Below are 72089 nucleotides of genomic sequence, written 5' to 3'. Positions count from 1 at the left end.
CCAGATGGTGTGCGGTTGGAGAAAGGTCTTCGCGTGCATTTGCCCGTGTATTATATGCAACGCAACCCTGAGTTCTTCCCTGAACCTGAAGAGTATAAGCCGGAGAGGTTCTACGGCGAAGAGAAACGCAACATCAAGCCTTATACATACATGCCGTTCGGTGATGGACCCAGAGTGTGTATAGGTAAGTCTAAACAGTTTACACGGGTGTTGTTATTATACTTTTCTTAAATAATCAATATTTCTTAACTACAGAGAAAGATTTATATATAAGCATAGAACGTTTTGCAGTCCTATTTTGTTTCTTAAACGACAACAAAGTAGCCATCTCCATCTATGGCAGCTAACAGATTTCTTTAACATTTCTTACAATACATATCACTGTTACGCTTATTTGATCAGCAACTATTTAGGTGGATCAAAGTCCTATGGAATATTCTCAATCTAAATTTAGCCATAACAGAGCAATGTAGATAATAAAGAAGGTAGAAAAATGTTTTTGTTTGTAGAGCTATCGATATCTCCCTTACAAAATTAAATAGATTAGATTAGCAAGAATAAGAATATATTGGAATTATTAAGCTATGTGTGCATTTTAAACTGCGCTTGAAATTGCCACATGGAGATTTCCTCGGAGTATCCAAATGGAGGTACTGCGTCCTGACCATTTTATGGTGACTGTTGAAAGAACACTGTCAGTGTTTAGTCGGTATGCCCAAATTTAAAGCCTAGCCGGCGGGAGAGCTCGACAGACCCTCGCTTCCTCCCTGGAGACCACCAGCTCCAGCGCCCCTAATTTTTTTTGTTAGAACTCTGTTATCTCCAATGTCAAATGCATGCTACTCGATAGTAACGAGTGTAAGAAATCGACTCACAGGTCAATGAACTTTTTTTCATATTCTACTACAACTAAGACTTATCAAAAGCATGACTGTGCCATCTCAGCGTCATATAGATATTCAAGCGTCAGTCAAAAATTTTAAGTTTAATGGTGGTTCACACATTTCCAAGTAATCGGGAAAAATATAAAAAAAATGCTTCCAATTAAGAACCTTCTCTTTTTTGAACTTAGTTTAAAAAAATATTTATATTATCTTTGCAGGTATGAGATTCGCGAAAATGCAAATGATAGCTGGCCTCATCACTTTGCTGAAGAAGTACCGATTGGAACTGGCTGATGGGATGCCGAATAAACTAGAATTCGAGCCCAGAGCCTTGGTGACACAGTCCACGGGAGGAATACACCTGAAGTTTGTTGAGAGAGAAGGATGGGAACAGAGGTTGCTGCGACCGCAAAAATCAGCTTAGGAGTAAGGACAGTACACCACACTGGCCAAGAATACGTTGAAGATATTTTTTTATTGATATTAGTACAATGCTCTAACAACTTAGTAGAGGTTTCCGTGCGAGACTCGTGGCTGGCGGAGGCACACAAAATTTGAATTTTTGCAGTTTAGTGACTCGCAGGCTTCCGCAGCTGACGGTAGCCTGTTCGATAAACCTTTTTTTTTGGAAATATACGGTATTATTAGTCATAATCAAAATAAATTATTATGCATAACAGGACTCTCTACTAAGTTGTTGGACTTTACCTATGTCGTTGTCTTATTTTAAAAACTATTTCCTAAATGTATTAACAAATCAGCAACACGTATAAGTAGTTTTTTTTAATGGATGTGATAGAATGTTTCGAAAGAAATAAGAAGTATCGAGACTTAATTTATGTAAATAGTTGTAGGCTTAATGTTTAGTTTTTAATTTGTCATTATTTTTATATTGCTTAAAGAATAGTTATTATAATTTAATGCCTGAGATGCATCGTCAGAAAACTTTATTTAATAAATCATTTTATCGAATACCATTTTCTGTCAATGTAATAGGACCCCAAATATATGTAGAAACAAATTTATTTCTGCTTATTAAAATAATGTAATTTTATTGTAATCCCGAGCTTTTAATAGTCAATACAACTTTAACATTTTAAACTATTAAGTAATTACATATCTGCCATACCTGCATACTTATTAAACATACCTATAATTATATTAACAACATAATAACAATTTTGTGCTATAAATATGCAGAAGTATATTATTACTATCGACACACGTGGGTATATAGCTGTATAGCCGTATATAACATACCTTTGCTTGCAAGTCTAAATAGGTAAATGTGTTTTCCGCCATGTTTTAGTCCAACATAATGAGGGTAAACCCATCTCATTAGCCACCTTTACACACACACACTCTATCGCGCATGAAACAACAATTGAAAGAGCGCGCGTATAAAGAGTGTACAAGGGGAAAGGGAAAACCACGCGCTGCGCTCATCAGCCAAAACCGCGAAGAAAATCGCGAGCGTAAAGACCGCACGCTTTACCACGCGTAATCCTGAACGCTCTATGGCTCTAAGCGAGCTATTATCTAGCACATTACCCAAAGTTGCCAAAGCCCGAGTTACAACGAAAAAGTTGAGTTACAACAGATAATAAAATAAGTTCCACTACACGCTACAGAAACTTTAAAAGCCAAATAACAATTTGCAAAACCGAGATAGGTTTCCTCGACTGTCGTCAATAGCATACAATAAGTAACAATGCTAAATACATTAACTTAATTATGTGGTAAATCAGCAATGAAAAGAGCAAGTGCCTTAACATTCTTCCACAAAATTTTTGAGAAAAATCAACCACTAAATACTATTAAAATAAAACTAAAGAACCTTCTTTGAGCTTAAGATATTTTTGGTCTTACCAAAGTAATCTGAAGTAGGCGGCCATTTGTATGCCAATAAATAATCTACTTAAGAACGTAATTTAAATAACAAAGGACAGGCGCATTATGTTTGTAAGGAAATAATCATTATTAATAAACACGCAGACAATCTGAAACATGTAACTAGTCATGCATATCGCCCTCTTAAAAGATATCAAGATAATTATATGTATCGTTCTTAATGTGCCGTATAAATAGTGCAGTGTCAGTAGCTGACACATCACTCCATTGTCCATCATGTTGGCGGTACTACTGTTCGTCTCCGCGATCATCCTCGTGGTCCTCGCAGGGCACCTCACGCTGCGACACAGGCTGCAGTACTGGCAGAGGAAAAATGTACCACACGACAAGCCAGTGCCCGTGTTAGGGAACTTCTCCCAATATATTCTGCTGAAGAAATATATGGGTCAACTCCTTCAAGATCTGTGTCAAAAGTTCCCGAATGCACCCTACTTCGGCGTCTACTACGGCACGGAGCCCACCTTGGTAGTCAAGGACCCGGAACTCGTCAAGACTGTCATGACCAAAGACTTTTACTTCTTCAGTGGACGTGAGACTTCCAAGTATATCCACCGAGAATCACTTATCCAGAACTTATTCTTTTTTTACGGAGACGAATGGAAGGTTCTGCGACAGAATCTCACCCCGCTGTTCTCGTCAGCAAAGATGAAGAATATGTTCCATCTGATTGAGAAGTGCTCTCTCGTATTCGAGAACATGTTGGACCAGGAGGCCAAAATTTCTAAAGACATTGAAGCCAGACATTTCATGGCTCGCTACACAATGGATTGCGTCGGTTCTTGTGCGTTTGGTGTCGACACAAACACAATGGAACAGACCAGTGATAATCCATTTACAGCTGTTGGCAATTCGATTACCGAAACTCCAACGTTTCGATCTTTCAAGAACATCGCGCGCGCCATTTGGCCAGCGATCTTTTACGGCTTGGGCTTCAGATCATTTCCAAAGAACGTGGAAACATTCTTTTATCAACTTTTGACAAATATTTTCGAGGGACGACAGTACAAGCCGACTTCAAGACACGACTTCGTGGACCTGATGCTGAAGTTGAAGAATGACAAGGGCATGACAGGAGACAGTATAACGAACATGAAATCAGGATCTGGAAAGAAAGTGAGTTTAGAGATCAATGACGATCTTCTAGTGGCCCAATGTTTCCTTTTCTTCGCTGCAGGGTACGAAACGTCAGCCACTACTCTGAGTTTCACAATGTACGAGTTAGCTAAGCACCCTGAGATACAGGAACGAGTGCTGCAAGAGGTGGACGAGTATTTGCGTCGCAATGACAATGTGTTGAAATACGAGTGTATCACGGAGATGCCGTACCTTGACGCATGTATCGATGAAGCACTGCGATTGTACCCTGTATTAGGAGTATTGACACGAGAAGTGGTTGAAGACTACACTTTGCCAGACGGTTTGCGCTTGGAGAAAGGTCTTCGCGTGCACTTGCCAGTGTATTATATGCAACGCAACCCTGACTTCTTCCCTGAACCTGAAGAGTATAAGCCGGAGAGGTTCTACGGAGATAACAAGCGAGACATCAAGCCTTACACATACATGCCGTTCGGTGAAGGCCCAAGGATATGTATCGGTAAGTAGTTTATTGAATTTAACAATCCTTTGTTATGCCATTTATACGATTTCTTAAACTATTGCGCAGTAAGATAAGCTCTGAAGGCGGATAAACATAACAACATATTTTTTTAAATTCAATAATATAAATCGATAAAATAATACGCGACGACAAAATTAGTAACGTAAATTATGATCGACTATAAATGACTTGAATCGCTATTTTTTTACTCTGAACTAAAAGAAGAGTTTTTCTTTCAAAGACTACGCAGTATTGAACTATGTATGTTTTTGGAAATTATGGATATTTTTCTTTCCAGGTATGAGATTCGCAAAAATGCAAATGATAGCTGGTCTCATCACTTTATTGAAGAAGTACCGACTAGAACTGGCTGATGGTATGAAGAGGACACTAGAATTGGAACCGAAAGCCCTTGTGACTAGATCAGTGAGTGGAATACATCTGAAGTTTGTTGAGAGAGAGGGCTGGGAACAAAGGTTGCTGCGACCACAGAAAGCTGCATAGATTTGAGATACATCTTTGAAAATAAGGTACCTGGGTCATTTGACCCAGGTACCTTATTTTCCGTTTGCCTATTTAGGCAAACGGAAAATATGGCCATATACCAATTTCAAACATAAAATATTGTAAATAAATAAATTTGCATTCACTGCTGGGCAAGGGTCTCCTCTCGTAATGAGGGAGGGGTTAGTCGTTGAGTCCACCACGCTGGCCAAGTGCTGGTTGGGGACTTCGCATGCCCTCAATAAATGTATTAAATAAATTTTAGGCATGCAAGGTTTCCTTCACTGTTGGAGCATGTGATAATTATTTCTAATACACACATAACTTCGAAAAGTCATTGGTGTGTTGCCTCGGGTTCGAACCTGCGTCCACTTGCGTGGTAGGTATCAACTTATACCACTCTGTACAACGTATACCAATATTGTAACGCGACAATAAATGATCGCTAAAGTCGCATGTATCCGAACAGCGTTCACAACCCTCCCAGCACCCTGCTAGTCACCTAGTGACGGTTAAAGTGAAACATGTATGTATATACAGGGTGTCCCAAAACTCAACGATAATCCGAGACAGGATGAAAGGCCAAGTCATACCGGTTCTAGGAAAAAAAAAAAAAATCCATATCACTTAGTTCAGCAATAATAGACATTTTTCAAAAAAGTTGAAATTCCACACCCTTGGTCACATTTTCAAGTCCTGTGATCACCAATGTTACAATTTCGCTGTGTTTTTTTGAATTTCGTGATCTTTATTAAATATGCTATTAATCGTAAAACAAATTTATACACAAAACATTGTTAATTTTATAAAAAAAGTTTAGTTTTAGTGAGTCATGGTTCACAAAAATATCGTTAGTTAACTTTGACGCTTCATATTGAAAAAAATGTACTACACTACCCTTGGCAAGTTATTTCAAAAGTTGGCGCATTTAATCAAGATTTTAAAATGGTGCAACACTTGCCACTTTTCTTGCCATTAAAAATGTTATTTTTATTTGAACGAAGAGTATCCTCGTATATGGATCGGACGCAGTGGTTAAATTGTATGGCCTCCTCGTTCCCCCGATCTAAATCCAGAGATATTTTTGCCTGGGAATGCATAAAAGAGAAAGTCTATTCGAAATCAATACAAAATCTATCAGATCTTCGCCAGAAAATTGACACAGCGTCAGAAGAAATAATAGCAAGGAATTTTGCACAACTGGTGAAAAGGTCTTTTGTAGTGCGTCGCAGAGCCTGTATTCGTGCCAGAGGAAAACAAATTGGAATTACTTTAGTTTATGGAGAAAAATTAAATAAGAACCATGGGTCGTTCAATTTTTTTTTTTAATTATTATTACCTATTATGTTTATTACATTAAATATTGGTTATGGACTAACTCAATTACCTCTTTACTAAAAAAAATTGCTTTCCTCTGGCATGAATACAGGCTCTGCAACACCTTACAAAAGGCCTTTTCACCAGACGTGCAAAATTTATTGTATTTATTTCTTCTGACGATGTGTAAATTTTCTGGCGATTTTCTGATAGATTTTGTATTGATTTCGAATAGACTTTTTCTTTTATGCATTCCCAGTCAAAAATATCTACTTGATTTAGGTCGGGGGTACGAGGAGGCCATAAAATTCAACCACTGCGTCCGATCCATCTGTGAGGACATGCTTCGTTAAAATAAAAATAACATTTTTAATGGCAAGAAAAGTGGCAAGTGTTGCACCATTTTAAAATCTTGATTAAATGCGCCAACTTTTGAAACAACTTGCCAAGGGTAGTGTAGTACATTTTTTTTTTCAATATGAAGCGTCAAAGTTAACTAACGATATTTTTGTGAACCATGACTCACTAAAACTTAACTTTTTTTAGTAAATTAACAATGTTTTGTGTATAAATTTGTTTTACGATTAATAGCATATTTAATGAAGATCACGAAATTCAAAAAAACGCAGCGAAATTGTGACATTTGTGATCACAGGACTTGAAAATGTGATCAAGGGTGTGGAATTTCAACTTTTTTGAAAAATGTCTATTATTGCTGAACTAAGTGATATGGATTTTTTTTTTTATTTTTCCTAGAACCGGTATGACTTGGCCTTTCATCCTGTCTCGGATTATCGTTGAGTTTTGGGACACCCTGTATATATACATTATGAATTGAAGTGTGTTTGTTCGTATTGTACTTCACTCGCGTTAAATTGAGTTCAGCAATTTGTATTACTGGACAGGATCGCAAATATGCAGGATAATGGATTTTATCTTGCGGAAGGACATAGGCCTTCTTTCCACGGCGGAGCTGTGATATGTTAGCAATTACATATATTTATTTTTGTATAAAAGTAAGCTAAGTTTTTGTAAATAATAAAATATTGAATTAACTATTGTAAATGTAAATGCTACACGTTAGCCAATAAACTATAGTTTGAAATAAACTTTTTCGAAAATTTTAATTTTTTTAACCCCCGACTCAAAAAAAGGGTGATATAAGTTTGACGTTTCTGACTGTCTGTCTATCTGTGTGTCTGTCTGTCTGTGGCATCATTACTCTCAAACGGATGCAGTGATTTCAATTTATTTATTTTTATGATCACAAATTGGGCGGCGTACTTAGGAACAACTTAGGTATACGAAACCTGTGCTTACTACTTACGTATTGCACGAAATTCAATGGCAAAACCTGAACGCATCGTGTGCCTCTGCTATACAGTCGTAACGACGCTCAAAATTGTTTCTAACGAGATTACTGTGAAAGGTTGAAGTGACGTATATCAAATATATCGATCTAAAGCGATGCGGTCGGACCTCGGAGTGGGCACTGTTTGCCGATATCCTTCGTCCATTCAGTGATCGCTTAGCAAACGTCCCTTAATGCTATTCAATCGCTCACTATATGTAGACAGATATAATCCTACAACGTAGAAGAGAGCTTGGCAAGCATGCATTTAGAATACAATTCATAGTTCCGTTTTTATATCCAAAAGAAAGTAGGTAGTCGTGAAAAAGAAGCAACCATCTGTTCCGTAAGTCTTCAGAAGATTGTCGTTGCAAATTCTATCTTTTAGCTCTAACTATATTTGCATTTTGTATATTCAATGTCAAACTCTCGGTACGTGATGGATCCGATTGTAGAGAATCGCACTACGGGATGAAATTTTGTTCAAATACAGTTTGAGACCTGAGAAAGGATACAGGATAGGTTTTTTCCCAAAAAATCCCTGGGAACGAAAATCATGTCGTTATACTACAATACGTCAATACAATACAACAATACGTCGTACTACTATAACATAAGCCCTTAGTATAAACCATGCAAACGTAAATGTAGGCAAGAGTTTACTACGCAGACTAATTTGCATCAAAGTAGACAATTTCGCAACGCCAGGATTTGTGATACGTTTATTATACTTTATCATTGTCATTGTCATTTTTATAATCACATTGAATATTTATCAACTTATTTATACTGATAATATAAATTATACCGATATACAAAGACATTGGTTGATATCCGGACGATTGACCGAAGATAAGTGGGTATTTTTCTCTCGTAGTTACTTTATTGAAAACTACCTGACTCGCGCAACTTCGCTTGCGTCACATAAGAGAGAATGAGTCAAAATTTCCCCGTTTTTTGTAATATTTTTTACTGGTACTCTGCTCCTATTGGTCGTAGCGTAATGATATATAGCCTATAGCCTTCCTCGATAAATGGGCTATCTAACAGCTTTATAATACGTGGGCCACTACTTATGTTTTGAGCCTAACTATGAAAAACGGTAAATATGTGAGTGAAAACTATTTTATCGTGTTCTCGGGTATTCTTATTCATGAACTAGATAATTTTTTTTCGATCGAAATACTTTTTTTATATTTTTTTCCCTTTCCCGAAGACCCCTCAAAAACAGGGTGTTTGAAAGCATAACCTGTTTCTTGTGCCGATGAAAAAATTATGTTAATGCTATTTATTCTTGACGTTTTGGAATAAAATAAAGTCATTTGATGTCAAACTGTAGTGTATGGCGAGAAACTAAATTATACGATTATTTTCGTGCACATAATAGCCGGTTGTTTAACGAGATGCGTTAGGGCTGGCATTGACTTTACGTTACTCGACCTGTAGGATTTTGTGGTTTTTCCATATTTTAAACCAGTCTTTTTGTAAACTTTTAGTTGTAAATCAATAAAAATTTACCATTCTGCATTTTTTAAAAGGCACTTTGTGCCGTGACATAGTTTTTATAAAAAATCAAGGGACCATTTGTGCCGAAGGGCTTCAAGCGCGTATATTTTTTCTGGATTTGGTTCATCTTAAAGCTTCCATAAAGTCGACTGGTGTTTATTTTTGGGCTCATGCGCATTATATCCAAGATCCCTGTTTTATCACAACTTGATACACGTATTTTGAAGCCAAACGATGGACTTTTCAAGGATTTGTTTGCACTAATCGGCGCGAGGACCTTATCGAATTGTTGTAAAAAAAAATTGGTTCATTTAGAAAAAATATTCTAATCGGAAATGTTGTTACCTAATATTTTATATCTAAGAGTGGAAATAATGTTTAGGATTGTGTTATTCTTTGCTTGTATCAGGAAACTAAAATTCGTAATTAATTTTCGCCCAGCATCATTTTTTCCGGAGACCACTGGTGACCTTGGACGACCTTCAGGAATTTCATTGGTGAGGGAAAAATAATCGAGATAGAACTCTATTTATTGGCGTTTTAAATTTTCGAAGAATCAGAGTTTATCACCAAAATAATAAATAAGTCGATATAGACACGACTGTTTCTATAAGTCACGTCGAAAGTCGCAAAAACTATTTGCACGAAAATGTTAACATCCTAATGCCATTTTCCCGCACACTTACAATTTTCGATCGACGATATTGAAAATATTTTCAGCGCAGATTTAAAAACTTTCTTAGAAATGTAGTAGTCAAAAAGGTCAAACTTTACGATGAAAACACCAAATGGGGTCTAAAACAATCAGATTCGTCAAGGCTCAAAATATAAGTAGTGACCTAAGTACTAGTACAGATAGTCAATCGTTGTCATTTTAAACAAATGGTCGATTGTCAGATATCAAAATTATAATATTTCTGATTGCAAGTGACTTATTTTTGTGTATTATTTATTTTTTTCCATCCTCCACCACTTTTTGCAAATATTCACGAATGTTGGGTTCTAGAATTGATTTTATAAAGAAATTTTATAAGCAGCTGTAATTTTTGACCTACTTCAAAAAAGGAGGAGGTCTTCAATTCGACTGTATGTTTTTTTTATAAGACCGATTATAATATTATAATGCAACGGGTCTTATACGCGATTGAAAATTTAAAGGTTAGGATACCTTATTTGCTGCCCGACGTTTCGGTCGCATTACAACGACCGTGGTCACGAGCTGACTGATGTGGCTGCTAAGCGTCGTCTTCTTGCGGCACGAGTTTCGACGCCTACCCTCACTTGGTTTTCACTGAGTGTACATTGTACACTCAGTGAATAGCATAGTAGCATTATAATATTATGTGTACTAGTCGCGAGAGTTTAAAAACATTAAGACCGATTATTACATATTTCTTTAAACGTAAGAGTGTCATCATAATTTTGAATTCAACACTGTTTGCAGAAGTATGAGAAATGGAAAACACTTTAACTGATGACTTAAACCACTATAAGTACTTAAAACACTCTGTAATCGGCCCCTCAAAACCTGTATCAATCATGCACTTGCAAAATGAAATCGTGCTTGAACACAAACTATAAATTTGGGCATTTTCGCAGCCCGGCGGGGTCATGACCTCGCTGACCTAGCTCTCACAACGCCCCTGAATTTATCCCCGCCTGTAACAAACTGAACTAGATCTTTCAAAATCATCATAATAACATATTTTTTAACACTATTAGCATCTAGTTGAATAGTTTTTAAATATCAGTTTTTGATTTTAAAACTACAGAGGCTGTGAAATACGTCACATAACCTAAAAAGTCTACTCAAACTCTCTTCAAAATTTACCAAAACTCAATCATAAATATAATTCGGGCGAAACGGTGACTTTAGCTTAACATTCAATGTTTCTACACCTAATTGAGGTACGTCAGCTTTTGTATATAATATAGATAGTATGTATACGCTAATGTGTGCTTTCAAAGGCCTCAGACAGACGGGACCGAGGCCGCGGCGCATGCGCGGACAATCCTCCCTTCTCCTGTATTCACCCTGCCAAAGTAGGGTGACCATGAAGCCTGGAAAAACTACAGAAAGTCCCGCTAGCAACAGGTTGAATGCTCATTAATTGGCAGTCATTAGATTAATGTGTTTTACCGTTTTGGACGCACTCAATTCTGAAACATTTTACGTGTTTTCTGATTAGATAGCTGCTACCAAAAGATATGTGTGATAAAGCGTCCATTGTTGTGTAATATAATTCGCTGTGAAATGTGTTTTTGTCAAGATAGGCCAATGGTTTCGATAATGGGGCAGTTAGAATATCTGAAAGCTCCACTCATAACATAAGCCTATGAGCTTAGCTTGAAGAGGTGCATTTGCTGCTACTTGTGTCATCCACATTGAAGCTAATCTATGAGTAAAGTAAATGCGAAAATCTATATTCCTGTTACGCTACATTTTGATGGATAATAATAAACCACTGAAACATAGAGTACTAGTCTGTGCTGTTGCGTCTTTTGCAAACAAAATATTTAAATAATCAAACTACTAAACTAACTTTCAACCCAAGCCGTTTAATAGGCTAGTAACACTTTTTGTTTTAATTTTTTTTTTTTTACTTTATATGCATAGGTGTTAAAGGTGGTCTTAATGCCAAAGGCATTTTCTAATAGTCTACCTTAGGGTGATGCAGAGATTGAAAGAAGTACGTGTTTATAAAAAAACAAAATAAAGTACGTTAAGAAAAAGCTTTACAAATAAATAAAAATTAGGTCATGTACGTCTACTTAGATATAGATAATTATTTACATACACTAGCGGACCCGACAGACGTTGTCCTGTCTACACGTCTTTAATTTGAAAATTTTAAATAATATTCGACACTGCGATGGTAGCGCCGTCTGTCGGATCCAATGTAAAACATTCCAAAATCTACAACTACTAATTAATTAAAAATTAATTAAAAAAACATTGTCCAGCGGACAAAATTGTGAATCTAAACCATCCTCAGATCCCCTTGAACACACACAAAAAAATTCATCAAAATCGGTCCAGTCGTTAAAGAGAAGTTCAGTGACATACACACTTACAGAAGAATTATATATATAAAGATAATTATTAACAAATAAGAAATATTAAATACAACAAATCCTCCTTAAGCACGTTCATCTTATCTATTTTAAGATAAAATATGTTATGTTGTTTACAAATCACTGACCACTTGATAATTTTATCAATCTTTAGTATTCAAATATTTATCAACTTCAAGTATCTTATGATAAGGTTCAATACCATATCGATTACTTCCGTGTGGGCTTTGCTAATAATATCTATAAAGTGTTATGTCTTGAGTGGACTTGAAATATTGGAAATAGTTATCAATCTCATATTATTCTATACTAATATTATAAACTAGCTAACCCGCGCAACTTCGCTTGCGTCACATAAGAGAGAATTGGTCAACATTTTCCCCTTTTTGTAACATTTTTTACTGGTACTCTGCTCCTATTGGTCATAGCATGATGATAGCCTATAGGCTTCCTCAATAAATGCGCTATCTAACACTGAAAGAATTTTTCAAATCAGACCAGTAGTTCCTGAGATTAGCGCGTTCAAACAAAAAAAGAAACAAACTCTTCAGCTTTATAATATTAGTATAGATTAGTACAGATGCAAAAGTTTTTATTGATGTTTGCAACGCAATCACACCAAAATTGCTGAATAGATTTCGATGAAACTTGGCAGTATTGTAGTTTATGTACCAGAGAAAAACATAAGCTACAGAAATTCTAAATTTATCGGCGTAATCTGAGGAATAACATCATCTTTCAACACGCCATATCTGTGGCGACTTCTGACCACTCACTTTGTCAGGCTTGACACACATATTTGGTTCGACTAGTGCCGATCAGGTTCATCTAGGCTAGGGCGATTAATACCGAACCGAATAGGCGTAAGGCAAGCCTCATGCGTCCACGTGACAAAGAAAGGTAACTCTATAATGGGACTAAAAATGTGTAATTTACAAAATTTTACGTAAATCTCTCTTGTTAATAAACGAAAAAAAATATTCTCAGGGCATTCTCCGCAGCATCCAGAACGATGGTCACCCTACTTGTCCCACACCAACCAAGTCCCAGTGCTGTGTGGCATCCGAAGCGAGTCCACGCGACAACAACCGGACAGACAAACATATCTACCATATCATTTAAACAAATTACAAAACAAAACAATTATTTTATGATAATGTTTTCTCAATGTTGATGTGTAGTGATTTGTGTTGATGTGAAACTTTTACCAGGATTTTCTTCCATATGTGTTGCATAGTAAGTATTTGTAGTGTACATTTTATTACTACTCGTATTAATTAAGCATTCAGTAAGGTTTTATTGAAGAAGCTTTGTGTAAAAATTTGTTATTATTGATTTGAGTTTCCACAATTTATACTGCATTGATTCTATTGCAAAATGTGTTTTTGTACTTGAGTTTGGTTGAAATATGAGCAATATTTTAATAAATTGATAAGTCCAGATTTCATTAAACATTGTTACCAAGCAAAAATCGTTTAGATGAGGTAAATATTAATCTTTATTAATGCCATTTCAATACAGACATCAAACGCTGGGCGTCAACATGCATGACGTTGATACAATTTTATAGTTAGTACTACAACGCCTGTCAATTTGGTGTTATTGGACTTCGCCGCGTAGCGTCGTTTTGCTATGACCTAATTTGTAGGCGCGTTATTTTAAGAGAACAATAAAAGTGGGACGGTGGAAAACATGGTTGTAGTTTTTTACAGAAAATACTGCAATATGTTAATAATAGTGCGATAGAAAAATAGTTAATAAGTTGGTAGGTATTTGAATGATCTACATATGTAACGAATCAATTATAGTATCATTAACAACTAAAGTATTTATTAAAATAAACGAAACATATTTTAAATTCTGATCAAAATGTTTCACAAAATTATCAGCAAAGCGTATAAGGTCCATCAAACAAATTTTAGTATTTACTCAAAGCATTGATTTTATACAAAATATAGTACCTATCTTTTATGAAAAAAATACAGAGCGCTTCGTCCATATTCGTGGAAATTTTAAATCTGTGTCGACCTGGGAATCTGCTCTAGGAATTGACGAATATGGGTCGAGCATGCTCGTATGTATCCCTCTATAAATTCTGTTAGTAAAACTAAAAAACAAAGCGGATGTTATGTCCCTATATTTTATACCAACGTTTTTAAAACGCGAAAATTTGTCATACAAATTTTCATGAAGTTGAGAATGGAGATGGTTAAAGACCCGGGAACAAATATAGCCTATTTTCAAAAGACACTACTAGGTTTAGTCAGCGTCTCCGTCCGCGTGGAAAGATTTCTCCATAAAAAGTATTTGAGCCAAATTACATTCAAATTCGTTCAATATGTTTAATGCGAAAGAGTAATAAACATACATGCTCATAAACTTTCACATGAATAATATTAACATACTTTAATAGTTACTTGTTCCAATGGTGAAGGAAAACATCGTGATGCAACCCTGTATGTCTGAGACATGTTTAGAACAGTTCTTGATTGTATGCAAGGTTCACAACCCGCACATAGTCAACATGGACTCAAGGCCTAACTCCTACCACGTTACGGAAAAAAAACTCTTACACACGGGGACATTAATGACTTAAATTTATTGATGACTTGATTTTCCATGGAAATAGACCACATATCTCGAGTGGAGCCTTCTCTTACGTATCTCAGTTAACAAATTTTAAAGCCACTATGCTTTACATCGTTTTCTCCCTTAGGTTATAATGATTAACACGTCATCAAAGCAGCAATGAATAGCGACCATTAATTTGACGTACTCTAGTTATCAACTGAGATACGTGATAGACCTCCTGAAGCGATTCTCTACAGTCGGTACAGTCGAGTATCGAAAGTTTGACATTTAAAATGTACTGCCAAAATAGTAACTACGACGCCTCTCGACGATTTTCATACAAAACTAGCTGACCCGCGTAGATCCGCTCACGCTTTCTTGTTTTTATTTAATACCTCGTATTTCGAATTGACTTACCTTTTTTACACCCTCTCTGGACTTCCACAATTAATTCAAGACCATAACTAGCCAAATCGGTCCAGCCGTTCACGAGTTTTAGCGGGACTAACGAACAGCTATTCATTTTTATATATATAGAAGATTTCTCGATGACAAGTCGGACGATAGTCGATAGTAGTAGAGAATCGAGCTACTGGTCTAGTAATATTCCCCTGGTAACCACTATAATGTCCTCCTAGCCGATATACGGCTACGGCGGTCAGTTTTATTGAACCTGGCCATCTGTGCAGGACTTTGTTTATAGTGTCCAAGTGTGTGCACAATACACAGGTACACTCTCTATTCCATCACTCTCATAGTTTGGTGGGACGTATAACCGACACGACCAGAGAGAGGTCAGGCGCAGGACCGACGGCTTTACGTGCTCTCCGAGGCACGGAGGTCTTCGACCTCAACTTCCTAACTCCGGGCAATCTCTAAGAAATTCTTAACAGAAAATCTCAGAAAAGACTTTTTGGCCCGACCCAGGATTCGAACCCGAGACCTCTCGCACCGCAGTCGCATATACTACCGACCGCGCCACAGCCACTATAGCCATAGCACCACTGACATAGTCGCACAAAACAACCATTATATTTCCTTCACTCGTATCTCTGTGTATTTCTACCTCATTTTAAAGGCAGTCCGTTTATGTGGGCGTACCTATTATGCGCTCAACGAGATGTTATCTACAATGCTTCAACTGTACAGATATAAAAGAACATACGCAATGGCAAGACTATTATACATGAAAATGAAGACAGAGGTGTATGAAATATAACCACACGTTTTGCCATTAACAATGTTTTTCCCAAGGCGCTACATAAGACTAATTTTGCTATTTATATCCTATTGCTATTTACCCAGCACACTACGAAGCTTCTGGCTACTGCTGACAAATTTACATAAATTGGGAAATACCAATAGTTCTTAGCCCGACCCGGGAACCGAACCCGAGACCTCATGATCAGCAGTCTCTTACACTGCCGACTCCGCCACAGAGGCAGTTATATAACATTTTTTATATTTAAAAAAAGACAACTCCTGCACTAGGAATCGCTCTTATATGTCACGGGGGCTTTTACAAACATACAAACAGCGGACACAAAATACAACCAGATCCAAAACAATTAAATTATTTGTGGATCGCACAAATAATTGTTCTGTGTGGGAATCGAACACACAACTTCCCGACAGTGGTATTAAAACAAATGTGAATAATATATATTTAACCGCTATATTCATTAAATTCTTTCGGTCAATTACCATCATCACGGCTCGGCTCCCTGGGGGTAAGCAGAGCGTGTTTATGAAGGGACGACAATTAAACACCGTTTATTTTGTAGCAACTAACATTATGAAGGTAATAGAGCTACAATGTTGTTCTTATGTCTTGCCTCTAGTTTTTTAATGATAAGATGAAGGAAAATGATAACTTGAATCGTAATATGCATTGGAAATGCTAAAGTTATATTATTATTACTCGCCTAAAATTTATACAAACATAATAATAAAACTGGTATAATATCAATTTTTTTTTTTACCTTTTTTGGTATAGTCAAGTTTAGGGCTAGTCACTTTTCACAGCATAACCATAGGATACGGATACCTCAAATCAGAAGATTACAGACTACTTACCGCACTATAGCAATTTTTTTATAAGTTTTGCACTGCACAACTTTTGACGGTTCGTAGGGATAAAATGGTTCAACAGTGGTCTGTGTGTCAACAGGCTACTAGCCGGCACGCTACTCCTAAGATAAGATAAAATAACCTTAAAACAGCTACGTCACCCTAAAACAGCTACGTAGACAAAATTAAGCAATTTGTCGTTTTCGTAACTGAATTTCGTAACCAGCTACGCAAGTTCGTAGCTACATTTCGTAGCAGCGAAAGTTCGTAGCTGGTTACGAAAGTTGAGCTACGCCGTAGAAAGACATCAATTAGGTATCTTATTCTAACTTACGATTCTTTACCATAAGATAACTAGCTGACTCTCGCGACTTGACTTATTACGTATTTTGCGGCCCCCTTTTCAGGCGTTTAGGTGACGAGATTTTTGAAAAAATCCCAGGTCTTCAATTTCATCAAAATTAATCCACAAGTTTCACTGGAAACCATTTAATTTGTGTTTGGTCCCTGGCTGTTTCACTGCTGGGCAGGGGTCTTCTTCCAAACGAGGAGGCGATAGCCCTTCTGCCGTCCTCTAACTATAACCGTTATCTACAAAAACAATGTTTCACGCCTTTTCGCGAATATCTCGAATCATTGTTTTTGTAGATAACGGCATTATAGTTAGAGGACGGCAGCCTTGCAAGCATACAGACAAACAAACACACAAAACAGAGACACTTTCTCATGTATAACAATATTCAAGATTGTCTTTCGTATAAAACAAAAGAAAATACATCGTCTCAAAACCCAGACAGAGGTCTATGACCTCTTGTAAATGGTGGGTGTTTCTAGAAACTACGCCGTTGATACTTGGTACGTCTTAATATAAATAATACACCCACTTTCGTCTGTTATATACAAGTGTCGTATAGTCAATGGCTGGTATATTTTATCACTTGTTTATTGCTACTTATTATCGTGAAAGTAATGGTGTAATTGTGTATGGATCTTTTATCATGAGTACGAAAGTGACGCACAGAATAAAGGCTTAAATACATACATAATTATCTATACTAATATTATAAAACTGAAGTTTGTTTGTTTGAACGAGCTTATCTCAGGAACTATTGGTCCGATTACAAAAAATCTTTCAGTGTTAAATAGCCCAGTTATCGAGGAAGGCTATAGGCTATATATCATTGCATTGCATCAATCACGCTACGACCAATAGGAGCAGAGTACCAGTAAAAAATGTTACAAAAACGGGGAAAAAATTGTCTAACGTGACGCAAGCGAAGTTGCTCGGGTCAGCTAGTGTACTTATAATTTAAATGAAAAAGCATATCTGTCTGTTAGGTACTCTTTCACAGCTAAATTGATTAAGACCGTGGATCAAACATTGCTAACTTAGTGTTTCATAGAATCAACTCTGAGTTTTTGGGAAATTAAAGATGGCGTGAAAAGTCTTTCAAACAATTTAGGATGTGTTTCCTCATAAACAATTATAAATCAAAGCGTTCCCTTAACCTGCTCATTCCTTACCGTTTTCCCTATTATAACTTGTATTTCCAAAATAAAATTTTATCATTATATGAGCCCAGGCTCTTCAACAGATGGTTTAGACTTTTTTCAAAACCATCTGTTTTAGATTATTAATACACCAAATGTATTTACTTAATTTTGGCTGACAGATTCACAAATATACATACAAATATAATCAATATAATCAATATTTGTAGGATTTACGCACAAAAATATAAACTCCACACAAACGCAAATAAAGCGACTTTAACACCTTACAAACATCAGAATGGCACTTACACGATCATCGAAATGGGATCGGATCAAGTTCCACATTTATTGTCGTGTGCAAATGTAATATAATATATGTGTGTGTGTGTCACTAAACCGTCTACCGGTTGACTTGAGATTGACATGATTCGATTGAACGTGTGTCGTATGCGTCATACATTTGTCTTTATTGAAAAGATACAGATGGTTTTGTTAGACAAGTTTGAGTAGGGTTAAGTTATCCTTTATTGAATTCTGTAATCTGGGTTTTGTTTTAGAAACAGCTTATTGGATTTTGTTGCTACAGATTTTTTACTGAAGTTAATGTAGCAATATAATGTTTGTCTGTTTGATACAAATAATTAGCTGTAATGATTATCATAATATTTATCTTGGTGATAGAATAGACATATTTCGTTGGAAAATCTTTAACATCAGTCCAAAGCTTGGTACCGTGCTTGGTAGGTCAATAGGCTCTCTCCCAGTCCGTAGGGCAACCAAATTAAACTGTAAAAAGTAGATGTATTTCACATCTCGCACGTTTCTACATCTACAAACCTACGCCTTCAGGTATATCAGATGTTATTCATTCTAATGTCATTTTCATGCGAAAGTTAGTCGATCTTTCAATTATACTTTCACGGCTACACCACAAAATCGATTGCAGATTTATAATTAAATACTTCATTAAACATAGACTACTATTTCAAGAATATCCACACGGTCCGTCGGCAGGAAACCATTGGTATAAGCTAGTAAAAAAGAGTTTTAAAATGCTCCTATTTGAAAATCTGGTCTAATTTATTACTCTCACTATTCTCACTTAAAGACGAGATTAACTTATATAATAACGACTAATTACTAATCCATCATCGTAAATATGAGTTAAAGAGAGTGACTTGTCCGTACGCGGTCACGTGTGAAGGGTGAATGAAGGCGATTAACGAGGGGTGGCGAGGGAGGTAAGGGAGGTCACATAATGTAGGTACGTTGGTGAAATTAACCATGGCGTTCGAGAGTTGAATGATATTATCTATAATATACTTATCTCTTTATTTAGATTACAAACTTATTTGATAACTATAATAAAAGCTACCAAGCATCTTTAAAATATACAAAAAACACGATAAGAAAATTTCTGTAAAAGTACCTTAAACTATTTTATTAGCGTCGTGACCTATTTAAGGTCAGAGCAATAGCAATTATATGACCAGTAGTGGTAGAATGCCCACTGCTGGGCAAGGATCTTCTTTGAATAAGGCAGGAGTTCGACCTTGAGTCCATCACGCAAACCAATTTCAGATAGAGAACTTTGTATGCCTTCAAAAACTGTAATAAACATAGTATTCATGGTATATTAAATCATTGAGGTTTCGAATTAAAAAGCACATCAGAATTACGAGTAGATAATGAGCATAATTATATCACTGACTGAGCTCTAACAATGGACGTTTCGTTCCATTATTCCACGAACAATTATTTATGAATATTATAATGGTTCAGATTCAAAATGGAATTAATGTTTAAATGAGTTGATGCGTATTATTTCTTTTATTGGATGTTCATGTGCATTAAAATTAAGGTCCAGTTTCACTGTTTTTAAATAAGTATTTGCTAAATAAAGTGACAACGAATGTGTGTATGTATGTAAACTACTGTAAAATTTCGATAAAATAAACTTTTTGACAGATATTAAAAAGAACTGAAACCTGGCTTTATTGTTTTTAAGTGAAACAGATTTTTGGCAAAGTCAAGCTTAGGGTTATTTACTCTTTTATGAATATGCTAGTATCGGTCAGCCCTCATCCAATTTATGTTTTCATCTATCATTTAGAAAAACAGAAGCTGTATAAACAGATGCAAAAAAAAACTAAAAAATCCAGCCTGCATTTTTGTAACTACAGTTCATACACTTATAGCTTAGAGTTACTACACAAAACAAACAGTTTTTTCAGCACACACAACATTTTTTCAGCTAAAATGCCTGAAACTCTACCTACTGATGTTAATTTAGATAACTGGTATCTACTCTAATTGGATTCCATGAGGCGCTTGCGCTCTTCACGTACAAACATTTACTTAAAAATGCAAGCGTAATTAAATTTCTGCGATGCAATGTTTAAATGGATAGGTATCGTTACGCGATTATATAACAAAACAGCATAAAATTGCTTACAGGGTAAAATGTATTTGTTCTTTTAAAGCAAATGTTTATTGTTGACAGTATTTTTCATGGATAGTTCAAAATTACTGAAAGGGTCAAACGCGATGCCAATTTTAAGGCTACGATGCCCGTGCCCATGAGCGGAGTAATTCGACCAGAAAAGCGGTTATTAAATACAGTATCATAAACTGAAAGTTCTCATCGCGTTTTAGACCCGTTTAGCAATTTAATATTATGTACATAGTACTACATAGTACAACCAATCGATTCGGATCCTGTTTCAAAAATAGTAAGAAAGATATTACACATTTTACACCTGGAATTGGTTTTAAAAGCATCATATTTGCGGTTGAACTTAAAAATATCTATAAAGTTAATTTGTACACATTAATAAAATACATGACGCTATCAATCTCTCAGTCCTTTCCCGTTTATTCAAAGAATAGTACTGAACCCTCCACGCTCATATAAATAGCCCGTGACCTCAACACATGGTCCCTTTTCCCTTCACTTGTGTTAAGCTGATGCAAACCAATTACGTTTGGGATCGTGTCATCGGTTAAGATGTCCGCAAAAGATGACCATGTCTATACTCGTCCTAAATGGTGATAAAATAAGATTTATGTTGTTGAATTGGTTTAGGTCGGTAAAAAGGTATTGGATTTGTAAGTTAAAATGGTTATGGAGAAACAAAACGGATTAGTTAAACCGTCTCTTACCTGTCACGACTTTTATGTTTACAATGTTATGCTTACGTAGGACCCGTTGATAAGCATTTAAGAACTTTTTAAACCAAATATTCTATCGTCAAGCAAAGAAAACTGTAAGTTGTTAGTCGTGGGATAACACACATATTGCAATTACAAACTACTCTTTACAGCTATGAAAAATATTGTTAACGATAACTTATTATTACGGAATAACGATATCTGGTGCAAAAAAAGAGAAGCCTCGTAGATTTTGAAAGATTTCTGTCTTCACATGTTTCGATCGACAATACCAAACAGCGAAATGCAATTCTTTACCTAAATATCGAATAATATGCCTATAATCATGAAATATTTAGTCTTAATTTTATCATAGTTAAACCTTACATGACTACTTGCACCATGTACAGTCAGCTCCAAAAGTCGCTGATCGAATTAAGGCTAAATTCATATGACCTTAGCTATGGTAACTTTCGACGGAGCGGTACAAGATCGAAGTAAACAGCTAGTATCGTCTACATCACCGCGCGTCGCGCTACGACTCGCGCGCTGGTTCTTGAACCGCGATCAACCGCGCGGTTTCTCGGTTCTGTTACCGAGCGGTGATGTAGCGCGCGGGTCGTAGCGCGACACGCGGTATTGCGCGGTGATGTAGACGATACTAGCTGTTTACTTCGATCTTGTACCGCTCCGTCGAAAGTTCCGCACGGTCATATGTACTTAGCCTTAATCTTTCGAAATGCCATATTCTGAAGCTTGTTTACTTTTCCATCGAAAACACATTTGTCATTGGAAAAATGTTTCTAATTGGTTTTATTCCGGTATTTATTCAAACTTCGTAATAAAGAGCTTTCGGTAAAGCTTAGTTGTTAACCTACTTTCGGAATCTGACTGTATCACCTGTTTGTAGATCCCACTATGAATAGTCCAACTAGTTGACAACGAATCGGAACTCGTGATTGTTCCTCGACGTTGAGTTGGGTATTTGAGACATGTCTCAGAGTGTTACAACTATTCAACACGTATTTAACATCGTTATGACAAAGCCTTGTCTTCGTGGTGCCTATTGATTTGGTTTTAACTTCTGATTCAAGGTCCCTAAATAATGTACCAGAATGCAGTTATGGCCTTAAACTTTTCTTACTTGAGACGAAACCTGGGCTTAACAGTGAGATAGTATTTTTTTTAAATCTTTATTTTATTTTCTTTTGCGGTAGGTATTTATAAACAATAATTACCAATGCTTTATTATTTTGTTTATCTACTTTAAATGATTTTTAGTAATGATCTAATGGTAAACAAAAAAATATAAATAAGCTGACTAAAATATTTATCGCTACCGTAACAATTGTATGGTTCAGTTTTTATAAATTCATAAAAGTAAACGTAATTTACGCTTTCCAAAGATATGTGCAATGCACGGTACTTTCATCAAGGTGAGGGAAGACAAAATTTCATTAATTTTTAATCTATCTCAGGTGCGTTAAGGACGATGAAAAGTACGAAAAACACATTCCACTTAAACATAATGACTCCCGTTATATACCAGGGGAAGGTCCATTTTGAAATTGTTTTGAGAAAATTGATTTTTCTTTGCCCTTGTCGGTAGCGTGAAAAAAATTCCCAGGAAAATAAAGGCGTTTTTTGTGTAATTCAGATTATGGACCGCAAAGATATAGATTATGTATACATACCTACTTCGGTTTATTAATTTTTGCTTAAAAGTGAGTGCTAAACACAAACAATTGTTAGGTACATTAGAGTTTTATTGGTTTACGTTTAACGCCTGTTGTAAGCAAGGAAGGTGGAATTGCCATACACGGGGCATGTTACCAACCGCCGGCTAATATTGTGAACAATTTCAACCCAAAATTTTGTGATCAGCACGAGAAAATACTTCTACTTAGACAGACAGTAAAAAACCGAAGTTTTTTTTAATAACGTTTCAGGTATGAGTGTGGTGCGCGTGTCCGCCGGTGAGTAGCCGGCGCGTGCGGATGGGCAGTCTACCGGACCTCACGGAGCGGTCGCGCCCGGCGCCGGTCCGCGCCGCCGTCCGCACCGTGTCCGACCCGCACCGACACCGCGCGACCATCACACCGGTATTGAGAAACGTAATCTATCTTCTAACTTTATTTTTAACCCCAATTAATTCTGTTTTAACCCTCGACTGCATGGGCAAATATATGATACAGCACTTTTTGATGTCGCATTATTTGTAGACAAAGTATAAGGAAACGATTAAAACCTATTTTTGCAATACCGTAAATATATGTGCCCACATGCGGCAGAGGGTTAAATGATGCTCAAAAGCACTTCTATCTCTATGATATACGAGAAAATAGCAAACACAGCATAAAACTATGAAGTTGCCTACATGCCTTACGTTTCTGGCAAACCCTAAGAGCACCGTCTATGGCAAAACCGTTCGTAAATCACCGTATGTTAGTATCACATCTTAGTAGCTATCAGTAGTACATTTTTACACATTTACTACGGCACCGGTGACATATCATTTACTCATGTCCAGCAGTTAGAAAATAGAGTTACTATAAATAAAATCAAAGTGTATTAGAAAACATAGAACTTTCACTACTTAGTATTTATTACCTTCACAGATCCCTGTAAGCACAATATACAAGAAAGAATGGCCTTGGAAGAAACAGAAGACTCCTGTCCGAGCGACAGCTTCTGTCGCACCACCGCGACGACGAGACTCAGCGGCCTCCTCCGTTGGTGCAGCATCAGTCCGGAGACTCCTTGCACGACAACCACCCAAACTTCCCAAACCACTCGTCAAAAGATTCACTCTACTATGTCTCTCAAGTGGTCTTTGCGCCACAGCTCTCCTACCTTTCACGGCTTTTGCCGGCGCAGAAGCCGGTGCTATGCCCCTTGCGATAATGCATACCCTCGCAGCAATTGTAGCCCCATTCTCTCCCCTCATTCTTCAAAAAACCGGAGCAAGACTCGTCATAGCAATTGCACACACGTTAGTCTGTATTCTACTGACCGCTCATACTGTAGCCACTCCCCTATCTGTTCTGCTACCTTTATACGGGATTTGTGGAGTGACCTTGTCTCCAATGTCATTGGCTCTGTCGGCATCAGCTACTTCTTTAGCTCAAGCGGCTGGTGATGAGGCTAGAAGAAAGGTTGCCTTAAGAAGGGCTCTAAGAGCGCTAAGAGCTGCTCAAGACCTTGGTTTGGTAGTTGGTTCACTGTTGCTTGGTGGTGCGTTGCTCATCTGGCCAGAGGAGATTGCAAGGCCGTCGACTCCTTCGCCAACGAATATTTCAATACCAAAGTGGCCGCCGCCTGAGGAGTACTTTTTGGAAGATGATTATGAGGTAATTTATTCAGTTAATCCCATTTGTGTAAAGTTTTTACACTGATACATTATATTGTGCTATTTCTGAAATCGTATTTTCCTTTCTTTTAGACAAATAGGCCTAAATGAAATGAATAATAACTTTTGACGGACCATCATTATAATATTACAGGAGCGGACATGTGGAGCGGCCGGTTGTCCAGACACACAGACTCTGTCAGGCACAGTCCTGAACGCCGAAGGTCGAAGGATCTTAGTGGCTGTGTGGGCGATGCTGGCCATCCTAGCAGTCGGGCTCGGCGTATACGGAGCCACCTCGGCACCCGCGCCGCCGCCCGACGCCCGCTCTATAGTGAGAGACCCTCGGGCGCTGTTAGGAGCTCCCATGGGGCTGTTCATTGGACTTCAACAGGGATTTATTTATACATCTTATATTAAGGTAAGCACACAAACACACAAGTACAGGCAACGAGAATATTAGAGGCCGATAGATGTTTCTATAATGCTATATCTCTGAAATACAATAGATAAATAATTACCTATTCGATTTCTGCTTACGGAATAGGGCAAATTCGAAATAGCCAAGACAATCGTATTTCAATACTACAGTGCAAATTATATAATGTATTTTGTACTTGTTCCAGTGGTACGGAGTATGTGTAGACGGGTGGTGGTGTGCGTGGCGGTCCTTGTGCGGGACCGGTGTCCTGCAGGCGCTGGCTGCAGGCACGCTCAGCATGGCGGCCGCTAGGGGGCGCCGTGGAGCTCTGGCTGCTGGCGGGGGCGCGGCTCATGCGTCGTTAATACTGGCGTTGCTGCGCTGGAGAGCTGCCAGGACAGACTTAGCTCTACCAGCGCTGGCAGCTGCTGCCTGGGGAGCTTGTGCCGCTCTTTGGGATGTACTACAGGTATCCTTTCACTTCTTGATGATAGGGTTATGACTAGTATTTAACTGTTACCTAAAACTTTAATATAATACATATTTTATTCTGGTTCCAGGCTGGTATCTGCATCGGCGGTCCCGGCTGGCGAGGCCCGTGGTCAGTGACCCTGGCAGCTCGTCACGCCGGGCTGGCGCTGGCGTGTGTGGCGCGGCAGATGCTCTGTGTACGCGCACAGCTGGCCGCACTCGCCGCTGCGCTCTGCGCTGCGTTCGCGTCACATGCTGCTCTAGAAGTTAGGTTGCGCCGAGGTATGTACTTCTTAAATTAATTGTAGAATTATTAACCGCTCTTCATACTAAGACAACAGAATTAATAATTCGTTTCTAGGAGAGGACCCATTCAGAAAACACAAACATTTGAAATGATAATTTCTTGAGGCAGTTGAAATTATAACCTTTTGTAGGTCATAACAAATGTTCGGGAAACTTTACCTTTTGTAGCAAATTTCTGAAAAAATAATTTTCAGCCCAATTCCCTATTACCATCCTCTTTAACCGGAACAAAGGTGCACTTGACAAACAGTCCACTATGTTTTTAACTGACCCCTAGATAACCAATCTAAAATTGATATCTTTTTCCAAGGTGACGCAAACCGCCAAAGATCCTAGCGAAGACCTACAGCGACGCAACTAACGGCGCTGGCGCCGACGACGGACGAGGCCGAGGAGCCCGACGTCGCGTGCCACGTCATCAGTTAACGTCGCTCCTCCGTGACGTCACAGAGACGTGACGTCAGAGCCACACACAGTGATAGAGACACTAACAGTTAAACAGTTCATAAAATGTTTTAAGTGAGACCACCTTTCTATCCCATGTTTTGAGGGTCGGATCTTTTGGTTTTGAGAATAAGAGCACTAAAAACGGAAGTTTAGGAGACTGAGGCGTCTACTGTCTACGGCGTTTAGACGGATTTTTGAGCCCTGGGACAACAGAACCATTGTGATAACAAAGTCTGACAACAAGACCTTGAAGTTCGTTCAAAGAAAACTGCCAGCAAACAGCTGCGATTAAATCAAATCAAAATAAAATAAAGGATTTCAGCATTAACATTTCAGCGAACCAGGTTCAAATCTTTAAGGGCTCTGATATTTCGAGGAGATGAGCAGGGTTCAACCGTCAATGTGTTACTTTCTAGCCTAGGAATGTCACTTTGTGCTCTTTTTTCTCCATAAACTGAAAGGTCTGGCCCTATTTATTTGTGCCGCAGATAAAATTCGAATTCATATCAAACGTGTACTTACAATTTTTCTACGTCTTTTTCTATTGTATCTTGTTGACTACGGAATAATATTTCTATGTACAAAATTCTCCTAGCAGTAATTATAATGTATGGGATTGTTATCTGCGCCATAAATACTTGGCTGTGGTTTGAGGCAAAAGAGGCGAAATTGGGAATGGCTCTAGATTTTGCAGCTGAGATTCTGAGGAAAATTCATACACACAGAACCGCAAAATGACACAGACCACATGCTAGAGCAGCTGAAGTTGGCAGAAGGGAGACCGCACATTACATGCTGTAAACCGCTGACAACAGACCGCAAACTGGAGACAACAAACCGCAAACTGTAGACTGCCTACCGCCGATTGCAAACCTCAGATCGAAGGAGCTATCTGCTGATGCCGTAGTACAACGAACGACTGTAGCGTGATTTTGTACCACTATCTACTATCGCCAAACTGCTAGCTGTCGAGAAATTTTGTCTAAAAATTTGGTCAGCGCCTCTAGCGGGCGGCGTAGGAACTATTTTATAGTACATTTTAAATGTCAAACTTTCCACACTCGATGGTACCAACTGCAAAGAATCGCACTACTGTACCTCGATTCTCTACGACTATCGACTACTGACAACCGGCTAGCTATCGAAATTTTGACATTTAGATTTTCATACGTTCATACGGTCGGTTGTTGGTAGTCGAAAGTAGTAGAGAATCGAGCTACTGGTAATGCTCTAGCTGGAGAAGAGAAAAGTAACACCATGTCGCCGTCTGCAGAGTTCTACGGGCCAATTCATTTCTCTAGTCTTTAGACCACAGCCATATTCTATAACTATCATCTTTGTAATATAAGTACTACTAACCTATTTTGTTTGATAAAGAAATATATTTATTTTAATACCTACCTAATAATTCCTCGACTGACTGTTACTCACTAAAGTCAATGTTTTATAAGTGTTTAGGGTAACTGTTGGAATGTTTAGAACGGTGTTTCTCAAAGTGAAATTCGTGACCCCTGATAGGAACTATTCATCCAGTGACCACTGATATCAAAAAGGTTAGAAGGGAGAAGAAAAGAAGAAGTCAAAGAAGTCAAACAATAAGCAATGAGTGCAGTTTTATTACCGGGAAAAGTAACAATTAATTACAGTTAACTGGTTGGTTGCGCAACAGTAAGTCATTGTTAAGACTAATAACTGCTGCTAGTATTTCTGTAAAAACAAATTAAAAACCATCTTCAAAAAGTTTTCACGATTCTCATTCCGGTAGAGCTCTGTATAACAGAAGAAACTTCGGCAAAATGTACAGTTCGATTGAAATATTCCGGGGGTCACACAAAAATGTTGAGAAACAATTGTTTAGCATAACGTCGTTGAAAAGTTATTAGACTGAAAGGTATGGTTTTGTGCGTGGATTGGAAAGAGCGCGAGATTTTTTTAACCAATATTGTATAATAGTATAAGAATTGTTCCGTAATTTCAATGTTCGTGCATCCCATCCCACAGTGAAAATACCGTAACTTATAGTACTAACGTTGATTATTTTATCTTTGAAAGTCTACTCAAGGCAAACAATTCAGTTCCTTACTAGATAGTAGCAGACAAATATCATTTTCTCTGATCTTACAACGCCTACCCTAAGAGAAGGCGTGGTTTTATGTATGTATGTATGTTTATTTTTTTCTGAAAATCGAGATCTTTAGGACGAATACTCAAACGAAACCCAATTTAAGTTACACTTAAGTCCTGTGCTACTTTGACATGAGTTGTAGCGACAAGTAGCGTGTACTTTGAGCAACACCAAAATTGATTGTCGTTTAAGTTTTGGCCGTAATTCTTTCCATTAAAGGTTTCTTTTTTTACTTTTTATACGTATTATAGCAATTAAACCTGTTCTCCTAAGGACGAAAATCTTACTATTTAATTTCAAAAATGTGATTGAATTTGTCAAGTAATTTATGAGTGTCAATTTGTCAAATCCAAAATGTAAAGTTTAAATGTAAAGTTTGACATTTTGACTGTAAAAATGTAAAGTTCATAAATTGATCTGACAATATTGTAATTGGATAAAGATACGGTGTTGGATGTGAATGTTAGAATAAAGTTGTATTTACGACGAAATAAACAAATAAATAATTGTTGACTGAATTTTTGTATCGTTTTATTGTTATCTCAAGTAATAAATTAATAAGCCCCTAATATCGTAAAAATAAGTAATTTCTAGTTTACCACTAATCCCAAGGGAATCACTAAGCACGCTCTATTTAAGTAGGAAAAACCTCCATTCTGCCCTTAAACATCCCTACTATATGACCTTCGTTCAAGTTAGGGGTCAATTTTAATATCACTGTGACTAATATTAGTGCGCAGGCAGTCATTTTTACAACTTTAGTATTGATGCAATATTAAATAATTTTCTGGAACACGGGTGTAGTTACATTACAAAAAAGGCCAATTAATTGATATAACATTTCTTTAAATAGTAGTTTCTTTCAATAATTACGGGAATATTCGGAAATAAAACAAAACAATCAACATTAACACATTATTTTTATTTTTCCAATGTCGTCTAACACTAGACCCCATCGCATCGTCGTTTAAAACAAAACTATCTGAAAAGTTTAAACATATATCTATAAACTGCATACAATTATAAAAAGCTGCAAATTACTCTGAGTCTAATAGCTTCAGTTTTTAACCAAATTATAGTAAATTAATAAACAAATATATAAGAGATTGCATCGACGACCACGAAACAGGGTAACATACATTGTTATAAGTATTATATAGTACTAGAAGACAAAGAATTTTTCCACAATTCAATGCAAAAAGACTGCAAACTGGTTAAAGTAAGTGGATTGTATGAATCTGTAAAGGGACTCCAGATTGTAAGACAAACAGCGAGCAATATATCTTGGTTTTAATTTCTTGTTAACTATATTAAACTGCGATATAAGCTGTTTTTTCATTATTTATTCCTTCATAGTTACCACAAAATTGACATATTTCAAAAGTGAAGGTTTTTATAGGTTTCATAAATTTGCAAATGTGGTGATACACTTGCGCAAATAACAAAATTCTTCAAGTCATATTTGTGCAAATTTGGATTTCCCCGTGTTCGTAAATCTAAATTATCGTTCTGTATAGTGAATTTTGACAATAAAATTGAAGAAACCCCCTTTGTCTTTTATCAATAAGTTAAGGATAAAAATACTAACAACACATATATCATACTATTATTGTCTGCATAATTTTCGTTTCATATTTCTAGCTGACAATCAGTACTTAAGTAAACGGATATATACGGGTGACCCTTCGTTTAATTCCACGCCAAATTAGTGTCTATCAAATTGATACCCTCGTCTCCAATGTCAAGGTTTAATTTACAATAACAAAACATATTCAGTCGTAAGTGTAAGTGAAAGCCTGTGGTGACGTCAGGAAAATCTATTACTTTAAATTAAGCAATTACATTAACACCTATGATGATAAAGGTGGCACACAGGACTACTTTTTGCTGTTACAGTTGCTTAAACAACACCTTTAGGGCTGTAGAGACAGAGATTGCTTGCGCAAATTTGTGCAAGTCATTTGCGCAGTCGAATTGCGCTATAAAGTAGTCATGTGCTTTCACTTATTTATTACTTATTTGTAATTGACATCTAAATAAGTAATTTTATAGCCAAGCTTTTATAGGCTCTATTTTGTCTACCCGTGGACATTTATATTTAATTCGCGTGTTTAATAATAGCAATTAACATGTTATTTCTAACTCTTAACTATGGCTACCTTATTTGATAGATAATGTAATGATAGTAATATCGTCGTATTTCTCGTTTTGTTTTGAAAATAACCTATTGATAGGGCTAAGGCAGACAGTCGATAGCGGAAAGATTCAATTGTTTCTTTTTCGTATATATATTTTTTTCCCACATGGGGTAGAAAAAGATTCGCAGAAGTTCCTTATTTTGAGTATTCATGAGAATGGATTAATCAAAGGTATGCCTGAGCCCAAAAAAGGAATTCAAAAATGCTTTAATAATAAAAATCATAAAAGAAAGGCAACAAGGAAAAATAAAAATAAAAGAAACATATCAAAACAAGTTTTGTCTTTATTAATGTCTATCCGTAAAATAATCTAAAAATAGCATCACAATAATTAGCGCAAGGAAAATTATAAACAGCTTACAAATTAATTAAATCGTGGACGAAATAAAAACATCAAAAAAAAACAAAACACAAATAATTTCAGAACTAAGTCTACGGGCAGCCATTTTTAAAATGGATGCAAACGTTTTTTGTTACGACACTAATTATACAAGAAAACACGTATTTCATTGTACTACGTCGATACACACTGACTGACTGACGAGTAAGGACTGACGACTGACTGACATCAAAGTACTGTCACCTTACTATCGTTGCCAGTGACTGACATTGTACAACCGACTGACAGATGCACTTCCCTTGACAAAAACTGTCGGTATGCGTTAAACATAGGACTTGATTAGAACCTAACTAAGTTGTAGGAACTGAGAGTAGCTACGGCGTACAATCACAACGAAAACTGGACGTCTATTACAATATCCTTTGAAGAGATTATCTTAGTTCTGTGTACATAGACCGTAGCATATATCATACAAAAACGTCTCCGGGTGAGCACAACTGCGCTTCAATAAAACTTGCTAGACACATATTCGGTTCAGCATGCTCGGTTCGGCAATATTTAACCAACAACAAAACCGACTTGACTCACTTGTTCGGCTTGTGCCGATCGGGTCCATCTACATTCTGTTTTGCCGCCCGGCTGAGCCGATTAATACCGAATCGAATATATGTGTAGCAAGCGTAACAATGATATTAGGCTGCATTAACCCATATTGTACCGGACAAAACAAGGGGCTACCTATATTACACAATAAATAACGTAAATCTCGATTACAACTTAATTACAAAATCGCGTGGAACTATGAAAATGCATTATTTAACCGCCATATTATAGAACGTCGTATTCTATAGGACTAGTTCCTATGAAGAGCATGTTTTTCTAAGCTCTTAACAGTAAATGCAAGCCATAATCTTGTGGACAATGTTAGGTGTTCCTTGTCTCATAATGAAACATTTCCTTCACGCGATAATACCTTGTTTACACTACGTGGTCAGTGTCACTGACTAAGACTTTTAGAAAAGTATCACATAGTATAAACCAAGCTTAAATAACACATGAAAACAACCTCAATCCATATTATTGTTGCTTTTATCATTTTCGATGCGCATTTTGGAGATTCATACAGATATACTGTGTTGCATCATTAAGTTTTGATATAAATACATAGGGTATATTTTTACAAAACTTCCAATCCATTCTATTGTAATATACAGAACCCTGTCTGAACAATATTACATTGTGTTTTTTATTTTGAATTATTTTATAGGACGAACTCAACTCGTGACGATTTTTTTTTAAATATTTTTAACATCTACATCATACAAACAGCGATCTAAGTTCATTTTTAACACTATATTTATAGAAGCGTTGATAAATTATATACGTCATTAAATAATAATAAATAAAATACTGTAAAAAGCATAAACAATCAATACTGGTCGCCATTTTTATAGATTTACACACGCATCTTGTAACATATGAGAGTTCGTATATTCAAAAATCGAATTCTAATGTAAGTTTGCTCAGTTACGTTTGTAAATTTATAATTTCACTCGATTATTGTCAGTGCTACCATACGCAAAAATTTTAGGCATAGACAAAATCTATGTAAGATATTTGCTGTGAAACAATTAAAATTTAATTTAATCTGATTGAAGTAACACTGACATTGCACATATTATTAAAATTATAAATAAATATTATTTACAATTCCCGGTTGATATTATGAGTTAAATTGAAGCTACGGTTTCCGTTCCGTGGTAAGTACATTTTGTAAACTTCTGTTTAATATCTTGGCATATATTCACTTTGTCTTGCTGGTTTAAAGTCATTCGTTCCATACCAGTGAAGAATTTCATTCATTGTTCATGGACTGAGAACAAAATGCAGAATTATTGAGTAGTAGCATTTCAATTCAATTTTGTATTTACTTTCCCTTTTCATACTGACCGGTCTCTTAAAACCTTTTTCAAACGATAACCCTACGATATCTTGATATTAACAATACTCGATTTCATCTCAATGGTACACAATAACCGTGTTAAACTTACATAAATCTATTCGAAATAGGTTTTAAGGGAGATTCCCTAAAATAAACCGCATTACCAACAATCAATCACAGACAAACTACTACTAGAGATGCAATCCGATACAATTCATCGATAGAACGACAAATAACCAACACTTTAGGCAATATATTCTACCAAAAGTGCGATAACATCGAACTAATGTCAAACTGACAGTTAATAGATATTGCTATCGTTAAATCGTATCGAACAGTCACACCCCTAGCACTAATAACGCATTAAATGTTTGCGACTAGAAGTCCTCTATCTGCGCATAGCGCTAACGTGATTGGCATATCTCAACATCCCGCAAAGTAAATTAGACTATAACACGTCGACTTAAGGTGTATATTTACACGGGCGTGTAGTGGCCCTGAGGTTTGTAGAACATTTGACCGGTGGCGACTCGGCGAACGATTTCCTTGAGGATGAGTCTCTTCTCCTTCTTGATCTTCTGGAGGAAGCCTCGGTTCTCGTTCGCTCGCCGAGAGAGGTAGGGCAGCACCTCCACCACTGGGCCGTAGGGGACGTACTTGTAGGCGGAGTAGCCGGCTTGTCCTATAACAATGATACAAAACAATTAGTAAAAGGATTAAGGTAAGATAACTTTATAATGTAAGGACGCAGATAAAAGTTAATGTTAAATAGACCAGCCCATCACTATGTGGCAGTTAAAAGCTGTTTTAATCAATCTATTATAAATATTTTTGCTCTCCAATCTAAACCTCCTGTGCAATGAAGAACGGCAATTCAATTTTAACACACTGAGATTTGTCTCGATGAAGAACCGTTAAGAGTGACAATTCAAACAAAAATAATAAGTAAAAATTCTTACCAAGCGGGAAAGTGATATGATCACACATGCCGAGCAGCTGTCCGAAGCAGACGACCTTATCCTCAGGCTTGATGTCGTGTTCCTTCATGAGCTGGATGGCGTAGCGCACGGTGTCCTCGTTGTGGGAGGCCACCATGATGCCGAGGCGCTCCTTGTTGGGGCCCTTGACCCGGCTGAGGATCTCCTTCAGGCACTTGTGGAACGACACCGTGGTGGCCTCCACGCTCTCGCAGGTGGGGTCCTCGTAGCCCATCGCTGCGGCTCTGGCGCGCTCCTGGTGTTATAAATAGTTTAAAGTTAATTCTATGTTCAAGTGAAATATTTTACAAATACCACAGCTACTCAAACCGCTGTTAAGACGAATTTTGATTGGATGCAAAAGTTTAGGCTAGTTTTGAGCACATTCGATTTGCGCAGTAACTTTTGGGTAGGAATTTGCGGAAAAAAATCACGCTTATACGTGTTAGAGGGTTTTAAGTATCCGTAGTCTGCCTGACAATGAGTTAAAAAACTCCCCCACTAAAATGATTTAAAAAAATGTTGCAAAGAATTAGTTATAATTTACAGACCCGGGAAAAATAGGCTTTGTTTAAGGCAGGCCCAAAGATTTCAAAATAAAGATTAAAAGCAGGGGTCACTAGTTAATCAATGAATTCTTCGTCAGATAGTAGTTATTGTCTTGGTGGGTTATTTACCTGTTCAATGTAAGCGCCGCGCACGAGCTTGGCTCCCCAGTAGAAGTTCTGTCGCTGCGCCTGCTCCAGGTCCGTCAGGATCTCCACGTACGTGTTCTTTAAGTACGTCTGGTACGTGTTGAATACTAGGAACTTGTCCTACAACAAACAAAAGGGTAAAATTTAGAAATCAAAGAATTTGCACTTAAGCATGTTGTCTGTTATACTGTCAATTCAAAATTATCGTAATTAGGAAATATACATCAAGTCTTATAGCAAATTGGTTGATCCACAGTCACTTAAAAATTGTGTAATGTTATTAAAAACAATATATCACTTTCTGTACTTTTACGTGTGTAAGCCAAAAAACATTCATTTGAAATTAAAGTTATAATTTCCCAAATCACAACTAGCCGTCGTAGATGTGCGATATTTTATAGTTACTCACTTTGTTGTATCTCCTCATCATCTCCAAACAGATCCTGGAGATAGCAGGCTGGAAGTAAGTCTGTTCAGCATCAATCATGATCCTGACATCAGCCTCATTGGCGATCTTGATGATGTGGTTCAGCCTCCGCAGCATGTTGCGGAACATCTCCTCCTCCTTGGTGGAGATCTGTGAGATGAGACGACGCATCTGACCGGTCTTCGGGTCCGGGACCCTGAAGGAGTCTGAGAGGTTCATGTCTTCATCCAGAATGTTCGACCATGGGAACAAGTGGACGATGCTGAAAAAAAAATTGGCAGGTCAGTCTGTGCTCTAAAGATATTCCTGTTGGAATTCCTCAGTGGAATAAATATGTGCCTTTTAAATAACAACCTTATGAGTATACAGATAGGTCTCAATTTGCAATGAATTTTAGATCATCAATTGTTTTGTAAAGTATTTCTACGGATCCAGATTCCAAATGTGATTAGCAGTAGTATAACGGACAATACAGTGATATTCTTCTCAGATTTTTTAATTTATAATGGTAAATTTGATAGCCTAATAATTCCTATGTCCCATACAATATAGTAACCATGAGATAACGAGCACCAACAAAAATATACAACTTCACATAATGCATGATATGAATCGAACGCTTCGGCAATCTTCGTTCACATTCGGGAGAGTTCGTGCGCTGTATTCGGTCTGTCCATAGCAGCCCGCGCTAATCCTATCGAGCACAAGCTTTGTCATGTTTTAAAGCCAGCAAACATCAGCATTATTATATAATTCAGGTAAATCTATGAGCTAAAGGGTCTTTCAAACACAAAAATATGTATAAGCCTTTCCATTCAATTATATTTTCAAATTGGGACATCACACAAACGCCATTAAAACAACATTGATTCGACAAACTTTGGAACCTTTTTGTACCTTTTCACGTTCGTTTTTCCGAACATAAACGAAGAATGACGAAACGCAATTCACATTCGAATCTCCTGATCCACTATTAATAGCGCTGCGGTCCTTTTCTCTCCTATGTTGAATGTGTTAAGATAGAAAGGGAGAGAGCTATTAATAGCGGATCGGTTGTGTATTGTATTCGGGTGGCTATTACGGGTGCTAGCAACATTTACGAGACAACGCTTACAAATGTTAAAAGATGTCGCCACTGACCGGTCCCACGGGAATATGTGAAGCACACTGAAATTACCAAACGGCATCTCAATTTATATCAGTAACACTGTTGCAATACTCCATCAAAACATGACTATTCTTGAAACTTAACATGAACAGATGCCTCAAATTAAACAGCTTGAAACCTTTCCTTTAATCGTCTTCCATGTAAAACCATGTCTAAATTCCCGTCTTTTTCCTAATCAAATCCATTTTTAACACCTATCAATTCTTAAAATCTATCTCTAGCTACTCGCCGTCAACTTCAACACTGCCTCAGAAAAACTTAAGTTAGCGAATACCTAATTTTTTTATACGATTTGTCCCATTTTTCAATATTGTTGCCAGCTCTAAACGTCTAACGTTACATTCTTCCACTTTTCACACAAGTTCTTAACGATTTCGAAGTAAGTCGCGGTGTTGGGAGCCGGCGACGAACTTCGAGTAAGCCTTACAAACTATAAGCCAAAGCAATAAACAACTGTCGACTCACCCCTCCTTATCAGAAGTGATCTTCTTCATGAAGTCCTGGACCTCGGGCTTGGTGCTGTGGTCTCCGAGGTACCGCTGGAAGTCCTCGATGGTCTTGTGGTGTGTCAGCACGTTGCCGTGGCCGCCAGCTATCTGCTGCATGTAGTTCCTGGCGCGCATGATCACTTCGGAAAGTTGCAGCTGAAAGGATTAAAAATTGTGTTTAAAATTAGGTTATATTCGAGAAAGTGCGATGGTTAGCGAGTCCTCTATCCATTTAAGTTTAGCCATGTGCCAGTGTTGCGGGGTTTTCAGGGAGATAATTTGCTCTCAGAGTCAAAAAAAATGTATAAAATATAAATTTAGTTTAAGATTTATTTTATTTTATTAGCATCCACGATACCTCGTGTCAAGTCGTGTCACGACAAGAAAAGAACTACTATGTTAACTGTTACGCCAAATATTATTTTTTTGTTACAAATGAAATTTGCTTGCATTGCTAGCATTGCATTGCTTTTAAAAGTATATTTAACTATCCATTTCATTAATCACACCTTTTTGTATTAACCGATTCATGGCCAATGACTCAACAGTTGAGTCATTAAAAAACCTTTAGGAAGGCCGATGGCTCAATTGGTGAGTCAAACCAAAATTGTATAAAAACGGATATTAAAAAAAAAAAACACTTAAGCTACCATTTTTCAGATCTCATTAAATATGAATTACTCATTAAATATGAATACATTTAAATAAGAATTTCCGTGAATATCAGACATGGCCCTTCAATTTAGAGAATATTTTTATTAGTCAGGTGTCATAAACCTTTTGTATAACTGCCGCAAAACATCTTGTACACTTTTTTGTAAAATCGATTGACTACAGCTTGGAAAACCTTGATTTTCTTTATCTTCAATTTGTTGATCATGGAAATCAGTAAACATTGCCTGGCTACATTCAGTAAAATCGTCGTAGTCCTGATTATCTACAAATAATATTACAATAATAAATAATGATTGAATACTACTAAAATGTTTACTACCTCTGCAATATTTCATTGAAACCAACAAATACTAGCTTGAAACGCCATATTAACTTTTATTATCCACAAATTCGAATAGGAGAACACAGTAACACGTTTCTGGTTGTCAGACTGGCTCGAATGATGGCGAAAAGCATTAAATCATTACAAGGAGCCAATGACTCATCAGTTGAGTCATCCTTCAGGGAGGCCGATGGCTCAAATGGTGAGCCACCGACCAATGAATGGGGCCTGGCTGAATTGTTCACGAAAATGAAGGTGGCAATGAATCGGTTAAGAAACAAGTATCATAATACTCGTATTAAATAGAGAAAGCTATTAAATATTATAGTATTCATACTATTTCATACTTACAAGTAACTGCGGCCTGCCAAGAGCGGTGAGCTTGACAGCCATGAGGCCTGTGCTTTTTGTGATGCCTGGAAACAAACAAATCACAAATAAATTACAATCAGAACTTAATAGTATAATAGTAGGTACTCTGAAGATCTTACTGTTAAAAGAGTCTGTAGTATTTGCTACGAACCTGACTTTTGTTCTATTTTGAAATTATAGTAGCTAAACATGATACACCAAATATAAATCTGAATTGTTAAAAATACCAAATGCAAAATTTTCGAAGTAATTCATAACAGCCTTAATACCAAAGATACTATAAAGCAAACATAAAAAATGAGTAAAAATAAGAATAGCAAATATTCTCACCAGCAACAGCATCAATACTCTTAAGGAACGCCTCCATGTTCTTCTCGCAGGAGGCTTCATTGAGGTAGAAGTATGTCCTGGCACTGGTGACCTTGTACCGTCTGTCAGCGAACCTCTGCTCCACGTGGTACTGCTTCAACTGCCCCTCTTCCGCGGTGTCGCCGCACGCCGATATAGAAGCACTATACGAAATAGTTCAGTTCAATATTGTGTTTAAAACTGGCTGTATGACTTTCGTCCTTTGCGTGAAAAAGTTGAGCTGTCACTTTGACAGGAGTTATGGCGGGAATTATATTATATTTTATTTATTGTTTGTTAGTGTTTTATTGTGTAAATACTTATAATTATTGCGTTACCAATTAATGTCTGACGTCTCAATGTAATTGGTGATAAATTACATTTAGCTTTTCCTATGAAGTCGCAATAAACCGTAATCTTTTACTAGGCATATTCTATGTAGGTACCTACTGCAATTTGTACTGTATATTTATTTCATCACGTTTGTTTAAAAGTACCAACTACAATAATAATTGAAGATCTAGTAAATAAATAGGTACCTAGTAATTTAATTATACAATCAAAACCGAGAAAGTCGTTGAGTGAATTATCTTGACGTTAATTAACCAATAAATTAGTATATGTGGTTTCTAACTGGTGCAACAAAGATTTATTGTATAAAACGAGGTTGTATATTATTCTATATAAAAACAAACAAACAAATTGATTAACATGACTCCTCTGGATCGTAGAATGACATGGACTTTTATCAATGATGATCACCACGATCGGTTCCCATTTTGGAGAAAGAAGCAAACATAAGCATCGTAGGAAGCAGGCATCATACGCGTAAGGATTTACTTGCACAAAACATTTGCGCAAAATTATGAGATCAGCCCCACGAGATTAGCGCGTTACCGACTTTTGCGCAAGCCAACTTTTGCGCAAATAACTGAAAACTTGCCAGTACAAAATTAAATTTAAAAATAAAAACATCACGCCACATTCACATCTTCCGAAAACAAAAAATCCAATTCAACTATTATTAAGACATTACTCATTGCTCTACGAACAATTAATCAATCGTCCATTAACCCTAGTCTTCATACAAATCACTAAACAGCTACATCTTAAAATAGCGTCTGAAGATTCCACTTTCACTATTAAAATTTTTTGGCACACTCATCTTTACTCCTTGCAAGATAACTTGGACCTTAAATTCATAATATTAAGGTTGAAATTAACTAACATTTAGTAGTAAATCATATTTGCAGCCTAGATTACAATGTGGGCCGTAGTAATGGGCAGTTGAGTTATTCTTGTTGATAGATTCGCTTTCTCCGTTCACTACATTGTAGACGATTGGCACGTGCTTATCGATAAAACAGTCGCGGACAAGACTGCACTCGTTGCAATGTAAATGAAGCCATTTCGTTTCGTTTCGTTGAATGTACAATTTGTCTACATTTTATTACTTGTGTTAGTTTAATTGATTTTTATGTCTGTGTCTATCCGTGTATTCTCTAGTTGGTTTGTCTCTTCAGTAGCGTGGGACTTACGGCAAAAAAAGATACAAAATACACTCAGACCCGAAGTCTTGGTCCTGTTAATTCTCGTACAAATAAATGATGATCTTTAATAGAAGTCTAATAAAGTCCCACGGCTCAACGGTATTTGTTAATAAATAGTTTTTTATGTCGTAAGTAAATAACGGACATAACGTAGATCCACGCTCGAAATAATTATTATTAGCGGATTAGGAACGTTCTTCCTCCGAGAATAATCTAACTTATACTTATCCGCAAACATCTAATACATTGCGTTACGCATTTCGTTTGTCTTCTGGAGAAGAAGTACTGGTAAGTGACTCCTTTAAATCAACTTCAACTTGTTCAAAATACAAAAATTAGGCAACAATACATTCCCAAGTAAGCTTAAGATCTGTTCCCTTCTTTTTGTATTATAAATCTCGTTTTTAGACAGAAACATTTGATAATTCCGATTTCTCAAAAATCAATCTGCCCGGCACTGATAGGTACCTTCTACCCATTACAAAAACCTCCTACATTCTGTTTTAAAGCCACGTACGTCAGTGAATGACGTCGCCTAGTTCTCATTTGTCGCCGTGAATTGAATGAAGCCGTATCAAAGGAGTTAGGTGTAATTACATGCGATATCCACTCGATAGGACATTGCCACTGGAATATACTCCTATATATACAGGTTTAGAGCTTAAGTTTACTGTATATGGAGATATGTTGAAAACAGTAGGCTTTATTTAAGATATCTAAGCCTTATTTAAAGCCCGTTTCGACAATACTTTTTAAGATAAATCTACAACAGTCTGATAGAGAAGCAAAACTCACCTCAATTATTTAATAAAAATAATTTAACATTTCTTATTATCATTTTAAAGTATTTAGTATATAAAGTATAAGCATATCATTGCCCCAAAACAAAGTTCTATCAAGTTAAGAAATTTATAATATGTTAAGTACTTTACTTTAACTAGAAAAGTAAGAATCCTAACTCTCAATCACGAAGTATTTAATTACATACCGACTATTTGCAACTAAAACTTTAGATGTTTACTAACTAAACTGACTTATTACTTTACTATCCTTGTCACTAATGAACCGATAAACATTACTATGTCAAAAAATACTTATTTTTTTCAACAATTTAACTAACACAATATAGTACAATATATACAATTGTACATACTTATTATCTACCATAAAAACTACTTGTAATAAAAACTAATTGACTCATCTACGCGAAGGTAAGGCTTGCTACACGATGACATATTTCGTTCGGCACGTTCGGTTCGGCAATATTTATCTTACAACAAAACCGACTCGACTCACTTGTTCGGCTTGTGCCGATCGGGTTACACATATTCGGTTTTGCCGATTAAAGCCGAACCAAACTGTAAAAAGCCAGCGTAGCAAGCCTAAGCCTAGGACTATGACGTCACTACTATTACGTCATGATAAAAACAAAAAAGAAAAACTTAAAACCCGGCAATTGCTATATCTTGTAGATTGGTGATCTTTCTTGGACTGTGTTTAAGTAGCAACTTCAGTTTTTCACTCGACAAACTGCCACTGAAATCATTAGGGTATGTTAAAATAAATATAAACACTAATTACAACCCTCGCGTTTGAAAATCTAGAATTTTACTGGCATTTGTAGAGTTACCAAGAAAAAATTTCAGGCAAATCTATACACTAGGTAGTTAGTAGATCTTGGTATTTGTTTACAGCAAAATAGACTTTATATTATCTGTATTAAAGTCTTATTAAAAAATACACTGACAGTTTTCAGTTGCATACCAAACTCTTGACAAAATAAAAAAAAACTACATAATGAAAGCAAAAGGCCTTAGTCATTTAAAACTACCTTTCAAACTTAATCACCTAAAAACAAAGAAATAGAAGGAAAGTCTCTTTTGACGATCACAATCACCAGAGATAAAAAAATGGCATGATTTTTTTTTTATTAGGTTGCAAACTACTTTCCTATAAGCTGTAAAAAAACTTCAATTTTGACAAAACAAAATCACGTGCTACGAAAAGGAAAATTAAAAAATTATCCGCGTAAAGTATTTGTATTGTGAGTCCTAATTCGTGACGAGTCCTCGGAGGCTTTGTTGGTAGGAACAATATGAAGAAGGCTGTACAACATTACCATAACAATCTACTCTATGTTTCTTAATACGTTTGTTTTGCGAGATGAACTGAGTTTTGCTACTGATGAAATGTTTTAGCATCGGAATCTATCGTATAACACAGTTTCCGGAATCATAGGCTATTTTTTTTACACACTCCAGTTTTTCTTGTCTAAAATGTTGTAAAAAATATGATAGCGGATATATTATTTAACTAAATAAATTAGGAAATATTTTGCTTTCAAGAAAATTGGGGAAAAGATCTACTGCTATAAGAGGAACCGCTGAAGATGTTTTCATCTTTTTCTTCTGCTATTTATTTTTAAAACAATTAATTTTCTTTTTATTTTACTAATAAATTTGTAATTCTCTAATCCGTTTACATTAGAATCATTTGCGCATTTGAATTACCATACATGTTTCAACACAAAATAGCTTCCTTGTTACAAAACAATCAAGATTATTGTCTCATTTCCCTATAATGAAGACATAAATCTAGGAGATTACACATAAGTTCAATCAGCATCATCTTTCCTCGACCTCGCACAGCTTAGCTCGCTAGCTCAGCTCGGCCGACCATCGCCTTGAAATCTGTTACCAAGCGCCATGTCTACGTCATAATGTAAAAGGCCGTAACCGACATACGATGAAATTGCTGTGATGTTTCACACAATTGCTTGAACAAGCCTAGCTACTAGTATTTGAAGAAATAATTGATTCAGAACGACACTACAGATTTCTTTTCGTTTGAAATTTTGTTTATGATTTTTTGTCTTGAGATTTTAGAGTTGCAAGATTGAGGCCCAGCTTCACCTCTTAGGGTTATGCCTTATTTTTGAGATAAACCCAAAATGAGAGCAATATTTGTATGAGTTATCGACATTATACATTCAGGAACTAGTCAAACAGCGAAATAACTGGCCGTGAATTGCTCATTCTTATCTACCATATTGTTACTTTTGTTATTTTTTTAGTTTAAGTCCAAATAATTGAAATATATGTTTCTGTAAATGAGCCTTTCTTCAGTGACCTAGTTTGATCGTGAGTGCCCCAAATTATTTATGTCCAAACCTTTACGATCGAAAAACCCATTACTGTTAATTGATATTAGAAGAAAATTGGCAAAGGGAGGTTTTGTCACATTTTCCGAGTAAGTTGTAGAGTTAATTAGTTTCTTTATTAGTGTCATAAAATCACGGCGAATGCAAGGTCGTCTTGTATTTATTTACTTTGTAATTTGTGTCGAGAAATTCCATACTTCTTATATGATGACTAAAACAAAATCGCTTCTTCTACTTCTTTGTGTCTCGTAGATACTTCCAAAAATATTTTTATCTTTCTTTAACGACAATTTATTCATAGTTTTTACTGCTTTACAGCTGGGCAAGGGAGGTCTCTCCCGAATGAGAGGGTGGTTAACTTATGCAAGCCTTGAATCCATCACGCCGGCCAAGTGGGTGCGGGAACTTTGCATGTCCTTAAGAAACGAAATTAACAAAGTTGCATGCAAGCTTTACAATGTTAAGGTTTTTTTACTTAACTATTTTTTATCTCTATAAAAGCCTTCCCCGTAAACTAAATATGAAAGGAATTGGTCGATTTGGTTATACCGTTCTCCAGTTCTGCGCTTAGCAACTCATTTGTATTAACCATTTATTTATATAGATTGCTTATTTTACTCTCACCTATTTTCTACTATCGTAGATGTATAATGCTGATAATAATTAAATTTCACGCATGCTTTGCCTTCTCATATAGTTAATTAAGCTAAATACCTCAATTTGTTTGTTGCACGCAAACCAGTAAACGAGTTCCATTAGAGGCAAACAAATGATACTATACTATTTGAAATTAATATCAGTATTATTTAGTGTTCCATAAATTATGGATATTACTTGCTCTGGCGTTATATCGCGATAAGAAGATCTCTGTTCACCATGCAAGCAAGTAATACAAGTACAATATAAGGATAACTCCGAACATCATATTTAACAGACCACTGAAGAAAATCATTGGCAAATAGTAGGAGAACTAAATAACTCATATTTTATTATCATCAATTTCATTTAAAAAATACGTAAAAGGCGATAAATCGCGATGTTCTTTCAATTTGAGTTAGTTTTTTGACCTCTGCCTACCCCTATGGGGAAAATAAGGAGCGTAGGGAAACTGGCGGGAAAGGGGAGCGTGATTTTGTGTATGTATTGAAAAATGAGTTATTTAATTCTCCATCCCCGCCAATGATACAGGTTCTAATAAACATAAAATTGTATTGGCATATGTACCTGACTTCACGCTTCTCAGCCTCCTCCTGGGACAGGTCCTCCTCCACGGAGTAATCCAGGATGGACTTCACACCGAACGAGCGCAACCTGAAACATCAAACGAGTACAATTAGTAAGTTATTATTATAGTTTAGCTCCCAAAAACAGTCTCCCGCTTTAGGAGGAGCCTGGATAATGTGTAGAATTCCTAAAAAATATTACTTTTTTTACTTGTCGAGAGTTTGCAGAACGCAAATTCAATGAGTTCAAGTAGGTCATAGATAGAATTAAATTCCCCTTCTTCGAGTGATCAAAACCTTTAATCTGATAATTGTTAAAATACATTGGGCGTACTTCGATATTTTTTATACAGCAACAACTAGAATTAGTAGTAATAACTTGGCAAGAAGTAAAACAAAGAAGAAATTTTCTTTTTACGAAATAATAGAATCTTAACCTCGTCCAAAATTACACAAATGCAGTTAAAATCAGTGAGTGCAAGCTAAATGTGGGACAATTGATATTAATGGCATGTTTTACGTTCCTAGTCGTAAAATAGGTCATCCTGTCGTTACTACAGTAACTAAGCTTAAACCACAAAATTCGTCAAAATGCGCCAACATGTGACGAATTTTCTATGCAGGCGTGATTCGTCTAGTTTTAGAAATACATATTCATATTATGTCGATCATTAGAAGGATGGATATATAAATGTATGTATCTTTATTTCAGTAATTTTACTAGTCTTGCAAGCGTTAAAATATCCTAAAGAAAATAGATTTTGCCAACGCAAAACATACCGATAATCGATAGTGGTGGGAAATTGCCCTACTGGATATTGGAAAACCGCACTAAATCCGTACTGCGTGAAACCTCTTCCCAAACGAATCCATGATAAAAAAACAATGTACTAATGCATTATGCACTACAATAATTTATAATCGATTGTTTTGACAGCCAACGACATCGATGTAATGCGTCATTGAATGAATGATTGAGGATCTGGTTCATTCGCACACATACATACATACATACATGTATGGGCGTCTTTCATTGACCGGCCGGACCATCTTATGTCAATTATGGAGTAACCTCGTTGGGGGCCGACCTCTCATTGATCCGAGTTCATTTGACTGGTTTTGTATGTATGTATGTATGTATGTTGGTAGAGTTTTTTGTATACATATACTATGATCTGAATTCGTATTCTATACTTTCATGCTGTTTCTACTAATCCATCTTATTATTTTAATGCAAAATTTCTTCTTTCTACTTATGATTTATACAAAACGCCTAAATTACTGTACCATTTTAGATGAAACAGTAGTAACTTCGATACATATTGAGTACAAATTTTGCGATTACGATACATACATAATTTGTAATGTATGGGTTTTTCAAGATATCTAGTCAAATAAATGACATCCTTATACCTTAACTACTTAGTGGTTAATAGCAAATAACTATCTAATCATAACAAAAAGATAAATGCAATAAAAGGAAAACTGTATTTGTACAGCACAATCTCGGAAACTACTAAACCAATATCAAAAATTCTTTCACGAGCTAAAAGCTACATTATTCCTAAACGAAATACACCACTTTTAAACCATCATATCATGGAAAATCACGGGCAAAGTCATGTAACAAGTATATAACCGCAAAGAGGTCGTGAAAACCCTTGTATGTGTTAACAGTTTCCATTTGCGGTGGAGAAAACAAATAAGGAAAAATGCATTGTACTCTTCAAAATGCTGTAATTTTTTTGCTCAGGAAATCTTTATGCTAAGTGCGTGATAAATAGCATTGTTTCTTTTGCGATTACGTAACTGATTTTTTATAAGTCTGATTCAGTACCTCGATTCTCTACCACTATCGACTACCGACAACCGGCTAGCTATTGAGAAATATTGCTGCTTTTTCTTTGTCGAGTATCGAGAGTTTGACATTTAAAATGTACTGTAAAATATTGCCTTCAGGAACCTTATGGTCTATAGATAGTTTATAGACTTGATTAACACATAAGGTACTTGTAGCTCGGGAACGATCATTATATAATTATGCGATAGTTAAAAGTGGAAAAAAATTACGAAAATTGCAATCTGTGTAGCTACAGAAATTGGCTTCACTTTTAAATAACAACTTGTGTGTATTATTGTGTCATTCTATGAATAACCTTTGTATCTTCCTTTAAAGTTTCATCACAATCAGTCCAACAGTTTTTGAGTACAAGTAATAAACGAACGTAGGAAAAGCACATAAGTAAGAAGCAGAAGAATACATACCTCTCGATGGTAGGTTTGATTTTGTTCTGGTCTTCACCAGCGACAAACTGACCGTAGAAGGTGGCCTTCATGATCATCTCGAACATGCGCTGACCAACCACCTGCCGGAGCCTCTTCATCAACTGAAAGAGAAAGAAAACCCTGGTCAATGGTCATTTTTACTAGAATAGAGCTCGAGATAGACTTACTAAAAGTGTCATAAGCTGTTGATTTCCACGAGAGTGAAGATAATCTGTGCCCAAAGAAAGAATTAAGAAAGATTACCTAAAAAATGCTAAGGAAACGAATCCCGGGCATTCTGGCTAAAATACAGCTTCATAATCTGTTCCCTTGCAAGTTTTGGGTTTGAGCTTCAATCGTAGGAGTCCAATCTTCTTGAAATCAAAATCAAGGTAGGGCCGGAAGGTAGGGCCAATGAGAAGAGCTGGCAAGAAATCTTGAAAAGATCTTGCAAATTTTAAGCTCGAAAAGTTGCTTAGACCACTTTACTATTACGTCAACCTTTATGCCGACCATATAACTCTGGTTTAAGGTATGTAATGATGTTAAGTCCAGTTTTTAGAACGTAAAATATATCTAAAGGAAAATTAATCTTAAATCTTAAATGGTTCCGCAAAAACTCTAGGATAAAAGGTGCCACCACTCGAGTAACCGAACCAGCGAGTAATTGCATTCTAAGGAAGTCCTTGACCATCGGACAGATGTCCAATTGTCCTAACTGCAATACCAAATACACCTAACTTTACCTGTAAACTTCCACTATACTCTAATTCTCCTTTTACCAGTTCCAATTAACACCTACTTTTTGTTAAACCATTTGTAACGTATTAATTGACGTAGGTCACGAAACGACTCCAAAGTGCTATTTACTTTAAACACAATATATAATGTCTGTGCATACAAAACTTTCCATGTAAGTGTGAGGCAGACATGACTAAAACCGCTGTTTATAATGGGATTCACAATATGACTCGTACTATTCCATATTTTGACACAAAAAATGGACATTTTCGAGCGTGTTCCTTGAAAAATTACATAGGATTGTAATGCAGTAAACATTTAAGTTGCGAAGTTGTGATCATCATCATCAAGCCTAGCCTTTCTTCAAACTTTATTAGAGTCGGCTTTCAGTCTCACTGGGCTATAATACCCCTCGGTAAGGCTATTATCGAAGACCTTGATAGCCCAAAATCGTATTACTTCTGAATGATCGCTAATCTGAAAAGTACAGGATAAGAATGATTGTACAATCTTCCGAACCTAATTAAGGTATATTTTAAAGAAGGAATCACAACATTACTAGGTACTTAGTGTAGATTACTATCTCCTATATATGAATTGACAATAATCTTCAAGGCGAACAAGTTCACTAAACAGAAAAAAATCTACAATACAATAAATATTTTCGATACCTTTTACTTTCATTAGGAACAAACAACAGTTACCCTACAATAAATACTTACAAATCACACATCTGTATCACTATTTACCAACGTCGTACGTAAAAATATCATCAAACCCATTGAACGTCTATTATTACTACGAAAGTTATTTACACCATTTGTATAAAGTTTCCACGCCGACCACGACGTCTACACGTGATAGACGTATTCAAATTCAAAAGATTATGCCGTCGGTGGACATTGTGTTACTAAGTATGTACCGCTTTTGAGAATGATTTGTCCTTGGTTTTTATAAAAAGGGTCGATTGAGAAAAAGACGTATTTTCTAGGGAGTACTCTGTTTGAAGGACTAGGGCTTTGTTGAATGGAAGATCCCTTTATTCATTTTGGATGGGTGTCTAGTTGGCTATTGAATCAGTAGCTCACAGTATGACTACTTGCAACGGAAGCGACGCCTGTCTTTTGACGTCAGATGCAAACACTTTTTGAGCATTGCTCAAAAAGTGGTAGATTTCTGACTAACGTGAATCAAAAATCTTGCAGAATGTATACGAGTCTTGTTTGAGAAAAGGTAGCTTATTCTTCTTTTTAAATGATAGGTAAACATTTAATAGCCATGTTCAGGAACTACTGACTTTCTTTCTTCTAAATCGTTTCAGTAATTTAGCAACGGAAGGTGACACAAACGCGAATTACTTTCGCATTCACAATATTAGGACGTAAATCTTCCATTAATATTTTAGCAACTAACCTTTGACATTTCCTCATCTATCTGCATTTGCGGTATTCTGCATTAAGTATTCAATATTCCTATACATGAGTCATTTGCAAAAACAGGCGTGTCTTATTAAATAACCTTGGCAATGAGCATAACAAGCCCACCAGTGGCATATAGGAACAATCGTTGTACCGTTTTTATGAACATTCATATTGCCAACACTTTAAAGCTTAGTAGAAATGGTATTTGAAGCCAAAAAGGCGTTTTTTATTAGTCTCACGTGTGACACTTAAAAATAGGCGTCAAAAGCACGTGTATTAATACTCTTTATTTTGGTTTAGGTAATGAGACTTCTTTGCAAAAACTTTGGCAACATTTATGGATGAAAAAAGACGAAAGTCCTTCCTCTGATCTTGTTTTCTTTACCTGTACAGAACTTGTTTCTAAAACTGTTTAAAGTAGGTAGATGTATAAAAAACTGCATTCGCATGTTCTGTTACATAATCCGCGTTTTATTCGATTGCACTTTGGTCAACATCTTAAAAAACATTAAATCGATGTTTGAGATCTTTATCCAAGACTAGCACGTTGTTTAGACAACTGGTTATATACCGCTAGTTACTATGGTATGGTCACTATCTTTAAAATGGCGCTCTTGAAAACGAAAACAGGAAGAAACGTAAATAAATTGAGACCTTCGACCTCAAATACTAGTAAACAATGGAAGTAAGGGTACATTTCGTGGCTTACGAATAAGTGCGACATACTTTATTTTACTGATACACTCACACGTTACAAGAAATGCTTACTTATTCATTTCTCACCAGAGCTACCGAGCGAAAAAGGTCAAAACTTTAAAGTCAAAAATTTTTAAGCGCCTCTAAATATACATCTTCTTTGAGAATATATCCTTGAAAACGAAATTAACTGCCTATTTCCTCAATAGTTCTCTAAACCTGCATAGTGACAAGTTTACAATGTTATATAAAATCTATGTATCTCTGTTAGGTCAAACACCTGGGCCACGCGTCCTTCACGTGCCTCCCACAAGGTCATACGGACGAATATTTTATGTTAAGACAATTCGAAAACTAACTTTATGCCCGAATATAATACAATTTAGGTACTATTTGTTTTGATGGCATGACGTGTAGTTTAGTGGATACCTTGGTTGTTAAACTACTTTCGTGGGGTGAGTGGGTTCAGTCTACGAGACTTTTAAAGTGTTTAGTAAATTGGATTCGTAACGGAACAAAAAATATTGCTACTCTGAGTCCTTGATTATTCGAACTCCGTTCGAAGCAAAATTGATTTAAGATGATTTTCTTAAAAGAAATGGTGGAAGGAATCTATTGCTTTAGTTTTTGATGCTTTGTTTGAAATTTGCAATCAGGAAAGTACTTAAATCATTATTTTGTACTGTTAGATAACACACTTTTTAAGAAATGCCTAGTAGGGACTAGTTGTCTTCACATACTTGTATTGTATTAATAACAATCACTGTCCAAAAGGAATCTATACTGAATATTGGTTACCAAACGTTAGCCGATAAATCAAAATCATTATACCCCGAGTCAACCCTACATTACGGCGAACTGTTGCCAAATAAATAAAACATGAGTGTTTACAATATAACGTGGCAGCTCGTGCCATGTCTGAAATAGACCCGATCGTTACTCCCGACGAAAGCGAGACCGAATTGTGATGTACATTGTCGTCTATGAGAACACAATTAGGTACTTACTATGTACAGATACATAGATCCCTATGTGCTTATATAGTAACGGTTCCTATGAAAGGTTTTTTTTAAGATTCTTATAAAGTAATACGTATTGAAAAAGACCGCAGTACCAAATCTCTTACTTTATTTTCTAGTGAAAAACACTAAAAACGCGAATACGCGATCGACACCCGAAATGATTTTGAAAGTTGTTAATTACAATAACTGGCCTAGGTACCTTTGGGTTTTCTTACAGACATACAAATCCTAAACAACATTTTTTTATTAAACTTATCCATTTATTTCAATAATAAAACTTCCTTATTGAAATGGAAATCACGCATCATATATCATAATAATATAATCTTAAATAAGTTAGTTAATAGTTATGTACCTATATACATGTAATATCTTTATGTTATGTAAACAAAAGTATGGGTGATTTGCCTGAAATAAATGATTATATAATTTAATTTATTTAATTTAATAACAGCCGTGAGCACTGCACTAAGGTCGTCTTAGCTACGCTACGTTTAAAAGCATTTTTTCTAGATTATCTTCTTATCTTTAAAGAGACTGCATGTCTATAGTGGTTACAGACTAACAGTGCTCTCACCTCTTCTTCTCACGCCACTATCATCATCACCTCGCGTGTCATTTATTTGAATAAAAAAAGTTGTGTAACAAGTACAAATATTTGCTTTAGTTGTAAATTTAAGAAGAATGAATGGCCTAAGATTATCACCATATGGTAGATAAGCAGAGAGAAATGAGAAAGATAAATAATACTGCCTATAAAGTAAGATTAGCAAGATACTGAAGCTTTTGATATCATCTCGTTATGTACAACCACTTAGTAGCCTTATATGCAAGGTTCGCGATAGTCGGAAGTATACGAAATATTTTTTTTTTAACATGAGCTACCTGCAGGCCTTTGCAGTTGACGGTGGCCTGTTGGATACAGTTTATTATGGAAATGCACAGAACTATTAATTATAATAGAAAAATCGTGCTCTACTAAGTTATCGAATATTGTGCTGCAAGGCAAAATGTCTGAACGCGTACAAACATTTTGAAAACGCAAATTATAATCATTTCGTTGAAGCAAGCAGTATTCTTAAATATTCTTGTCAGTCTTTAGTAAATATATCACCTCAACAGTCCTTAAAAAGTATAATATCAACTTAGGGAACAGGATTAAAAATCCAGACTTTCCTAGCGGATCATAACATTGGATCCATGTATAGAGAGCGACAGTGATTCTAGTTTGTACACAATGTACACATCATTGACTTATTTTTTGCACTTATAACTTTATCATTCAGGTCATAATCTTAAGGCTTTAATTTCCAAGCTATCACAAGTAAAGCCGTAATTAGCTACCATAGTTTAGAAACTATAGTAGCTCTATAGATAGATCTGGCGACCATCAATTTAGCGTAGACTGTGTCAATATTATTACAAGTTATCGTGAGATTAGGATCGTGGACCGGTTTCACTGTGGAAGATTTTTGATAAAAACATGATCACTTGCTAATTTTGGATATTTCCATCACAACACAATGGACCTAATTCTTTTCGTTTTTGTATATAAAAGGTAACTACTGCACTAAGAGTCTAGTGTCGCGAGAACTAGAACCAAACCTCAAGCAACTTTTTGTTAAATATTCGTTCCAAGTGGGAATCGAACCTGTAACCTCCAGAATAACAGTAGCAGCGTCATGTTTACCTTAACCACTAAGCCAGGATTGTAGTTCGTGGAACTGTAGTCACAAATTAAAACACATCTAATTTATTCTGCAATCAAAATCATTATAGCACCAAAATAGCGGTACTGATACATAGCCAGTTGCATTCAATAGCTACCTCTAGTTAACGACCAGTTAACTAAGCCACCTTAAACGCAGACAATTTATGTGCCTTTTGGTATTTAAACTGTACGTCTCCGCGCACGGGACATCGTAAATTTTGTCTCTATTATGTCAATTACGACAGACGATAAACAAAGACAAATATCTTCTGTCTGCACGCATGATTAACAAGATGATAAGCTCATACAAATATACATAGGCTTTAAAAACAGTAAAAATGTGGAAAGATAATAAGCGCTAATTACATATTGCGGTAGACATTCCGGCACGTTTCTCTAAACATCTGACCGGAAAACTTCGAAAGCATACGTCTTGCCAAATTGTAATATTAGTCCAAGTTATGTAAGAAAAAATATAGGAAAGACTAGAGGCCGCTCGCGACTTCGTCCGCGTGGTAACCGTTCCTCTCGGGAACTCTGCGATAAAAAGTAGCCTATGCGTTATTCTGGGTCTTTAGCTACCTACATAACGAATTTCATCGTAATCGGTCCAGTAGCGTTTGCGTGAAGGAGTAACAAACATCCATACATACTCACAAACTTTCGCATTCATGATATTAGTAGGATTTTCACACGACGAAACAGTGGGAAGGTAGCAACTGGTTAATAATACGTGCGAAGTTCATTTGAAATCACCTTTGGAAAAATTGTACGAAGGCCAACGTGTCTTTTTCGTTCTATTTGCAGTCTTTTGACAGATATATTCTTTAGTAACGCTATATCTTTCGAACATATCTCTTTTAACGTATTTTGCATAGATATGAATCGTTTGCTGTCCGTTTCAGGCGTTCGTCATTATCTACAAAAGCATTTTGACGCTTATTTCACAGATTCTTCTTCATAATGGTATTATGGTTGTTTATCATTTGATATGTTTGAAGCTTCAGTGGCATGAATAAATAAACAAAGAAATACTAATCTCGATTTCTTAGAACTATAGCTTAGTCATAATTTCATCGTGTATGAGGTAATTTGATGATAATGCATGAGCATGCTCTTGGATACTCGGATTACACTATTATGTCAACTATACCGATTTTGAATAAAATTTCGTAAACCAAAAACTCTAAAGCATCAAGTATTTCCTGATACTGCAAAAATAACCAAAAACCGGTGTAAAATACACTGTCTGCACATCAAAAATTGCCTAAAATCACTACAAACATAGCTAGACACCGGTCAAAACTTTTACCTCCTTTTATTAAAGCAAATTTCTACGAGATAAGCCACAAAGAGCTCAGCTTATAACACCATCTGTTGTTCGCTGCGTCAATAAAGAAAGAACACGAAGAGAGATTTTCAAGCAGCATTTTGGCAAGCCGCGGATGAAAGCTAGCTAGAAGACAAAAAACGTCTGAAACTAGGTCAAACTAGAATGAGAACATGATACGAATAACTCCGTCAAAATCTGCGCTTACCTTCAAATAACAGTTAAAAATACTTAAAAGTGTCATCTAGACATTAAGTGAACAAAAAATTTATGAACATTTCATATGGGAAATTCAAACTAGGTAGCTGATTATAAGGAAATTTATTAGATTACAAGCGCGGCCGATCAGTAAGTGAAGATAGTATGTTATAAGATATGAATGAATCCAAAAAACTAATGTAACTATCTGACTACATGTCAATTACTGAAAGACTTCGATGACATATTACTAACATGAATTTAATTGAAAAATGTTCATATATTATTATGTAGGTGGAAACCGCTAGAAAAGCAAGGTCGTTAATAAAAAAACTAAACCGTGAGTTTATAGTTTCAGTAATGAGTACCACTAAAACAAGAAATAATCGCCTATTAATTAAAAACTAACTAGGTGAATGTACGATAATCATAAAATGGTTATAACCGCATAAAACTTGGCATTACACCATAGCCATACGTTTATAAATAAAACACTTTATACAGCCATATTTTTAGATTTCAGAACGATTACCCGAGCAGTGTTGCCAGCATAACGATTGTCATGTGCTGCCAGTATTTAAAAACAAGTGACAAGTGGATGGATGGGTGATTTTATTAATGGCCTATTTGACCGAGATTTTAAATAAATATGATTTTTAAAGATCTATGTTGTATGCAAATATTTTCACGACATTACTACACAACCAGGAGTTTTAAACATACCAAAGCTTATTATATTTTATTTGATTATACAATAGTAAGTTTATATTCAGCAAACTGATTTAACATGATATTTCTAATCGCTCAATTAATCAAGTACGGTTTTATTTCTGCTTTTGTACAATTAACCTACATAAAATAAACACGAACATACCCAAAAAATGCCTTCCTTATCAACACAACACTACAAAAGAGCACGATCAAAGGCAAAAATATTTGTAGACCATCACATTTTCTTGAGCATTTTACCACTGAAAATAGAGAAATAGCTAACTAACACTAATATAATAACAAATAAAAAAAATACTAAAAAAGTACAATCAAAAATATAACATTGAATTCTACCTACTTGACTGTAAATTACTTTCAGTTCATTCAACCTCCAAATCTTTACGCTTAATCAAATGGAACAGCAGGGAAAGATAAATTATGTATCGTGACGTCACAGTCGCGTCAGTGCCATGACGTCACAGCATAAACGCGTCATATGACAATACAAGTAGGTAAGGTTTATAGTATCGCGTAGTACACGATATCGTTATATTATGGAATTCCTTATCCGATAATTTTCTTATTAGTTTTGCATCGTAGACTTTGATAAGGTTTTATTGTGCTACTAGTTTTTATTTCCTCACACATAACTTAGCTACTGTGCTGTTTATTTACTTACATATATACATAAACTCATGCCTTTTTTCCGAATGAGAAATAGCGAAGAATAAAAACCGCCACTTGCTACGATGCTTACAAACTTCTTTTGCATCATTTACATTCGTATATAGTATCTTGTCTGACCCTTTTGAAGGACATCAACGATAAGATCTGTTTTTCTCTTTGTAGGGTCTTATTCGGCTTTATTTAAATTGATCAAGTATAAAACTATCCCATTTGTAATTCCGTCCTATAAGGTGCTTAGATCTGTGCCAAATTTTGTACAAATAAATTCATTAGTCTTTTCTTGAAATGATAACAAATATATCAGGGGTGGCCAACTTGATTAGGCGTAAAATCTACTGTTTACTACCGGAACCCTGTGCGATCTACCAATTACATACTTCTTGAAATCTTTAATGAAACAGCATAGTGTTTAGTACACAATCATAAAACATTTTTTATTAAACAGTCTTACAATTTTTGTATCACATGTGAGATTGTTTCCTTACTCTTACTTAATACTTTGGAATGAAAGTCTATGAATGTTGATTAAACATCATCAACTCAGATGATGTTTAATCAACATTCATAGGTCCTATCTATATATTAGTGTGAGCATTGCGTCGCAGTATCTTCCACTAGTTTAGCATAATCAGGTTTGTAGTTGGAAATTGTCAACCTTAAAGAATCCAATGTATGAGCGTCTGTCAAGCGAGAACGGTGTTTATTTTTTGTTTGTTTTAAGTAGGAAAATGCTGACTCACATAAATATGTTGAACCAAAACACGAATGAAGTTGTTCAAAACATTTCTTCAAGTTTGTATATATTTCGTTGGAAACCAATGCCCAGAAGTCTTGACCTGATGATGACCTTGCTTTTAGAAATATGTCGCAGCGCAGAGTAATAATTTCGTTTTGTAACATCATGTGCTCCATTTGAAATATATCTGCGAATTTTGTAGCCAATTCATAGATATCACTATGATCAATGGAATCATTAAACGGATAACTGATGAATTGAACCAATTTCTCAATTTTTTTGAAATCACTAAAGCGAATTTCGAAGTCTGCTATCACTGCCCTAATTTCTGTCGTGTACTTCTCAGAAATGAAATTGTAGGTAGGATGTTTTTCCATATGATCCTTGATGTTTATAAATTGTTCGAAACGTCGTACCTCCAGTACCTAGTCTCTGTCGTCAACTGTCAACTGACTGAATGAGACGTAACCACGGGACGGATTGACACACGCCCCTCCCCCGCATCCCACACGCTTCCCGCATATTGGTCATCGCGTGCCGAAAACAAAAGACTATACTGCGTAGAATAGAGGATAAATACCGGTTAATACCGCGACGGAAAAGCGATTGAAAAATGATACAAGATGATCCTGTAGTATTTGGTAATTACGTTGCGCAGTCTGATCTATTTATTTATATTTTTTTGCCTTACCACGATCGACTGGACTAATGGTCACGATCGACCGGTCGATCGCGATCGACCGGTTGGCCACCCCTGAAATATATCATGCAACTCTCATGAACTTTCGTACTAATAATAGTAGGAATTGTTCTTGAAACACATCGGTGTCGTGTTTTATTTTTGAGCCTAACTGACGAACATGTGCTTTTCTCAGAACGACTAGCATTTGATCTCGCTTGTTGCCAAATAATATCATTAAGCTGTAATAAACAATACATCTTTAGCATGCTCGAAACGAAGAATGTTTGTGATCAAATTTTGTCAAGAGTACCGAAATTATTAGTAAAGTAGACGTATGTATATCAACTAGACTGTTTTAAAAAGGGTTAAGGCCTAGGTTTACGGTAGTATATAAGTGTCAGATTGCATATTCAAAATATTAAGTGACAGTATTATATGTAAAAAGATGTCAATATTCCACTTAATGAAATAACTGGTAATTATTCAGAAGTGATGAAATCAGTCATAATAATATACCTACCTCTCAAATTACAAATAAACAACGGTATACTCATAGTTACTAAATTTACAATAGCAAAGTAAAGACAAACAAATTAGGTCTCCTAGTTCTTTCAAACGACGCAAAACCTGACTAAGAAGCTGAAAATTTCTGCCGCATAAAAGCAAAGCGGTACTGAAACATAATTACACGTATTCACGTTACCTACAGTTTCAAAGCTCGTACATTCAAAGCGTGTGTGGCTTTGAAACCTAATAATTTATAACCAAACATGAACGTTTGAAGCCAACGTTTAGTAAGCGGTACTATTTATTCTGCTGAGTTTCGTATGACGTGGGCTTTTTGGTGTTTCTGGGAAACGTATAATACTAAAACTTAATTGGTTAGATTATGTGGTTTTGAGATTTCGTGATTGAAATGGAATAGGGACCAATTCGTGTTGATAACACATCTGGATTAAATGAATAAGATCTTAAAGCTGTGTACTCATTTTGTGATAAAAAAAACTAACAAGACATAGGAAAAGTACGAAAAAGATATTTTCAAAGACTACCAGTGGGATAAAGCCCACTTTAATCAATTTAACTGTCAGAGGTTTCAGCGAAATCTTCTCCAATGGCCTGCAAGTTTCCACTCGTATTGGTGGAAAAGAACTAAAACTAACAAAAACTTGGCACAGCAATCTTAAACACAAACGACAGTTTTAAGATTATTGTAATATATAACAATAAAAACATTTCCTACCAGAAACAGGCCATTTTACTTCTTGAGCGCAATCCAAAGAAAACAAGCCGGCTCATAATAATCAATAGTTACACAACCAGAAGTATTTACGCCAACATCGTGCTACAATACTCTTGCCAAGAACATGCAAAAATCAAAAACTCGATGAAAACTAAGTAGGTAGGTAGTTTAGGTACATGTAGCTACAAAACGCATGACGACTTTCGAAGGCCTGCTATGTTTGGTGAAAACAAAATTTCGTAGAAATATTGAAGCTGTTCGTTTAAGATCTTCTGCTTTATAATTTTGACACGGAGAAGGCAGTATCGGATAAGCATGTCTTATATTTTTGTTCCATAGTTCGACTAACACTTGTCCATAACAAAAAAGTTAAAATTGGAAAAAGAAAAAAAAATGGAAATGTCAACAAATTGTCGTTTTTGTTGACTATAAGTAGGGCTTCAAATTGTTAAAACCTCTTTGTTACGAAATGTTCATAACTACTTGAACAAAATTAGGTAGAATTAGTCGGACTTAAAAATTTCATCAAAGTTAAATGATTTTTCGATGAAATAATATGCAATTTACAGAATAAAGGGCTACAAAATATTGAATATGTTCAGCGACTTTTGTAACTGACTGTACATTCTTCTGTATGACGCATGTTTCCTGACCTAGGCTCGAAAAAAAGCATGCAAGCGCTATTTTTACATTTATTGCGAGTTTATGTTTATGCAGATGAATTCCAGTAGGTATTGCAACGTATTGTTATTATAATAGGCCTACTCCTTACTTATATGACAAATTACCGAACGAAGATGTTACTTAGTAACAAATATTCTTCTGTCTGGCGGCACCTGAATAATCTGCAATAGATGGACACAAGCCTATGATGATGATGACTCCTTGCGTGAAATTTAATTTTGAAATGATTTTGTTATTGATGGATTATGATCACCAGTATATGTGACAAATAGACTTGTCCAGTAAACTTAATATTGACAGTATTTTACTTCCAGTATGCGTCTGCCAGTTGCCAGGTTAACAGTGTGCATGACATATAGAATTGTCCAGTTAATTTAATAGGGAATAACTAGCAGTATGGATGACAAGTATACTTTACTTCGCATAGACTTATCCATTAAACTTCTAGCCCCATTTCACCACTGAAAGATAATCTTTAAAAAAGGCGAGTCAGTGTTCTTTAAAAAAAATGTCGGTCTCTCATCTGTCATATACTTGAAACTTAACTGGAAGTCGTGAAACTGGCCCATAACGATGTCAACTATTCATTTTACTGCGATCTTGACGGCAAACTTCGTGTCGTGACGTCATTTCCTTCAATTCTATAGTTGTGAGAAGTATATAAAACGTAACAATGTTGGCTATCTATACAAACATAGAGACATACGTTACATCGGTCACAGTTGTTAAAACAAAGTGCACTATTGTGAGAGTTAAATACTTCGCCATTGTGACTAGTGAGAAGTATACGTTTTCCTTACTATAGCTATATTATGATCTAGACATAATAAAACAACATCACTTCCTTTTATGAAAGACGTGAATAAAATACCTTATTGTGATAAGTTTGTAACAAGATGTATGGATGTGAATGAACCAAAAGAATTTGTAGGGATAGATGACCTTCTTTTGGTCTCTGCCTTACCCCGTGGTAATATGGTTATTTTGGATTATGTTAATAGTAAGTTGATAAAAGTTATTTTGATAAGAAGCACAAGTAAACCTTAGCTTATTAAAAGAAGTATCAACTATGTAGGACGATGCGTAAACCGGTATTAGGTAACCCATGCTTTATCTCTTTCTGGCAAGATTAAAACTCCTTGTCAATGAAAAAGACAAAAAATAGATTAAATAATTCGAACAAACTCCACGTCTATTAACAGCAAAAGTACTACAATCTGAGACCTTAACTATCAAATAGAATATCTATAAGTAGAAAAAAACCGGCACACACAGTTGTCAAAGAAACGTTCGAGATCGATTCATAGAATTTGCGAGCCGGCAAAGTTTCATTGATATTTGGCACGCATGCGCACTAGTATTGAATCTATGTACAGTACAGTTACAAGACCCGTAATGAAAATGAGAGTAAGTTGTGGAGATATCAATCTTGGCAACGTTATACCTACTATATTGAGGTTTAGGAACATGACAGTCGTTGAAGACGTCATCAGACTTACTTTGACTGTATATTGGATCTTACTAATATTATATGCGGACCTTGGATATTTGGATGGATGTTTATTACTCAATCACGCAAAAACTACTGAGCGGATTTCGGTCCCTGGTGCGCAGATAATTTGAAACATGTATTAACGTGTAAGGTACCTTTATCTCTGAAATCTTTTTACGCGGACGAAGTAGCTGGTATAAGTTAATTGGTACGAGAGTTAGATATTATCTAGTAGGTATAACATTAGTCATCATTGGTCCAACTTAACTCTAGGGGACGTTTATCATCCATTGAGGATCAAAGACGAACTTATACGAAAACTACGAAGACTATTTTTTCAAAACTACTCCTTCATTTTAAATTTTTGTGTGACATACATTTTTCTAACAAATCTCAGTCATATTTCATACAGTTCTGACTGTAACACATTCGAGTTGGAGCATAGCTATAGAAGTAATAAATCGACAGTAAGTTACGCCTGAACAACCAGACCACATCACAATGGTTTTAGAACACGTCACGGTTAAACAGACAGAAGTTTATCCCCTCGCGGAGATATTAACCCCCGGTTTCTGAGGTACAGTTAACGGTAGTTTATCTATTCAATAGCGTTTTTCATATGAATTTAAACAGAAACCGATCGTATGAGAATCTGATATTAATTAAATGAAGCAAAATAATGAAATTAGCAACTGAAAACCTACAAGATTCTCGTTTTTAAAACGATAGTTCCTGCAATTTCATGAGTTAACTCATAATTCGATGACTATAGAAGGCTTCAAATCTCTTTACAAGATAACCTTTTTGAGGCTATAGTCTGTTCTGGCCAAATGCCAGTTGGAGTTCTATTCACATTATTTGCAATTTATCGAGTAGTTTTAAAGATGCATGCTTTAAATAAGCATATTCGTACATGAAAACAAAAGAATTCAAACCAAATTACTTTGCAGAATTTATTGCAGTTTTTTAAGTTTTCGAATAACCTATCCCACATAAAAACCATTGCAGACAATTTAGGAAACTAAAGTCTACCAAAGATCTAATATCATAACCAACACTCGTTTAAAAGTAAAACATTCTACCAAACGGACTACTTCACGATTCACTCTAAAACCAACGAATGAATGAACGAATGACGAAGCACATTCTAGAATAAATTCACGATCACATCCTGCGATTACCGTTACAATTACTTGTATAAAAACCGAGAATGTTATAGAGGCCGACCACCGCAGTGTTTAACTGGGGCACGAGGATTCAGACCCAACTGTTATAGTCAACAAACTAGCCTAGCGAAACAATGAGACTGGGTACTTTCTTGCACCTTGTACTTGAACTACACAATCAAAATTCAACTGTATTTCAAACGCCATAAGAGTCATTACACCTTAATTTCTGAGTTGAATCTCGTCATGAGACACCAGACCTTGCAGTTTTTTTTTTCAACGTAAACTTCAAGATAATTTAATCTTTATGTATAGGGACGTAAGTGTTAAATTTGATTGATATGTGTACTGCGGGATGGTTAACATTCTTCGTCCGTTCGCGAAACCAGTTAGAGGCTTTTTTATTGTGAATGCGAAGTTCATTGACAGGGGGCCTGTTATGTAAGACAGGATTGACATGAAGGAAGCTCCCGGTCCCCTTTTTCGGGTCTTACATTTTGCGTGTCCATACTTCATGTTTTCGAGTTCCGTAATATTGATATTGTACTTACAATTCGGATTGAGATGATTTGTACATCACGAGGTCCTATTAAAACATTTATGAAGTTATATAATGACTCATTACAATTTGAATATATTTGTAATAGGGTTGTTGAATCTACTTTCTATCTATACATATAATAAAACACTAACAAGTGAACCTTTATTAAGAATATTGACAAATAAATAATTCAGTTTGTTAAAAAACAATTAATAAATCTAAACCCACTTTTCACTAAAACGAATTGGTTTAGTGCTAAAATATGAACAGTAGCAGCAGTAGTATCATAAATAAAGCAAATAGCTCTATCACGGATAGCTTCAATGAATCAAATGAAACAAATCATATTACTTCAATAGATTTGATGACATAATTATTGACCTAGTGTAATTTAGTTCAAAATGGTGAACGAGCTCAATTGAATCAGACACATATTCAACATGTTTTGTGAAATCAGCTTAATAATAGTCAAAAATAGATCTAGAATCTGAAAAAATGGAATATCAACAGAAAAAAATATATCTTAACTTCATTTACATTTTAATAACGAAAAAGTGAGTGAAGTTATGAATAAGATGACGTTTAATCGAGGTCTGTTTTGCTCTTTTATTAAAGTCGGCTTAGAATGAGAATTAAGTATTATGTAAAGCGCTTTTTTTGTTCAATATTTTTCTTTTTTCATGTCCTTATATCTTTCTTGACCAGCAACTTTTAAGTATATAGCAGACGCTTTATTAGATTCAATGTAAAACTCTTTCTGTACACACCCAAACGTCTTATTGCTGGCACCTTATGTGTCATGTTTTTTTCTTATATAGACTTTCATTTTGAATTATTATTTAAGAACTCTAGACATGAAAGGTCCGATTTCGGGTGTCATTCTTTGAACAAAAGCCTGTTTCATCTGATTTCTTTAGATTCGGGTGAATTTTGTTCCGTGTGAATAGCACCCTGCATCAATACAATCCCATAGACGAGAAACTTGCTTAAAATCCCATGGAATAAGGAACCATCTTGCATAAACATATTGCACCTTTTCAATACACTTTCGTATTACGTTCTCACTAGTCCCTTATTCTTAAATTCTATGCTTAACTCGTGAATCATCTGCAAACAGGTTTGGTGTCCGGACCGAGCAAAAAAGGGAAGTGTAAAACCGGTAATAACTAGAAAATATCGGTTACGAATCGTGTACTTGATTCGACGTGATTTACTTAACGATATGGTGATAATTGATCAAACTAGGTGTGAATGTGTTGAATTTGATTTATTGAAAACTGTAACATGGTTAGACAATAGACTTAGGTATGTAAAACTATAAAGTATAGAACAATAATAATTGGATAGACGATAAAAACGTTTATTTATTTTAAAGTATTTTGTCCGTTTTCTGTATAGGGGATTTACTTAGAGATAGGTGTATTTTAAACACAGTTTTCCAAGAATATAGGGTCATCTCGTGCTAAACTTGCATTGCTAGTCTATGATATCTTTGCAATATCTTACGCTGATTGCTTTTTGCCTAACATTGTGGTCTCAGCGGCAATCTATGCGAGTGCTGATCACGATGTCTTCTATTCCCGATTCAGCTAAATTATACTGTTTTTTTTCTATGATTATAGAAAAGACACCTTACTCGATACTATCCATTAAATATTTTTCAGAAACAATTACAAATCATATCTTAGTTTGTGCGTGAAACATATTCTCGTTCACAGTAAGAGAGCTAAAGATTCAACAGCAATAAAGGTTTAATCACCTGCATGTAATTCATCAAAGGTTTCAAAACACCATTCCCTGTACCACGAAATATAAGATCAAGCTAAAACGATAATGCAATGTTGGGATTGCAATGAACTTAGCGACAGAAACATATTTTAAACGAGTATCATAATACTTGTCGTTTTAAGAACCTTCAATAATGATAAGCAGCATTTGGGTAATAAATTATGTTATAGTGGTTTAAAAGTAGGTCGAAATAATGAAAAATGGGTATAAGAATAATTATATTCTATTTAAAACGTATTCGTTTGTTGTCATGGACTTGGACCGGATTTTGTTAGATGTTACAGTTTATATGTATAAAATAAAAGGAACTGTCGTGGAAAAGGAAAGATAATATCATTAACCCGGCTGTTTCTTTTTTCAGCAAAAGCCTTTAACTATTCCAGCCAATGAAAACTAAGACTGATGACTAATAATTCTTTATAATTAAAATGGATCTCGTAACTATGAATGCGTCAGTAATGTAAAAAAATATATTAAATTATATCTAAATAGATACCTATTTTATATTATTTCAAGAATAACAGCTTACATAACTGGACAAATCTAGAAACCTGAACAAATATTATATTAATAGTCTTATATCTCTATCACTGAATAATAATAATTATTTTAGTAATCTAATACCTATCATATATAACTACTATGTATGTAATAATGTAAAAATATATAAAAAATATTGAGAAAAAATTACATTCAGAGCATTATATTTAATTATAGTTTAATTTGTTCGCTTAATGACATAATTAAATTATATGACTTGTTATTATTTGTCAAAATTAATTTTAACGACAAAACAACCATGACAAATTTTATTGTGTACATTATTTTCCTAGTTTGTATAAATGTTTTGGCAAAATACAATTAGCGTAGTCATTAATAGAAAACATAAAAAACAAACATTTTAAAATCACATCGTTATGTTCAGAAGCCCTTAACTTTTTTTATAAATACGTCATTAAAACTATAACGCTAATCTTTAATTATGACATAATTCTTAATTATTGTTATTATTAGACATTTATACGTAGACATTATACAATAAGGATTTGTATTTTTTTTTTCTGTACTTATATGTTGTACAGAATTCAGTAATGCTATAATATAATAATATTATAACTGTATTTTTTTGTATAAATCGATTTTAATTTAAAAGTAAGCAGAAATAATAAGTAACCTTTGCATAGGAACTAAACAAAACATCACTCTATTTACCAAAACCCAAGATTCAAATTCGAATGTAACATAACGCGTGACAATTCCACATCAAAGACTATTACCATAAATGTACGAACATCGGGAAGGTTGTAAAAAGGTTAGTTTCTACGTCACTATCTGCGATATCACTCATTTTATTACTAAGGAACCTTTTTTATAGACAGGGGAGGAAAGAATTGATATCTATACTAATCTATACTTTAATAATACAATAAAGCTGAAGAGTTTGTTTGTTTGTTTGATTGTTTGTTTGTTTGTTTGAACGCGCTAATCTCAGAAACTACTGGTCCGATTTGAAAAATTCTTTCACTGTTAGATAGCCCATTTATCGAGGAAGGCTATAGGCTATATATCATCACGCTACGACCAATAGGAGCAGAGTAACAGTAAAAAATGTTACAAAAACGGGGAAAAATTTCGCCCATTCGCTAATGTGACGCAAGCGAAGTTGCGCGGGTCAGCTAGTAAAGAATAAAATTCCCGGACTTTTCAGCGAACCCCTAGATGGTCGTAATTTTCCTATTACTACGACAGAACTTAAACTTTCGATTTAAGGACCAATTTAAAACTATGCAATTGATTATACGTTACAATAAGAAGTTGAACATCGTAGACTTAAAGCAGTGAGAAATACTTAGAACAGTCAATCCATTTTGCTTTTTCCTATTATTTGTTTATTGTAAGCACCCGTTCTGCTTCAATAATACCTGTGTATAAAAAATCATAGTTCTATTTGTATAGACAAACGTTCTGCACGCATATCTATCGACCAATTTCATTATTCTATCTCCAGCCGGGGGGGTTTTGTATCTGGATAAAGCTTATACAAAAATTGTTAAAGTTAATCAGTCATTTTATCCTAATTAAATGCTGTGGTATTGACTTCACAAGTGTAGCGTAAATGTGAAGTCCTACAGCATTTCTATGCTAAAATGTGTTTTAGACGTTTTATAAAGAGTAGCTGATTTGATTGGTAGCAAAATGCCGTATTCTTTATCAATCTCTATATGAAGATAATTTACTAAGATCTGTAGTGTGTGAACGAAACAGTTAAAAGGTAGACTGAACGACCGTGACCGATTGTGAGATTGAAAGCAACGTCGACTTAATTAAACCTATTAAGTACGGCTCGGAGATAAAAATATTTCTTTTTTCATTCATTATTACGAGATCGTTATCATGTGTCTGCAGATTGCAATATACACGTTAACCGTTGACTTTCTACAACATTTTAAAGATACTTGAAGAATTTTGAAATAACTTGAAGAAGTGCAGAATAGAGAAGTGAATTAATAAAATAATAGGAATAAAAAAAATACAGACACACAGTACTACTAAACCCAAACTATCATCCTAGTATAAATATTATATTTAAACCTTATAATAAGCGAATTCTTATTCAAGAATTTATTTAAAATATAATTTATAAGACCTTGGAATAGTTCAATAACCGCGTTATCAACTGGGTACAAGCAGGAAAACTAACATTATATATAATAGGTCAAATACACCATTAGCATTTTTCCCATATTTGAAACACCTTCAGCTACTACAAGCACTAAGTACTCCGTCACGCATGATAACGCGATCAAAATGTAGCCCATTAAACAAACAATCTGACTGTAAACAAGTGAATTGTACGATAGAAAATAATTGAAGAATTTACGTAATAGAGGAAAATTATACTAAAATACCTATGTCATGTAGTAATAGGCACAGCTCATGGTCGACTTTTGACCTTAAAAAAACTGTACTGCCGTAATTATTTTGGGAATCGCGACATTATTAACAAAAACTAACATGAATTTGATGTACTATAAACATTTTAACTTTGCCTGGCAAAGTAATTGGTGTTGTAGTTTGAATGACTACAAATGCAATAACTCTATTCAAAACGACACAAATTTGAATACACGCATATTTTATACTAGCTAATAATCTTAATAATAAATTCCTCTAAGCCTTCCTACTGGGTAACACATGTATTTTGCCAAAAATCTTCCGATGTTTATTGTATAAATAAACATCAAATGCACTAAATGACTAAGCTTTAGTATCATAACAACATTTTATAATATTAAAATAAAGCAGAAAAAATATATCTCTTACGTTATGTAAGGTGTTCCACAAGGATCTGTTTTAGGACCAAGACATTTTGCAAGGAATGTGTTCGTGTATTATCCTATTATTGAAATGTTATGATTTGGGGCAGCTGCATCCTGATAACAATCAGTTGTTGACGCTGTCAGACTTGGCATACTTCGATGATTATGTCACACTTTTCCTTGAGGCACAATGTTCAGTAGTTGTAATGTATAGAATTTAATAATAGAGTAAAAACAAAATACTATAGTAGACATGTGTCGTTTTTACACCGGCAGTGAGTATTGGTGCCAATATTTGTGGAGATTTGAGTGTGATTTATAGAAAGAGGAAGATCTTTTTAAAAAGTTTTTAAGTTGCTGAATAACTGACGCTCTGTGTTCAACATGTACAGGAATGAGTAATTTATTATAACAAATTTCGCACAAATATGCACATTTCAAAGTTAGAAAAAACTAATTTATACTCAATAATCGTGGTATGATAGTCAGCATTATAATTCATATCATTGCAAGCATTCAAATTAATCAATAAATTCTTAAGGCAGTTAAAATAATGCCAATAAAATGAGGTCAATATATTCAAAAACAAAAATAGACACAAAAGCGATAAAAATTTAAATTAATTGTACGGAATATAGGTAATTTATGCGAATTTTCACAAAAGGACAATTATAAAAGTACAATGTTAATTATTAAAATACTTCTTTTAAACTTAAGTCATAAGTACTTAGGTATATTATAAATGTAAAAGTTTGTGAGTATGGATGTACTTATATTTGTAACTCTTTCACGCAAAAACTGCTCGGTGGATTTTGTAGTATCCCATGTAGATTAAACCTGGGTAAACGCATAGGATTCTAAGCCCGAGGAAGATTAGCATCCACGCGGACGAAATCAAGGCAAAAGTTAGTAAATTTAGGTACATTTTACTATATAGATTTTTAATGATTGCTATACATAATTCTGTTAATGAGTCACAAAACCGGTTTTTATACCAATTAAATGTTATAAACTTATCTAACTTCGTACTACATAAAGACTAAAATGATTACTTAAATTACTAAGGACTAAAACTCTGCATTAAATTATATAAATCATATATATACCTACTCATCAAGTAGTACTAAAAATATTTTCTTACGGTTCAGTATACATTTAAAACGAAATACGTATTTTTATAAGGTAAGTCACTTTTCCTCATGATTACGTAAATGAAATAACTTAGGTAATGTTATTCCCGGATGTTTAAAAAAGGGGATCTACGCATTTAATAGCTTAGAAATCGTATCGTTCCTTTACACGTGTATAAGTTACACTTTCAAAGGGAATTTGGATAGATTTTACTTCCCTTATCCAGACTACAATACATAATTTGTGAAACTATCATTTCTTGAATGTACCTATATCGTAAAGGAGTTTATCACCACCAAAGAACCCCCAGGTTTTATGTAACACGCTATAGTAAGTAATAAAAAGGGAATTGCTCACATTAAGTGAGTCTCGATACTTCCAAAAGCCGGTTTTTTGTCCCGTTCCAATACCGAGATACAAAGATATAGCTAAAATGACCGGTGTCTACTACAGATGACAAACCTTTTAAATATTTCATAGCACACGAATCAACTTTCATTATATAAATTATATAATTAAAGAGTATGTCCTCAAGATCGTATGTTGGTTTTACCGAGAGGTTATTTCATTATCGGGGAAACATGCGGTAAATGGAAAGTCCGTTAGCTCATTGATCTTGACATTGCAGGTGTGCCAACATACCTACTGACTATACATCTATACACCTACACCTAGAGAGCTTATGCAACAACATTTGGACGTATTATTGGATTGCCAACAAACGGAATCACTAGTCCTCAGTTTTTATGTGCTCGTTGAGACACACAGATGTCTATTGTCTGCCTCACAGTCTAGAGCCCACACCGGAGCCACTAGCCAACCGGCACGCATGCGCAATAACAGCCGATCAAAAATCCATTCCACCCATTCATTCCCCTCACGGTTAGGTAACACGCTACGATTCGATCTCCTCAACCCACATGCTATCCTGGTAACTCGTTTTATGCGGTTTTAATGCCGCAGTCACGACAAATTAGCATTTAATTTTCAACTCGAAAAAACTAAGAAAAACTCGCCACGTGAATATACACCGTACGTTCATCAATCACTACCTGTAACGCCGACACAAGGACACAAACCGTAGTTAATTCGGAGTCGCTGGGAACCTTTACCGGCGAGTAAACATGGTTATGCAGATCTTACGTAAGCTAACAGCTGACAAGTATCGATCGACTCACCATGGCGTTGTTCTCCACGAGCCAGTTCACCGAACATATTTGGTAGACGAAGTACGCCCGCACCAGCTCGCTCGTCTTCTTACTTTTGAACGCATCTTTGGGGCTGTTGAAGCTGAGGTCGAGATCGTCGCGCGTCGGCGGCGAGGAGGACAGCACGCGTACATTCCGGGGCGCGTTCACCGCAAGCCGTCTGAGCAGAGCCATGTTCCGAGCTCCGCGAATTTATAACACGTTCACGACACAACACGCGCCCGTCGTCCGCAACTGACAACTGACACTGACGTCCGCTCGATACCGAGTCGTGTGCGCGCGCAGCCGATCCAATTTTAAATCCGGCGGAGCGTCGCGGAGGTGTGTCTTGGGCGAGCGCCGCGATTGGACGCCGTCTGCGGCCAGCACGCGAAACTGACGTGACGTGCGTAATTATAAACAGCATTGTGCGGTAACCTCAAGGACCGGAACGCAAGGGCAGATCAGTGAGAGACCACACCGAACTGTTTAAAACTCTCACAATCTCGTTCTAACAGGCCCCCGTAACGGTCAAACTTAATTTTTGGTAGTTTTTTCCTGTAAGCTACTAAAAATATATCGATCACGCGCTGAATGTTCAGCTAAGCTATAAAAATGAAAATGAGGGGGTTATGTAATTGTTCTGGGCGGGGGAGGTTACGTAAACCGCTAGACAGGGTTCAAGAACCTGACGCGACCTCTTGCCAGCTCCGTAGTACATGTGTTATTACCAGTCATTACTCACACACCATTAATATCCGGACATTAGATGTCTATAACACTAGTATATACTTAAGCCTAACATGTAGTTGCTAAGGAACTGATTTAAACCAAACATGAGATATTTGCAGCATTCCAGCATTTGTAGCAGGTGAAACAAACCAGACACTTACTGCGTAGACGTCTGCATTATCTGTCGTAAATTGGAAAGAAGATGATCTTCTTCGACGAACTTGACTATTACTATTCCATTTTAATCGGAGGGTAATGCGGTCTTTTAGTGCATTAAGGTAACCACCACGCTTCTATAGGAAGAAACTAAGGAAGCTATGAATATGGAGAAGGACCAAATAAAAGATCCATAGTCCTGTGTTATACCTACTCTAAGACCGTTATTTATAAACTTGTGTAAGCCATCAAAAGATCTCCAGACAGAAAATGCATTTCAAGGCCCATTTTGGAGATTTATCCATTTTATTACCACTTTACTTGCCAGGAAACTACACAATAGATCTTTTCTACGCATGTCTAGACTGAAGCACATTACAGAACCTCTCTTGGCCTAAAATAAGAGTATAACTAATTTGGAGACTTTACATCGAAGCCTTAATACGGTAAAACTGAAAAGGGACTACCTACCAACTTTCCATATCAAGAATTCAATGGAGCGCAACGCTTAGAAAGTGACCTTCCGGTCGTGTTTCTATTACAGGCAATAAAAACCCATGATCATTACAAATCAGACAAACAAGAAGAAACAAAACAATGAATAAAGGATCAGGTATTGTAACTGAGACCTAGTACGACCTGTTTATACTTTAATTGTTCGATTGTGAACACAAGTTATATATTATGCGTTTTTTTATTGATTTTTTACATACAACTTCATGCTTACGACTTAGGCAGGCTTGTTTGAGGCTGTGGTATTTTTATAGGTAAAGTAGAATAGGTCATACCGAATGAAATCCTAAATTGGCTATAAATACAAGGGATTCGGATTCGAATCCAACGTCATGCTTAAGTTTTCCTGTCGAATAAATCGCAGTAATTGTCCAAAGTATGGATAGTGTGATCGTAAGTTTCAGTGCCTCTGAGAGCTGGTGAAGCAGTCGGTTCTGCGTCTGACCCCTCACTAGTCTTATCTGTTAGCCCTTCGTGAATACTCAGTGAATGCCTGAGGTATGGGTGATCGTAGACTTCCGTGCCGCAGAGTTCAAATAAAGACGTCCGTACTGCGCTTGACCTCTCACTGGTCATGTTTGTTATCCGTCCCACCGAGCTATGAGAGTAAGAGAATGGAAAGTGTACCTGTGTACACACTTGGATAATATAAACTAATTCCCGCACAGTTAGATTTCAGTGAAACAAGCCGCTGTAGCCAAATAATACCTCTAGAAGACAAATCACGAACATTGGAACACAACCTGTTACTTCTGTAACCAATTAAAAGCCCCATTGCAGTGTTCAGGTACAAACATAATCATTCGAGTCACTAGTTAAACTGAACAGTGCTGGCATTCTGCCACATATCTGCGAGAATGACATATGCATCATTCTATCTTGCATTGTCGTTTTGAACTTTGACATACATGAATGGCACTGGGCTCTTATGTTCCTAGGGAAAGCTGTGCCGGCGGTCTATGACAAGATGTATGGATGTGAATGAAGCAAAAGAAGTTTACAAGGGTCGTAGCCAGCAAGTTACGTTAGTGATCTTTGAGAAAAGCGTGATTCTTTGCGTGAAAAGCGTAAAATTCTTATTAATTAAGGATATAAACAAACATACAAATTATGATTCTATCTATACTAATATTATAAAGCTGAAGAGTTTGTTTGTTGGAAAGCGCTAATCTCAGGAACTACTGGTCCGATTTAAACAAATCTTTCAGTGCATATAACCCATTTATCGAGGAAGAACATCATGCTACGGTCATTAGGAGCGGAGTAGCAACGAAAAATGTTACAAAAACGGGGAAGTTTTTGATTAAAACATACAAATTATGATTCTAATCCTTATTACTTACACAAAGCGGAAACAAAATGTGTAATGTAAAAAAATTGCCCCACTTTCTTATTCATATATTGAATGACGATGATTTTTCTTCTAATTCACATTAGGTATATTATTCTTGTTTATCCCTCGTAAGTCATTTAGTGACGTCAGTTTTCAATATTTTCACGAT

At 35.8% G+C, this 72089-nt stretch overlaps 4 protein-coding genes across 5 annotated transcripts in view; 3 read left to right on the top strand and 1 right to left on the bottom strand.

The window, feature by feature from the left end:
- The window catches only part of LOC142981878 (cytochrome P450 6B2-like), a 3156-nt gene extending 1228 nt beyond the window's left edge, over positions 1 to 1928 (top strand). Inside the window, exons 1-2 of the mRNA XM_076128018.1 lie at positions 1 to 184; positions 1103 to 1928. The exon at positions 1 to 184 is cut by the window's left edge and continues 1228 nt beyond it. Coding sequence (XP_075984133.1) covers positions 1 to 184; positions 1103 to 1308 — 390 coding nt within the window. The 3' untranslated portion in view covers positions 1309 to 1928. The remainder of the gene's footprint in view (positions 185 to 1102) is intronic.
- Positions 1929 to 2992: 1064 nt separating this feature from the next.
- Positions 2993 to 4928, top strand: LOC142981879 (cytochrome P450 6B2-like). Its single transcript, XM_076128019.1, has 2 exons — positions 2993 to 4389; positions 4691 to 4928. The coding sequence occupies exons 1-2, from the start codon at positions 3012 to 3014 to the stop codon at positions 4894 to 4896; spliced, it is 1584 nt and encodes a 527-aa protein (XP_075984134.1). The 5' UTR covers positions 2993 to 3011; the 3' UTR covers positions 4897 to 4928.
- Positions 4929 to 13214: 8286 nt separating this feature from the next.
- LOC142981843 (uncharacterized) lies at positions 13215 to 29043 on the top strand. 2 transcript variants are annotated; one of them, XM_076127975.1, is made up of 7 exons: positions 13215 to 13381; positions 23380 to 23532; positions 24049 to 24780; positions 24934 to 25200; positions 25406 to 25669; positions 25761 to 25953; positions 26288 to 29043. In XM_076127975.1, exons 2-7 carry the CDS (start codon positions 23428 to 23430, stop codon positions 26311 to 26313), a joined length of 1587 nt encoding a protein of 528 aa, XP_075984090.1. In that variant the 5' UTR covers positions 13215 to 13381; positions 23380 to 23427; the 3' UTR covers positions 26314 to 29043. The 2 variants fall into 2 exon arrangements, with proteins under 2 accessions (XP_075984090.1, XP_075984089.1); XM_076127974.1 differs by having other exon boundaries at positions 23380 to 23544.
- A 1970-nt stretch (positions 29044 to 31013) lies between these two features.
- slgA (proline dehydrogenase slgA) lies at positions 31014 to 69530 on the bottom strand. The gene is made up of 10 exons (XM_076128154.1): positions 69178 to 69530; positions 46700 to 46821; positions 44436 to 44522; positions 38484 to 38665; positions 38133 to 38197; positions 36762 to 36940; positions 35111 to 35390; positions 34684 to 34821; positions 33989 to 34262; positions 31014 to 33711 (listed from the first exon to the last, which is right to left on the bottom strand). The coding sequence occupies exons 1-10, from the start codon at positions 69379 to 69381 to the stop codon at positions 33506 to 33508; spliced, it is 1737 nt and encodes a 578-aa protein (XP_075984269.1). The 5' UTR covers positions 69382 to 69530; the 3' UTR covers positions 31014 to 33505.
- Positions 69531 to 72089: the final 2559 nt, after the last annotated feature.

Source organism: Anticarsia gemmatalis, chromosome 20 (assembly GCF_050436995.1).
Source record: "Anticarsia gemmatalis isolate Benzon Research Colony breed Stoneville strain chromosome 20, ilAntGemm2 primary, whole genome shotgun sequence".
Classification (NCBI taxonomy): Eukaryota; Metazoa; Arthropoda; class Insecta; order Lepidoptera; family Erebidae; genus Anticarsia; species Anticarsia gemmatalis.
This window is presented reverse-complemented; position numbering and strand designations above follow the sequence as displayed.

Coding starts and splice junctions, on each gene's coding strand:
- LOC142981879 (XM_076128019.1), top strand. CDS start 3,012: ATGTTGGCGGTACTACTGTTCGTCTCCGCGATCATCCTCGTGGTCCTC. Junction 4,390..4,690: donor AGGCCCAAGGATATGTATCG/GTAAGTAGTTTA, acceptor TTTTCTTTCCAG/GTATGAGATTCGCAAAAATG.
- LOC142981843 (XM_076127974.1), top strand. CDS start 23,428: ATGGGCAGTCTACCGGACCTCACGGAGCGGTCGCGCCCGGCGCCGGTC. Junction 23,545..24,048: donor TCACACCGGTATTGAGAAAC/GTAATCTATCTT, acceptor TTACCTTCACAG/ATCCCTGTAAGCACAATATA. Junction 25,954..26,287: donor AGAAGTTAGGTTGCGCCGAG/GTATGTACTTCT, acceptor TCTTTTTCCAAG/GTGACGCAAACCGCCAAAGA.
- slgA (XM_076128154.1), bottom strand. CDS start 69,381: ATGGCTCTGCTCAGACGGCTTGCGGTGAACGCGCCCCGGAATGTACGC. Junction 46,822..69,177: donor TCGTGGAGAACAACGCCATG/GTGAGTCGATCG, acceptor TTTCTCTTTCAG/TTGATGAAGAGGCTCCGGCA. Junction 35,391..36,761: donor ATCACTTCTGATAAGGAGGG/GTGAGTCGACAG, acceptor TTTTTTTTTCAG/CATCGTCCACTTGTTCCCAT.